At 42.8% G+C, this 67,225-nt stretch overlaps 1 long non-coding RNA gene across 1 annotated transcript; it reads left to right on the forward strand.

The window, feature by feature from the left end:
* Window positions 1-35,726: 35,726 nt before the first annotated feature.
* LOC112543787 (uncharacterized) lies at window positions 35,727-59,826 on the forward strand. Its single transcript, XR_003087024.3, has 4 exons — window positions 35,727-35,999; window positions 37,924-38,036; window positions 38,699-38,782; window positions 59,482-59,826. It is a non-coding gene; the product is annotated as an uncharacterized LOC112543787 (long non-coding RNA).
* Window positions 59,827-67,225: the final 7,399 nt, after the last annotated feature.

Consider the following 67,225-nt stretch of genomic DNA (forward strand, 5'->3'; position numbering starts at 1 on the left):
ATCTAGATTAACACTGAAGCCAATGGATTTACTCTGGATTTACCCAAGTGTAATAGGACTCAAATTCTCACCTGCATATATGAAAGAGAGTCAAATGAAGGGACAGAATGGTAACTGTTATGTTCCTGTCTCTCATCCTGCTAAATACTTCAGATAGTTTTGTGGTAAATTAGTACTTTAAAAAATCTGTTTCAGGATTTGTTTTGCATTGAAATGAATGAGGCTTGAGCCTTCAAACCTAGCTCTGGCGTCTGGCCATGTATCTCCCACTTCAAATGGGCGGTTGTAGTTTGATGTATGAATGAAGAGAGATGTCTTGAAATGAAATAAAATAAAATAAATAGGGGTCATCATTCCATATGCCACCTTTATCAATGTGATAATAAAGACCCCATGCTCCTGTATACATTTGCACCTATTTACGACCAACTGATACCTAATTGGATTCCTCACTGCTCCGTTGGTTACATGTTTGTGAAATTGAAGTAAAGCAGTTGTGAATATGGTTAGTAAATTAGTATAACTTCCACTAATGTAGCATTTGAAGTAGGTGTGCAAAACAAGCATGACTCATACCCCCAAAGGAAAGTAACAAGAAAATAATATTTAAAATATGAGGAAAATAGAAATTGAATGTGCCACCATTTAAACTGGGTTCATAGTGTCACTAAGCATGCGGATCTGCTATATGGAAATATTCTTCCTAAATTACTCTTGCTAGTCATTGAAATAAATCACCTGGTCTGGAGTACATATCGTCACAGAATGCTCTGTGCCTAATGTGTAGCAAAAATTCTAGTTTTAATAAGCCATTTCTCATAAGACTTTTGCGCTGAAAACTTTCCCTTTAAAAATGGAAATGTGTGAAGTATATGTCTGTGCTGATGACAAGGTTGGGATTATTATTATTTTTTGCCAATGATTAGAAGTTTGGTTTAAGCATGTAGAACCCAACACTGAAACTACAGCTGCTTAAGAGCAGCTGTTACTAATGCTCCTGTGTTTTTGACATCTGTTGTACTGGAAATTATATATTTGTATTGGAAACTGTCCTTAGATGTAGATTGAATTGCATGAGGGCATATGCTCCAATGGTTTAAATTAGCATAGGTCTATTGACTTGAGTTACATCAGCTAAGGATCTGACTAATGATTTTATATACTTATTGTGTTACATTCAGCTCCAATGGTGTGAGATGAAATAATTCACTTTAAATCAGTGGAGTTACTCCAAATTTACACTGAGATTTGGTCCATATTTGATAATAACCTATTGATGATTTTAGTTGTAGCATGTCTTTCCTGAGGCCCCATTTCAGCAAAGTGCTTGTGGTCAAACATGGGATTTGTCCCACTGGGCTCACTGCTGGGCTTAAAATTACACACGTGCTGACCTATCCTACTGAATCAAGAGCTAAAGTCTTTTTTCTTCCTTCATGCGCACAGAGACCAGTTTTTTATTGTAGCATCTTTAAGGAATAATGAGCTACGAGCATTTTTACAGGGGAAAAAAGCCATTGAAATATTTGTAGGTGAGATAGGGTTATCTGTCCGGGCCTGATTCTTCAAGATGCTGGACTCCTCATTTGAGATGCTGAGTATCCTTAATGCCCAAGAAAGTCAAGAGGCGATTAGATGGCTGACTATCCCAGGGGGAGAATCTTAACGCCTGACGGTATCTCATTAGCATCTGAGATACAAAAATTGATCCAACACTGAGATGTACTAGTCTTATGTCCTGGGGAAGGCGGAGCAATCCAGTGCTTTACATGAAGGGAAAATGCTAATTGCCCTGCACATCTAGAAGGAAGCTTGGCTTCAGATTGTGATTCCCAGCCTCTTCTGAAGAGGCACTCTCTGCCTTTTGTGGGGTAACTAAGAAGTCTGGATTGTCCAGTGTTTTGCAAAAGATATTTCTTCATATCATAGACACATTGTACTCAGTATGTGTTTTGGCTTTGTAAATGCATCTTGACTGAGAATGTTTCAATTAAGGACAAACTATGTTTTATAAGGGGCTGGCTCCTCAGCTGTATATTGAAGTCAGTGGAGGCAATGCTGATTTACACCAGCTGATGATCTGGCTCGGTGTATTTTACCTGAAGCTTTCAGAGGATAATTGGGTGAATAAATGAAAGTCACACTGCATTACATGATGCTTGTTCCATATGGAAGGAATGATTTCCATCACCACGGTAGCAGCTACAAGCTTTTAGGCCTCTTTATTCTGACTTCAACAAAATGTTGAGCTGCTGCTTGGGAAAATTCTGTCAAGCTTTTTGTGGGTCAGTGCAATTAAGGTTCCCACTGCCAATTCTTCATTATGATAGTTCAAGTGTTGGCCCTCACGCTCATTCCCACAACATAGCTGCTCTCTCTCACCTTTTCAGTGCAACTAATGTTTTGACTCTGTGCATGTTTAGTTCTCTCTGAGAGAGTAAATCGTACATTATTACAACTGGAAGGAACCAGTTCTAGTGTTCTGTGTTAAAATACTCTGTAAACATCTATATGCAGCTGTAATTCATTTGGGCACTACACAGTTCGCTGTCTACAATATAGACCTGCCTCGTTTATGCAGACATTGAAGAAGTCACGGTTCTTTTGTGAGAGTAGGATTTTTTTCCCAGCTACCCTTACCCTCAGTTTCTAACCCTTCTATATGTAGAGTGTTCTGTGTACCAGCTGATTACTGCACTCTACATGCAACCTACACTCATGCTTACAGCATGAATTAAAGAAGGTATTTGAATGTCGAATTTTAAAAGTGCTACTTAAAGGCAGGTCTGTTTTTTATAAAACATCGTTTTATATTTTCCTTTCAGATAGAGGGTTCCATTGCTGATTTCCCCTCCCCAGGCTTCCATTCAAACCTAACATCTTGTTGTTTTCCATTGGTTTATTAACCCCCCCACTCCCGCTCTCTCTCTCTCTCTCTCTCTCTCTCTCACACACACACACACTTTCCAAGTTTTTATGTAGTACTAATTTTTTTCCTCCTGAGCATTTTAGTAGAATGTTGTATCCCTCCACGAAAGCTGTTTCTGTTGTTAAAGGCAGAGGATGTGCAGAGCTGAATGCAGAACAGTTGTAAAACAAGTTTTACTTACACATTTCTTCAGAAATAAATCAGTCAGTGGAGAGCGATTCTTGAGGAAACAGCACAATGTGAGATTTGGGAGCAGGGATAATCAGCCATAGCAACATTTTCATGGCATGCACCAACAATAGTCTGTCCAAAGCACTGCGTAGGAGAACTAAAGCCTCCCACTCAACTTTGAATCTTTGTCAGAGTGAATTTTGTATTTAATTCAAGGTTCAATTTTTTTAAAAAAAAGAGAGCTCAGGCTGAATGCATCTTTCAAGAGAGTCTAGCTAACCCCCACACAAAGTATTTTCTTTAGAAAAATTCTACACTTTTTACAAACAAACCCAAATATGAAAAAAGTGGCTGTAAGCAATTAAGGGATCCAGCCAGTTCCCCACTACTATGTAATCCTTCATCACATCTCATCACCCCACTCATTTAATACTGCAGTACCATGAAAAATTCAGGAGTTATAAAAACCGCTACTTCAGTTTGAATAGTCTCTCTCCTGTTGGCCACACCTATGAGTCTTGGTTGTGGACAAATAAACCAGGTATAAATACAAATCCATGAGGAGGCTTTACCTGGATTTCTGACATGTACATTATGTAATGTTTGGCCCTGCTGACAATTATGTTTATAGATTATTTCTATGGCTCTAGCCCCTTCCTATATCCTTTTTTACAGTGCTTGACTAATACTAAGGGGACTGAGCTGCCCAAAAAACAAACTATCGTTTAGGGATGTAAAATCCCATCAGTTAATTGATTAAGCGAGATCCTGCTGGTTCCTGGTTCCCAGCTGCCAGCCCCGGGGGAGCGGTTGATTCTCGACTGCTGGCTTGTGAGGTTGCTGATTCCTGGCACTGCAGGGCTGATGGCTTCTGGCTGCTGGCCCCGCAGGGCTCCCTCCCTGTAATATAAGACAATCCCTTAAGTTTATAAAGCAGCATAATTGTCATTATAGATTCCACCTGCTTCCAGCCCTTGAGCCTTCTCACAGCATCTATATCAAGCAGAGACCAGTAGAAAGCATGACTAATGTGGCTTCTACTGAGGTGATTCTCAGCTGGCAGGCCATTCCCAGTGAGTTGCTGCTGGTGAATTCCTTCTAGCATAATTTAGAGCAGTTATTAACCTTGTCCGAGTCTTGCTAGGAGCTGAACTGGCTTCTGTTCTGCACCAGGTTCAGAAATGAAGAAAGATGGCCTTTTGTCACCTTCTCCTCCATCACAGGCCATGCTCTAAACACAGCTGAGCGGTACCGCAGGGTCCGGCATATACCGTTAAACAGGATTTCTACCCACATGCAAGATTGGCCCAATTATACACGATGCTCAGTGCACTCAACCCTTTTTAAAGTCACAAGGCATTGAGGGCACTTAGTGACTCAGGCTCTTGTTGAGAAACATTTCAGAACATAATGAAAGCTGTAATTTTTCTTACAGGCATTATTTCCATCATAAAATCCCAATTGGGATTTTCAGTACATTAAAAAGTGAATGTTTGAACAAACAACGAAAAAATGTTTTTGTACATACAGAAGACCCCACATAGCCCTTTGGCCGCAAACAGTGAACCGGAGCTAATCAGAGTTGCAAAGCTCCATGGCCACAGCGCCAGTAAGTAAACACACCAGAGCGACCAGTTTACAGGTTTCTCAAAGGAGTGATGCATTGTGGGGCATCACAAAAGGCAGAGAAAAGAGAAAAATATTATTTATTATTAATATTTAAATATTAATTTCTGAATGTCTTTGTTTAGATTGAATACTGCATAAAAAATACTTCCTTAATTTTTCTGTTCAAAAGAATGTTGAAAATCCTCTTTAAAGTAATTTAAGAGCAAGACATAAAAGATTAAACTTTAAGGTCTTTTAAGCTACATCCTTTAAGAACATATTTTTTGATTGTTGCAACATTTTATTATTTTTAACTATTTTTTTATTTTCCAAAGAAGGCCTACAAATTAGATTGTTTTTTGCAAACATATTCTGTCCTTTCTTTGCAGCTGTTATATGTAATCTGGCAGACTTCATAACTTTTATATAAATGTCCTGGCTGGCTATACAAGATTAAATATTAAATTCCAGTTCATAGAAGCAACAACAACAAAAAATCTATTGAATTGATTAGAACTAATTTGTTTAATCTAGCTTCATAAATTCAATCTCTTGTCCAGGCACATTCAGACTATGTTTCCCAAGAAGGGTGCTGAGATGGTGGTAGAGGTTCTGGGGGAAAATACCCTCTAAGAGTAATTCCCTCTAGAGAGTTCTGGCCTTAGAAGAAGACAAAACTATAATTTTGCTTTAGCTCACGGCTCCCCCTTAAGTAGGTTGGGAGTTAGGGAATTCTGTAAGACAAGAAAACCTGGAGAACATTCACTGTTGTGTTCCAGTTCTGAAATCCCATTGGACTCTACTTTGTGCCAACATCATAACAGATAAGACAGTGAAATGAGAGAGCCAAGATTGAATAAGCTTGTAGCTTGGGGATCTCACACTAAAGAAGATACATTTTGCAAAATGCTTTTTTTTGCCCTTTTGCATATATGCTACATTTAACAGCAAATGATCTATCTCAAAGATTATTTCCTTCTGGAAGTAGTTCTAGTGGCCCAATCCTGAAAGGTGTTAAGTACCTTCAAATTTCTACTGACGTCAGTGTGGGCTGAGTGTGTATAGTACCTTGGGGACATGACTCTGCTAGAGTCAATGGTCACTGTATTTTGCCTGCTAGTAAGTGATTGCTCCCTTTTACACAGGCCTGCAATCATTTTCTGTCACAAATGTGAAATTATGAACTGAGGTTTCATATAATGTTGGTCACACAATGTGGCTTCTTATGAAATCCAAGACAGTCTGCCATCCTATTTAATTGGGTCCGTTTGCTACTCTACAAGTATAACAAATGCCATCAATCCAGCGCTTTGTCCATTTTTAATTACATTAGGTGTAGGAAGCAACCTTGATACAAGTAACTATGGTTTTTTTAAAAATTTTGTTAAGAGGGTAAAAAAATCCTTAGCATGAATGTGCCTCAGAAAGGGCATGTCTACACTACAGCGTTATTTTGAAATATCTTATTTCGAAATAGTTAATTCGAAATATGTTATTTCAAAATAACGCGTCAGCAAACAAAATGCATTTCAAAATAGTGTTTTGCTATTTCAAAATAGCGCGTCCACAGTGAGTGGATGCTGAATTGCGTTTAAGGCTGGCTGGAACCAGGTTCAGCAAGGCATCGGGTCAGGAGTTACTTTATGTGGCTGCTGCCTGAGTCTTTCTGAGGCTTGTGCTTAAAGGGACCCCCCCCTGGACAGCTGGTTCTTAGCTTTCACTGCTTGCTTGCCTGCCTCAATGAGGGACAGCAAAGCATTTTTTCTCTGTGTGCTCTGGTTGCCCTCACTCGGGACACCACAGCACTCTGCAACATGGAGCCAGAGCCACCCCTGGGCACTTTGGTGCTTCTCGTGGATGCGTTGCTGTGAGCCTGGCTGCACTTTCTGCAGGCTGCCGTCCAGGACATCCATCGGGGGGCCTGTCAGTATCCAGGAGGCCCTGCAGGAGACCTTTCACCCTGAGGAGTATTAAGAACCTCCCTGGTCTGCCCCACTGGGGGCTTGTGCCTCATTCCTCCCTCACGTCCTTCCACTTACCCCTCCCTAACCCCCCTTACTGATGTCAAATAAAATACACGTATATTCATGAACACAAACTCTCTTTATTTAACAAAATTGGGGGTTGGAATGAAACTCTGGTGAGACTGGGGAAAGGAGGCAGGAGAGGGGAAAAGAGAGAGTGGGAGAGGGGAGGGGGAAAACCTGGGAGGAGGGAGCTGGAAGGGGGAAGCAAGGGGAAGAAGGGGAAGGGAAGCTCAGGGTTGGGGGTCTTGCCGGACAAACTTGATTTTCATGCAAACCTGCTCCTGGGTTCGCATGTGTCCTTTGGTGGCCAGGCTGGCAGCTATCCTGCCATAGACGGCCATGTTCCCCCGTCTAGTGTGGAGATCATGGATGTTGAGGGCATCTCCCCCCAACCTGAATAAGGTCCATGATCTTCACCCTGGACCAGGAAGGCGCCCATCTTCTCCAGGCCCGGGCAGGCTCATGTTTTGGGGCCACCGGGTCAGGGGCAGTGACTGCTGGCTCTGGGCTGGCAGGTTTGGAGCTGGCACAGGCACCGTGGCCAGAGTCAACCCCTTTAAGGGCTCCGGGGAGAGGGGAGGGAGAGGAGTGTTCTTGGTTGAGGCTGGATTGGCCACCAGGGCACCCTGGGAAGGCTGGAGTCCCCCTATTTCAATATAAGTGTCTACACAGCACTTATTTTGAAATTGCTATTTCAAATTTGGCACTATTCCTTGTGGAATGAGGTTTACCAGATTCAAAATAAGCACTCTGCTATTTCAAAATAATTTCAAAATAGTGGTTTGGCTGTGTAGATGCTAGTAAAGTTATTTCGAAATAATGGCTGTTATTTCAAAATAGCTTTGCTGTGTAGGCATATCCAAAAAGACTATGTGTTTGTTTTCTGCAATAAGTTGATGGTGAATCATTGGTGGTTTACCACAGTTTATTTCACTGCACATCGGATGTGTTATGCCGTTAAATTTGGTATGTGTTACCACTTCAGTGCCTGGTTTGGAAATCTTACCTTATACTGTGGAGCACCTGGTTATGTAAATAGTCCCACTGAAGCCCAGAGGTTTCTTCACATGCATACAGCTGGTATTGTTCAGTGTAAGGGTTGCTGAGCTGGGCCCCCAAAAGCACAGAATGCTGAAGAAGCATCTTATGATCAGCAGCACAATCTGACAGCTGGAGAGGAGGCACACACTCAAAACCACAATGTATTTCAGAAACTAGAATAAACTGACACCACAGTGCTCCTCCCAAAGGGGGAAGAGACTGACAAAACAAATACACTGTAAAAGTGTATCAGTTTCAGTACATAGTAATCCACTTATAATTAACTGGTCTCTGTGAGGCTCTGTGGCTCGACTTTCGGCAAGTCTGCTGCAGCGTTCTACTCTTGGGGCTGCCTCTATTATCCACCTATTCCTTCAGCTGGGTCACACCTGCTGCTATTGCTTTGGATGCTGTCTCCTCATTTGAAAACAACACTTCACAAAGCACCAGATACAGTATTGTACGGTAGGGAACAGGTCTGTCTTGGCAGAGAGTGGACTAGATGACTTCATAGATCTCTTCCATCTCTAATTTCTGTGACTTCTCCTCCTCTCTGTATATTTTTTGTTGCCCTCTGTCATTCCTGTTGTTAACACTGCTAGTGTCTTCAACAGCATGTTACAAATAACAATAATTAATGAAATAAAGAATAATATTAACTTTTGCACTTTGATAGCTCCTACTCTGAGATCTCAAAGCACTTTCCCAAAACCAATTAATGAAATAAAAAATTGGAGGCAGAATTATCTAGCCAAAGCATCTGTCACACCTGGATACAATGTCAGGTAATTAAAGCTTCTGATAGACAGCAATACTGGTGCTTGAATTCTATGAATAATTCATACTCTAAGTAGACAACTGGATGAAGAAAGGATAAGCTCAGCCCTTCACTGATTCCTTGAACTGCAACTTATGAGATCGGGAAAAACAAAGATCCAGAACAGGGCATTGGGGAACTTTTCATTATTGATCTGGACTTCTTGGGTAGCTAGTGGGGCCAGCAGTGTTGTTATACCACAACAAATTATTTTGATGTTACATACACTGAAAAAGGAAATGGAAAGCACCAGAAACCTTTACTAGAGAACTTATTATTATTAGATCTAAAAGGTTCAGGCAAGAATCTATTTTGGGGGGGCATTTAACCTTACCAAAACTCAACCTTCTGAGCTTGCCTATCTCTTCAGTAATTGCAGTGAAATATGCTTTACAAAGGAAAATTGAATTAGATGTACTGATTCACGGGAGAACAGTGATATAATGCTTTAAAAAAAAAGTTAATGAGGAGGCAGTGAACCACTGGTCAGCGTAACCTGAGCATTTAAGCATTGTCCCATATGCTAGTGAACCTAGAGCATTTGTAGATTTCTTCAAAATGTTTTACCTGGATAAACATGTTTAAAGGTTTAAAGTTTAAGATTTAGTATCCTACAAATCTTCACAGGAGCTGACAGTTTCCTTACTGTTTGAAGAGATGAGCTTGGAAGATGGAAAACAAATGTCCCCCCAGAGAAAGCAGATGGGGTGAGAATGATGAGGAAAAGGAGACTTATCATGAGATGATTTGAGCTAAGATTTACTGTGAAAATTAACAAACAAGGTAGGGACTTACAGATGTCACTTCTGCAACTCAAGACAATCAATAAGGACTTAAGCCAGGCCTTAAACACCAAATTCCGGTAAGGAAAAGAAAAGAATGATGACTTGGCTTTAGAAACGTCTCTGGAATCTAACTTGCTTCCAGGCACTCCTGTAGCTAGGTTGGGAAGTTGAAAAGGAACTTTTAACACTTTGGAAGACTTTTAACGAACACCTCTCTTTAAATACATGCACTGTGTGTCTCAGAGAGCTGGATCCAAAGCCAACTGAAAACATCAGGAATCTTCTCGTTCACTTTCAAGGGCATTGACTCAGGCCAGAGACTATTGTCACACATTTTTTTGTTCTGTTTACAAATGAACAGGTAGTCATATTTACAAGTAGGATTTTCTCACTCTCAGTTAATCTTCCACTCTCCTTAGTCATGCAATAAAGTCCTAGTGCTAAATCTCTGGTATCTCAATGATGTCCATAACAACAGACTATGGTGTCCTAAATCCAGGATTTTGAGTTCACGGGGAGGTTGTGCAAAAGGAGAAATCAAGTTCTGAGGAAGAATGTCCTTATTTAGGCATTTGTAATACCCACTTGCCCTGCTCTGGTGAACAATGTGAAGGCCTGAGAAACAGCAAATATAGGGAGGTCCACGATTTCAGTGCATTTTCTAAAGTTCCAGAGATGCAGAAGTGGAGTCATGATGTCCTTCCCCCCACCCCCCATACATAATTGTTTGTCTTGCTTCCCTTTGCCACTTCTAAATTTACAGCCTACTTGGCATTCTCCTGCATATCATCACTATCAGTGAGATCTGTCGCTAATGGGACTTTGGGGTAGAGATGTAGCCGTGTTAGTCTGGGGTAGCTGAAGCAAAATGCAGGACAATGTAGCACTTTAAAGACTAATGGGACTTTGGCACTGACAAAAGCAGTCCTAGGTGCTGCCTGTGGTTAAAGCACTTGGATCCCATTCAAAGGTGCTGTAAACTTAGATGCTCTTACAGTGATTTAGTCCCTCTTGCGTTCAGATTCCCTTACATTGTTAGACTTCTCGAGACCAACGTCTTGTCAACATGGGAAAGCTTTATCAGTTATACCAGTCTCACAATACTGGTATAACCAATCCTCCCTGCTGCTTCACCTTTGTGGACACTCTTGCTCCATTAAAAGAGTTCCTTTTTTCCTTTGTATCCTTTCCCAAGCAACACAAACAAACAAACAAAAACCCCAAACTAACAAAAAACCCCAAACAAAACATAGAGAAATGTATGTGGGGATTTGTATATCCTGTGTTCTGACTGAGACAGGAACCCCATGGAAAAAATAACGTGCAATAATGTAATAAAAATGATAGCAGAATGCATTTGATCCTCTTTGAGGGGACAGATGAATGTTGCACAGGCAATTTCAATTTGAGCATTTTCTAACTTTTGAGTGGTTGACTGAGCAACCATATTAATGTGCTTTCAGTATAGATTTTGGGTGTATGAACTCAGGCCCACAGACAGGGTGCAGAGAAAGGGGGCAGTAGAGCCTGGTAATTTAAAAGGACCTGGGGCTTCTGGTCACTGCTGCTACCACAGCAGTGATGGTGCCCAGAGTGCCGGGCTCTTCAGATCACCACTGGAGTGCCTCACGGCGTGCTCCAGGCAGTGCTGAGGCTAGCTTCCCTCTCCCCTTCCGGGAGCCCTCCAACTTGCTCAGGGGTCCAGCAGTTCTGTCTCCCTCCCCCCAGCATGAAATTTCTTAGTTTTCTAAAACAGCAAATTGAAAAAATTCCATCATATGTCAACATACTGACTTCAACATAGGTTTTCAACAGTGTTGAAACCCTTACCGTATATCCACCACACGGACCTCTGACTGCTTGAGAAAATGGAGTAACTGATAACTATACTGGTATAACAAACTATCCTTTCTGCGTCCTTTGGTGGACACTCTTATTCCAGTAAAAGTGTGCCTTTTTTGGCTTATACTCTTTCCCAAGCAATATACCAGTAGGTTGTCATCCTCTGTATGCACCAACACCACTAAACCATGGTGAGACACACACTTTGGGTTTCACAGATATTTGCTTACAGCAGAGGAAAAGTGAGTCTCAGGTGTCACAGTTCCCTGGCTATGTGCTCTTTTGTTCTATCCTTGTCTCTTTGAGCGTGCGTCCCACTAAGATTCACCAGTCCCTGCAGCTGAGGAAGGCATAAGCTTCTGTAGGTTCTACTACAGAGCTGCTCTCTGGACAGCCCCTGGCAAATGACAAGCACTCTTCTTTTTCAGAGGGCTTGTAACTGTTTAGTGCCCTTTTGACCTTTAGGTATCCATCTCGACAAAAAATGGTTTGCATCTTCCTTGGAGCAAGATACAGGCTCCTCAGAATCAATAGCTTCTTCCATTGTCTTTTGTGTGTGCTATGATATTCTTATCCGGGAGTCATTCTGTAACCCTCAAGCAGAGTCCCCACAGAATTCAAGCAGGTTAGGCAGATCATAAACATTTCACTACCTGCAATATAAATTGCATGGACTCCTTCGATATCTAAGTTTCATCTCTGTATTCTCAGACTATTACAAAGCAGCGCCACACCTGGCACATCATCAGTCTGTCCTGCTGAGGAGTGCACTGTACTTCAGAGGGCACAGGTTCTTCAGCATGTTCCCCCCCTTAGCTTGAGCACTTCTGCCCTGTCCCATCTAATTGGTCCTGATTCCACACCTGTCTTCTTTCCACCTCAGGCTTTTTCTCCCAGTTCTGTTCTTCTTGTCTATACAGCCCCAATTTTCACTCCTTATGCTTTTCATAGAATCACAGAGGATTAGGCTTGGAAGAGACCTCAGGAGATCATTTAGTTCAACCTCCTGCTCAAATCAGGACCAACCCCAACTAAATCATCCCAGCTGGGGCTTTGTCAAGCCTGGCCTTAAAACCCTTGAAGGATGGAGATTCCACCACTTCCCACAGGCAACCCATCCTAGTACTTAACCACCATCCTAGCGAAAGAGTGTTTCCTACTATCCAACCTACGCCTCTCCCACTGCAACTTGAGACCATTGCTCCTCATTCATGTCATCTATCACTAACGAGAACAGCTTCTCTCTATCCTCTTTCAAATCCCCCTTCAGATAGTTGAAGGTTGCTATCAAATCCCCCCTCACTCTTCTTTTCTGTGAAATAAATATTCCCAGTGCCCTCAGCCTCGCCTTAGATGTCATGTTCCCCAAACACTCAATCATTTTCATTGCTTTCCACAGGACTCTCTAATATTTCCACATCCTTTCTGTAGTGGAGGGCCCAATACGCCAGATATGATCTCATCAGTACTGAATAGAGGGGAATTATCACTTCCCTCGGTTTGCTGACAATGCTCCTACGAATGCAGCTCAATATGCTGTTAGCCTTCTTGGCAACAAGGGTACACTCTTGACTCATATCCAGCTTCTCATACACTGTAATCCTCTGGTCTTTTTCTGCAAAACAGCTACTTAGTCAGTTGGTCTCCAGCCTGTAGCAGTACTTGGGATTCTTCCGTCCCAAGTGCAGGACGCTAGGTCACTCTGGAGCCTATCCCTGCCCTCTAGCATATCTACATCTCCCCCCTCCAGCTTAGGGTCATCTGTAAACTTGATGAGGATACAACCCATCCCATCATCTAGATCATTTAAGTAAGATGTTGAACAAAACTGGCCCCAAGACCGATCCCCGGGGCACTCTGCTTATATCTTCTGCCAACTAGAGATTGAACTGTTGATCAAGCCAAACATTCTAGCCAGCTTTCTATCCACCTTACAGTCCATTTATCCAATTTATATTTCTTTTAACTTGCTGGCAAGAATATTATGGGAGACCATATTAAAAGCTTTGCTAAAGTCAAGGTATCTCATGTCCACCGCTTTCTCCGTAAACACAGAGCTAGTTATCTCATCATAGAAGGCAATTAGGTTGGTTAGGCATGACTTACTCTTGGTGAATTCATGTTGACTGTTCCTGATCACCTTCCTTTCCTCCAATTGTTTCAAAATGGATTCCTTGAGGATCAGTTCCATGATTTTTCTTGGGACTGAGGTGAGGCTGAATGATCTGTAGTTCCCTGGATTCTCTTTCTTCCTTTTTTAAAAGATGGGCATTACATTTGCCTTCTTCCAATTGATTGAGACCTTCCCCAATCACAATGAGTTTTCAAAGATAATGGCCAGTGGCTCTGCAATCATATCAACAAACTTTCTCAGCACTCTCAGATGCATTAGATCCAGTCCCATGGACTTCTGCATGTTCAGCCTTTGTAAATAGTCCTTAGCCTCTTCTTTCACTACTGAGGGCTGCTTACCTCTTCCCCATACTCTGCTGCCCAGTGAGCAATCTGTGAAGACTGAGGGGGGAAAAAGCATTTAGTACTTCTGCATAATCTGTCACTAAGTTGTTTCCCCATCATCCTAGTCTCTTTACCCAATCGGTTCCAATCCCCCCTTCTAATCTGTTTTACCCTCCCCACCTTATCCCATAGGCTGCTCAGCCCAGTCTTCCTCCCCATGCTTCTCATCTAGGCTTAGCCTTCTCTAGCAGCTTACATCAGTCTCCTGTCTTTGCCCATCCAGTCACAGTCTCCTCCCTGGACCACAGCTCCTTGTCAGATCTGTCTTCCCTCTGTCTGTCTTTAATTCACCCCACATTGGTTCCTAGTCCCAGTCTCTCTGCTCCCCCCAGCTTGTGGTCCTGTCTCCCAGTTCCCCTATTAACCAACTGGCAGCCAGTTCCTCCATTTTTCTTATTGGCTCCCAGTTCCACTCTTGAGTCATTTCTAGACTCTGTCTCCCAGGTCTCTGAGACCAAATCTTGTTCCTACTTTCCCTCTCCACAACTAGCCCCAGTCTCCTTGCCGAATCAGTCCAAGTTCCCCCCTTTTGGCTCCTCGTGTGAGGTGTGTCTCCCTTCCCCCATCACAACCTGCATGGTACTTTGAAAGAGGAGCACAAGTTGCAGAGAAGAACAGTTTGGAGGAGACAAGGAAGCCAGTCAGTGTGCACATGGCTGGAATGTTAGCTGTAGATGGACCACATCTGTATATAGATCTCTTTATAAAGATCTAGTTTAGTTTTAGAAACATGGAGTCCTCTCATACTATTACACAGCACATGGAACAAGAAACACCTTCCACTGGCTCTCAGTCTTAGACGCTCTTGGGCTTCTCATCCATTCTGAGTCTTTTTCTCCCTCCCCCTTCCTCCCCACCCCGGACTTCTTGTCCCAGTCTCTTTGCCCAGACAATGCCAGCTCCCAGTCTTCTGGCCCAGCCAGAGTCTCCTCAATCTCCCAGCCCTTGAGGCTAAGTTTCACCTGCCTCCTTGCTCCTGTCTACCTCTCCTCCCCTATCCCCCCCAGTCCCAGACCATATTTTGTCTCCTCTGCATTTGAATCAGACTCTTAGCTTCTTTCTCCAGGCTGCCTCAGAAGCAGCAGGAGTATCATTGACAACACAGGAGAGAGAGAGATTCTCCCTACTCTGTTTCAATGCCTAGATTCACCTTGGCCGGAAGCATCTTTTACAGAGAAAGTCTGACCATGCTCTCCACCCTAGGGAAAGCCAGTTACTCTGTGGGTTGGCGCACACACAGTCCAGTCAATGCCAGGAGCTGTAAGAGGTCTGAGCATGCTTAGTGAGTATAGAATCTTTAGAGATTTCAGTGGCTGAAATTGAAGAAGTCTTTAGTGAGCATGTTCAAACAGATGTTTTCAAAGGCTTGCTACCTGGCCAAATTTGTGTGGATTTTCACAGGAGAAAAAGTACATCCCTGAGAAAAAGGCCAGCCCCCCTGCCAAGATTCAAGTCCCTACTTTTTTTTGTGCTAGAGCTGATCAAAAAAGGGCCTCATGAAAATGTTAATGTGTGCAAAACAATGTATTTTCCATTAGCCTTGTTCTCGGAAATGGATGATCTATTCTGGCTGAATTTTTCCATACATATTCCATTATCTTCATAAAATAAATGCATATTCCCAAGCTGATCAGTAATGAGTCTCATTAATAGAATCAAATGCTGCTGGAATATAGGAAAATAGAGTTTTTTCTCTCCTTTTTTTTCTGTATCTTTAAACTGACTGGCTTCTACTTGACTTTTGTTACGCTCCTTCCTTTCCCTACTTATAAATATGATAACTTTATTTGGAAGACTTCCAAGGAGTAATGCCTTTGTGTTTCTGACCTTCTTTTACGTACCAACTTTGTGAGTTCAATTTGTCCTGTGAATTCAGTTTTTTCAAAAGCTTATAAATTTACCAAATTGAATGTATTTTTGCAGGCGTGGCAACAGGCACATCACTAACACAAAGACCACACATTCTGCTAAATTTAATTTCCTTGCTCCAATATATTACTCTGCAAGACAACAGACAATCTTACCTCTCTTTGAATTCACTGAAGGTACTAAGAACTTCAGAGGATTCATCCCTACTGTGTTTGGGCCACCATGATTTTGGTCATCAGAAATTTGGTGCCTCAAATGTGCAAATTGCTTTCAACTGCACAATTTACAGAAGCAGTAACATTAGATGATTCATTGGTTGAACTTTTAACTGGAATGCTTAGCAACAAAATATTATCTGTGGTTCTTTGTGGTTAAGGGTTGTAGCTGCAGTGTTTTCCTTTTGTGTGCAATTACTTATTATAAATTGCAGCTTTCGGGACTTCACTGTGCCATTAAGAGGTTTGTCTCCAGGACTGCCTGTTTATGGTAAGGACGTGCTGTAAAATCCAATCTTTCTATTAAAGCCTCTCTTTTCGCCAAGTAAAATACAGTTGTGAATATTCCATGAGGCCAAACATTTGTATGTAACTTTTCTGATGCTAAGCTGCTGCCTAACTAGATAGTAAATATGAATTCTAACTAACTATAGAAGAAAAACTAATTTTATGTCTTTTAAGATTGCCACAATATTTTAAATGAAACGTTCTTTTATTTGGTATGGAAACACATTTTAAACTTGCATATGCTTATTCTAAAGTACTAAAAATTCAGAAGTAATAATACATTAAAGAGAAGCCTTTCACTATGAGCATGTACATAAAATGCAATATTCACTCGTTTTCCTGGTGGGACATAAAAACCAAGATCCTTCTGACCAATTTTGATTGTTAAAGATCCCTTGACACTTTTCGCATAACAGTAGAAGTGTTAGGCCTGCTTGTCCTGGCAAAAATCCAAAGGCTAAATTTTCCTCTGGCATAAGCAGACCTGCCTCAATTGACTTCACTTAGCCCCCAGTTTAGCAAAGCACTTACGCAGGTGCCTCACTTTAAGCACTTGAGTAGTCCCATTGAATCTGGTTTGAAGTATGAGTGATTTTAGATAAAGGGCCAAATCTAACTATGATTAAAGCTATATGAAGTTAATGGCATTGCTGAGATATAAATGAGGGAAGAATTTGGCCCCACTTCTAGCTTATCATAATTTATAGTGCTATCTGAATATTAAGGGATTTGCATAAGGAGCAACATGCAGAGTTTGGATGATTAATGGGGTCTGGATGCAGAAATTCCCGTGGGTTGCCACTGAACATTTATTTCTGATGGCTATTCAGATTATTATGGGACTCAGATACCACATTGTGCCAACAGTCTTAGAATAAGCCTGATGTCTTCATTTTTATCACTTTGAACTTCTGAAGTATTGTGAAACCATTAAGGGAGTTAGATATAGTATGGGATAGCCATGTGAGATTCCAAGGAACCCAGCAGCGTAGAAGTGCTGTTTATTCCTTCTCTTGAACTTTGATAAGTCCTCAGAGTTCTTATTTCAGCTACTTCAGAGAGCAATTGAAGGGATGGTAAACAGCAATTATTCTTCTTGGATATGTATCAGTATAGTAATGATAGAGACTCAGGAAAATTCTCCTTTGGTAACTAATAGAAAAATTTAATCCAGATTTATTGTGTAGGGCAAGGTAAAGCCTAATTAGTTCTCAGTGTATAGTATTCGATGTTGAAATAAAGCATGGCATTATTTCAATTGGACAGCTGAAGCTACTCCAGATATTATGAGCTGCTAATTTGCCATTAGAACAACCCAGAGGCATTCAATAAGCCCATTTTGGCAGCAACTGGGGGGCACGCTGGAAATCTTAATGAGCAAAAGGCCTTTTTCTCTTTACTTCTTTTTAGCATTTTACCTGAGGAACTATTCTTTTTAAACTTCAGAGCAAGGATCCATAACTGCAGCAGTTTATATGCTGTTGCCCAGTGTAGGGTTTCACCTTGCAACACAATAGTTCTTGTTTTTTAAACCACTTTCCAAGTGTTTTGGAAAATGCTTCTGGTGATTTGAAGTTCACAGTCAACTATGGTTTGCAAGATTTGTAAATAAGTTTTAACTTTTTATCCCCATAGGCAGATGTGATCCTTAGAGGTGCTCTGCAGAGAGCATAAAATGGGCTTAGTGCTTTTCTTTTGCTTCCTTAAAAAAGTCCTGAAAAGTTTTGACTCTTTCACATTTTTCCTGATTTTTTTTTTCATGTCTGTGCTGTGACAGACAACAAGAGTGCTAAGTAATGCTCCATCTGGTGTGGCTTTTGTGATGTGTGAACTCTTGCTCTCTAAGAACAAGGACGACAGTTCTTTTCACATTGGCTACTGAACAACTGTAAAATGCTATTAACTTTGAGGCTTTATCAGCATTGGGAACATAATTTTGACCTTAGTGTGTACAAGGGAAGAATTTGTTTTCTGATCTTGGTCAGCTGGACTACCCAAGCTACTTCCTGAGATAATCAGAGCCAGTTAATGTGGTTCTAAACAGGGCTGCCCTGGGCTACTCTAAGGGCAAAAATATGTGAGTTAATGTGCTAGTTAATGTGTTCTCTAACATGATCCATTCTTCCAGGATAAATAAGACTTGAGTTATTGCTACACTAGCTATATGGAATGGGTCACCTAGAGCTGGAAGTCTGGAGGCATCCAAGAAGCAGCTCCTTGAGTCAGGCACCCCTGAGATCCCTTTACTTCTAGTCAATGAGGGCTAATATGCTCAAAGTCCCATTGTGTGTGGAAAGGAACAGTCACAGTCTGAATTGCTGATGAGTGTTTTATGGTGGTTGGTCACCTTGATGTATTATGTTCTGGAGAAAACTGTCAGGCTCTACTTGGATCCTTTCAGATCCAGGCTTTGCCAGCATTGGGGATTTGTGCTTTGTATAGCCATCATTAGTTAGTTGTGTAGTGGCTTTGGTGTAGTGCCCTAGTGTAGAAAGGCAAAGCTGCTACGAGCCAGTTTGTACTGATGCATCTGAATCCAGCTTCAAGCAAGGATTAGCTACTCTGGTACATGTTGTGGCTTATAGTAATTTTGCCTGCCAGGGCACAACTACTGTGGGTTTGAACGAGTGCAGTGACACCATCTGGCAACTAGATAATGAAATCGCAAAGCATCACATTACCACTGCTGACAAATGGAAGAACAGGTTGGACCTCCATGGTCTGGCACCCTCGGGACCTGACCAGTCCTGAACGAGGGAGTTTGATGGACCAGGGATGGTCGGTTCTGGCCCTTTGGGCTCACGCTGCCAGCCTGCAGGACAGCCTCTCCTCTTGGCCACGGACCCTGCTGACAGCTCCAGCCACTAGGCTCCACTGCAGACCCTGGCAGAAAGCCCCCACCAAAGCAATCTCAGAATTGTCAGTGGTTATCTTCAAGAACTCATGGAGTTCCCTCAGTTGTAGGACTGGTCCCACTTCTGCCCTTCCCCCATTCCCCTGAGCCACCAGTTTCCCAGCCATGGGCTCTGCTCCCAGCCCTTGGCCGGTCTTCAGCTCCACTCCTGGCTGTGGGGCAGACTCTGGGCCACCACCACTGGACTCTCAGTCAGCCCCTGCGTCTCTCTGGCCCTACTGTTGCCGTACCAATGAGTCCCAGACCAGAGATGTTCAATCTGTATAATTAGAACTGAAAATGGGTGAAATGAAAAGCAGTGTAAACTTCTATTATGCACCCACCATATAGGAATTTCATGGAGATCACATTTCTCTAGTTTGTTTATGAAAATATCATATGGGATTGTGCTGTAAGTCTTACTATAATCTAGATACATCACATCTATATCACAAGGTGAGGTGTGTGTCTCAGAGCTTGAACTTCCAGCTTGAACCTGAACGTCTACACTGCAGTTTTGTAGCACCCTGCAGCCTGAGTTCAATGAATCGAAGTCAACTGATGTCAGTCAGCTGCAGTTGTTTTATTGCAGTGTAGACATACTCTTTGTTCCCTTTTTAAAAAGGGAGGCACTGCGTTTGCCCTTCTTCTGTCCTCTAGGACCTCACCCATCCTCCATGAGTTCCTGAAGATAAGCACTGAGGCTGTGTCTACACTGGCAAGTTATTCCGGAAAATCAGCCGCTTTTCTGGAAAAACTTGCCAGCTGTCTACACTGGCCGCTTGAATTTCCGGAAAAGCACTGACGATCTAATGTAAAATAATCAGTGCTTTTCCGGAAAAACTATGCTGCTCCCGTTCGGGCAAAAGTCTTTTTCTGGAAAACTGTTCCGGAAAAGGGCTAGTGTAGACAACACAGTAGTGTTTTCCACAAAAAAGCCCCGATCGCGAAAATGACGATTGGGGCTTTTTTGCGGAAAAGTGCATCTAGATTGGCCACGGACGCTTTTCCGGAAAAAGTGCTTTTCCGGAAAAGTGTCCTGCCAATCTAGACGTGCTTTTCCGGAAATACTTTTAACGGAAAACCTTTACCGTTAAAAGTATTTCCGGAAAATCATGCCAGTGTAGACGTAGCCTGACAGTTTTGAGATTGCTTTGGCTAGTTCCTTAAGGACCTTAATCATGCCCTTCTGACTTGAATCTATATAACTTATCTAAGTAGTCTTCAACCTGTTCTGGTTTGTATTCTTTCCCCTTATGTTAAGCATTCAGTCAATGAATGTTTTAAGTGAATACTGAAGCAAAATAGGTTTGAATACTAACTCAGCTACCCCCTGAAGCCTTCTTGAGGTCATCTGTTATGAGTTCTCCTTCCCCAGTAAATAGTGAACCTACACTTTCCTTGGTCTTTTGCTTCCTTCCAGTGTATTTATAGAACCTCTTATTATTGACTTTGATGTCCTTTGCTAAGTGTAATTCATTTGTTTCTCTGTTTTTGTTCCTATATGCTCCTGCTGTGGTAAAGTTAGACTGGCATGAGGCTTTCAAGTAAACATTTAATCATGTTAGGAGTAATAGTAATTATAGATACTCCTGTGTGGGAAATTTCAGATCAATGTCTCTATTTCCTTCAGTTCCAGGGGGTTGGTACAAACCTTTCTCTAATATACTTTTGTGTATCCAGTCATTACTCTTCTCCCCACACTAATACAACCACTTACGTGGCTCTTTCTGCGTTTGCCCTTCTTCTGTCCTCTAGGACCTCACCCATCCTCCATGAGTTCCTGAAGATAAGCACTGAGGCTGTGTCTACACTGGCAAGTTATTCCGGAAAATCAGCCGCTTTTCTGGAAAAACTTGCCAGCTGATCCAGAGCCTACTGAAATCAAGTTGTATGAGCTGATCCAGAGCCTACTGAAATCAATAGGAATCAGGCCATTGACTTTAAAGGAATTTGGATCAGACTTTGAGAGAATAACTTATTGCTGCCTCTTTTCCCTAACATGGTTTTTCCATACTGACCTAGAAGTTGAATGGCAGAGGTGAAATTATAATCCAGGTGACCAAGCTTCAACCTAAATAAAGTTCCTGAGCATACTTTTAGATGCTCAAAATACCAGCAACCTTCAAGAGAAGCTTTTTTTTTTTCCTGACTGAACTTGTAACACAAGGTAGAGATTTTAATGGAAAACATAATTTTATCTCAGAGGGAGTCCTCTGGACAGGACAAAGAGCAGGCCTGTGGCACTTTAGAGACTACCAAATATATTAGATTATGAGCTTTTGTGGGTAAAACTCACTTCATCAGATGAGTTGGAGGGGAAATTACAAAATCCAGGCTATATATGAGCAAAAGCAGTTCTCTGTCAATGGTAGGACCAGTGTTAATGAAGCTAATTAAGTCAGGATAGGTGTGTCCCATTCATAGCATTTGATGTGTAAATGCAAATATCAAAGGCCAGGTAAATTGCTTTTGTAGTGCATGGAAGAGACCTCAGGAGGTCATCAAGTCCAGCCCCCTGCCTAAAGCAGGACCAACCCCAACTAAATCATCTCAGCCAGGGCTTTGTCAAGCTGAGACTTAAAAACCTCTAGGGATGGAGATTCCACCACCTCCCTAGGCAACCCATTCCAGTGCTTCACCACCCTCCTAGTGAAATAGTTTTTCCTAATATCCAACCTAGACCTCCCCCTCTGTAACTTGAGACCATTGCTCCTTGTTCTGCCATCTGTCACTACTGAGAACAGCCTTTCACCATCCTCTATGGAACCTCCCTTCTGGAAGTTGAAGGCTGCTATCAAATCCCCCCTCACTCTTCCGTCCACCTCCACTGGGCGACACAGGGACCCCGCCCAGAACCAGGACCCCCCCCCCCAGTATTGAGGCCCAGATCCTGCATGCACGCTGCTGCTGCTCACCTTGCTACGGCTCCACTGGCATGTGGGGGTAGGGGTTGGGGAAAGGGGAAGCAATGGGGTGGGGGAGTCCTCCCCTGATACCTCTGAGAGCTACCCCAGCTCCCTGCCTGCCACTACGGGCTGCACAGGGTCCCACACAGAGCCAGGACTCCCCGTGGAAGAGTGGGGACCAGGGGTGGGGGTTGTGGGGGACCAGAGTGAGGAGTCAGTGGGAGAATTGGGGACTGGGGTGTGATGGGGTCAGGCTCAAAGATCATAGGACCTGGGACCACATGGTAATGACCTCTCCCCACAGTCAAGGCTGTGTAAGGAGCAGACAACCGGGGACTGCCCACAGCTTGACCCATGCCAGGGAGCAGGGCACAGACAGACAGGGACAGAGCGCAAACCTTGAACCAGTGCAGGGGAAGAGCAGGCCTGTCCTGCTTTCAAGGAGGACAAAGATGCCCAGGTCAGTCTGTTTCTCTGAAATTACCCCCTGTTCTAACAAACTAGACACTCCCCTCCCCAGCTGGGGTCAGAACATCAACCTCTTTAGCATCTCATCAGGGACCTGAGGTCAGCATCAACCAACAGTTCTTTCTGAAACGCACTGAACAGCTGTGCAGTGCTGCTTTTAGACAGCTCCACCCCAGAGGTGGCTGCATCTCAGCCCTGAGCAGGGGATCCCTACCTACACAACTCCCTTACCCCACCCCAGGGCCAGCTGCGTCTCTGCACCAGTTGAGAGATCCCTGTATAATCAGCCTTAGTGTCGATGCTGCACAGTCCGCGCTGTCTCAGAGCTTGTGAAGTGTCCCTGAGAGTCCTGCTGTGGGGAGCAGGGGAGGAGCAGTAAATCTCAGGTTATCAGGTCTATTTGTGGCCAGTGCAGCTACATGCTGTCCCTTACTCAGAATGCATCACCAAGCTACAGTCACACCCCGAGTGTTTTCTGTTTGGTGCATGAGAAGGTTTTAGGGTTGTTTGGACTGTAAAAGACCATGAGTGAGGTGTCTAGTGCATGCCCTGCATCATGCATGCCACATACCTAATGAGGATTTAATTAGTTCCAAGCTACCTTTGAAAGGTGGGTGCCATCTGTAGTCTTGGTATCTCTGATTCTACAGCTGCTCTTGGGAGCTTGTCAAATGGCCTGTCTGCATATGTGGTTATAAATATAGTTAAACTTTCCCCAAGCTCTATATTGACTCCTTTGTGTCTGTCTGGCTTGATATTCCTTCCAAGGAAGTGGTACTTCCAGTAATGATAAACTGTTAGCGTGATGTACAAGAAGTCACCATCTAAATTTCCACTCCTCTGAGGGGTGGTTTGTGTGGAGAAAACCAGATCTTTGCATGGTTTGCCTCCCTGCAGTGTTTCTAATAAAATTACTGCTAACATATTGGGTAACTTTTTTTCTTTCCATATTTCACTTTTGCCTCTTCCTCATCTATCATTCATAGATGGGGTTCTAAGATCTTGTTGGACAATCTGTTACCTGATACTAGTGTTGTGCAGCTTGGCCTGTGATGCATGAAATCGGACCAAGCTGTGTGCTCATGCCATACAGCATGGCTAATCATTTTCAAATGCTATCACCAGTTATCTTGGAGGAAGAAAAAAAATCCTAGCTGCCTGTGGTTGATTTAATTTTTAAAATCAGGAGAGACTTTTCCGTGATTAAGGAGCCATTTCCTGACTACATATTGGTATGAGCTGCTTCCAAGTCAAATATAAGAGAGCCTGACAGGCATTCAGTCCTTCTGTGATTGGCAGGTCCCAGCACACTGCCTGGTAATCTCTTTCCAGGTTTTACTTAAGGAAATTCTGGGGTGGTCTGCATTTAAAACATAACTATCTCATGTAATAGCCCAGGCATTTTTTATTGTGATGGACAAGACTGCTCTTTTAATTTGCAGAATTAATAAGGGCAGTTTGAAAGTTGCACCCAGAAATCAAGGTGTTTATACTTTTTCCAATAGGTTCCAGGAAATGATTGCTTTGGGGCAGTTCAATAAAATGATAAATGCCAGATAAGAATGCATATTGAATGTTTCTGCATTACTGCTGTTTGTTTGTTTTGTTTTTGCTGTACATAAATGTGGCAAAGTCTTCTAAGCGACAGCAATAGTGATGATGCTGTGATGTAATATTACATATGTTACCCTATGAGACATTAAAAGACCCTCTAATGGCCTGGATTTAGGAATTACTACATTTAAGCAACTATAAAATGGCTTACACCTTTAGGTTCCAATCCTGTAATGTTGTTCTCAGGGACAGACCTTCTGCAGCTGTGTGGTACCTCATAGTATCAGTGAGGCCCTATGCAGGGTTAGAAGCAGAGACCTGCTTGCACAGAAGAGTTTCAGGGCTTGTCTCCACTTACCTGGAGATTGACGCTGCAGAGATCAGTCTCCTGGGGTTCAATTTAGCTGGTCTAGTAAGAAACCGCTAAATTGATCACTGATGGCACCCCATCAACTTCAGTACTCCACAGGGTCGTGCAGCATAATGGAAGTTGATGAGAGAGTTTCCCCGCAGTGGGGGTGCTGAGGAAATTCGACCTAAGGCACATTGACTTCTGCTACACTATTCATGTATCTGCTGTTTCTCCCTCACTGTAAATCTGGCCTCAGTGTCAGGGTGTAGTACAATGAGGACCTGATTAATGGATGAGCCTTCCAGGTACTGCCACAATATAAATAAATAAAATAGTAAATTGATAATGTGTGTCATCCTTTGGATTATTTGCTCTCTCTGTGCTCACACTACCCCTGCCATCTTCCTTGGTGTACAGTTTGGGGCAGAAGATTGCAAGATCTGTCGTTTGACACTGGGTACTGGAGCTGATGCCCTGGTTCACTTTTTTCTATCCTAGGTGCCCCAACGGAGATTATCATTAAAATGCTGCCATAAATGTGTGTGCTGCTTCCCAAACAAACAAAGAAGTCACGGCATTTAAAAGCTCACAATCTAGATAATGCCGTGGAGTTTTAGTAGTACACTTAAGCATACACTTAATTCCATCCTTGTTCAGCAAAGCGCTTACGTTCACAAGCTTGTTCGCTATTGACTTCAGGGCACTTAACCATGTGTTTAAGAGCTTTGCTGAACAGGAATTGGCCTTAAGCTCTTTCTTAAAATCAAACATGAATTTAAGTGCTTTGCTCAGTCAGGGCCCATATGAGGCCTTCAGTTTAAGGTCTTATGGGCTACATCTAGCCAACAGCACTATTTTGGGATACTGGAAGTATCTTTAAACATGCCCGTTTTTTGAAATATATTTGTCAGAATAACACTGTTTTGAAATTTGGCACTGTGTAGTCAGTGCCAAATATGAAATAAGCTCTTTTGAAATTACCTTGTATTGGGCTTCATAAAGGAGTGAGTCAGTGACCAGGGCGATTGCGAATAGGTGATTGCAAACAGGGAGTTTAGAGAAGAAGGCGGGTGGTGGTGGTCAGGGACTCCCTCCTAAGAGGGACTGAGCCATCCATCTGCTGTCTGGATCTAGAATCTCGAAGGGTGTGCTGCTTACCGGGAGCTTGAATTCAGGATGTGACTGACAGGCTTACAAAACTGATCAAACCTTCGGATTGCTACCTCTCCCTGCTTCTCCATGTGGGAACTAATGATACGGCCAAGAATGATCTTGTGCAGTTTACGCAGATTACGTAGAGTTGAGAAGAAGGATCAAAGAATTTGGAGCACAAGTGGTATTCTTGTCCATCCTCCCTGTTGAAGGGAAAGGACTGGGTACGGATCATTGAACTGAGGAAGTAAATGCGTGATTGCGCAGGGGGTGTTGCAGAGAGGGCTTTGGTTTCTTTGACTATGGGACTCTGTTCTGGGCAGAAGGATTGTTAGGAAGAGATGGGATCCACCTAAGAAAGAGAGGAAGAAGCATCTTCATGGGCAGGCTTGCAAACTAGTGAGGAGGGCTTTAAACTATGTTCCTTGGGGGACGGTGACCAAAACCCTAAGGGGAGTGGGGAAGTTGGATACCATGAAGAAATGCAAAGAGGAACGGCCAACAAAGGTGGACCCCTGATTTGAATATAGAGGGTAGGGCGATCAACTGGTTATCTAAGGTGTTTGTACACCAATGCGAGAAGCCTGGGTAATAAACAGGAAGAATTGGAGGCCCTGACCCAGTCCAAGAACTACAATTTGATTGGGATAACAGAGACTTGGTGGGATGACTCGCATGACTGGAGCGCTGTCATGGAAGGGTATAAACTGTTCATGAAGAGCAGATAGGAGAGGAAAGGAGGAGGAGTTGCACTGTATGTAAGAAAGCACTATGATTGCTCAGAATTCCAGTATATAGAGGGAGAAAAGCCAGTTTAGAGTCTATGGGTCAAGTTCAGAGGTGTAAGTAACAGCAGTGATGTTGTGGTTGGTGTCTGCTACATGCCGCCAAATTAGGTAGATGAGGTAGATGAGGCTTTCTTCGGACAACTGAGAGAAGTTTCCAGATCACAGGCCCTGGTTCTCATGGGGGACTTTAATCACCCTAACATCGGTTGGGAGACCAATATGGCAGTACACAGACAATCCAGGAAGTTTTTGGAGAATGTTGGGGATAACTTCTTGGTACAAGTGCTGCAGGATCCGATCCACTTGGTACAAGTGCTGCTCACAAACAGGGAGGAACTAGTAGGGGAAGTAGAGGTGGGTGACAACCTGGGCAGCAGTGATCATGAGATGGTAGATTTCAGGATCCTGACCAAAGGAAGAAAAAAGAGTAGTAAAATACACACCTTGAACTTCAGAAAATCAGACTTCAGCTCCCTCAGAGACCTGATGGGCAGAATCTCCTGGGATGCTAACATGAATGGGAAAGGAACCCAAGAGAGCTGGCAGTATTTTAAAGAAGCCTTATTGAAGGCGCAGAAAGAAACCATTCCAATTCGTAGCAAGAGAAGCAAATATAGTAGGAGCCCGGATTGGCTTACTGGGGAAATCCTTGGTGAACTTAGGTACAAACAGGGAGCTTACAAAAAGTGGAAACTTGGGCAGATGACTCGGGAGGGGTATAAATGTATAGCTCGAGAATGCAGGGGAGTTATCAGAAATGCAAAAGCGCAATTGAAGTTGCAACTCTCAAGGGATGTGAAGGATAACAAGAAAGGTTTCTACAGGCATGTTAGCAAGAAGAAGGTGATCAGAGAGAGTGTGGGGCCCCTACTGGATGAGGGCGGTGACCTAGGGTGTGTCTAGACTACATGCCTCCTTCGATGGAGGCATGTAGATTAGCCAGATCGGAAGAGGGAGGCTTACCTGTGTCGATGAAGAAAGGCTTCTTTGTCGGGGCATCGCGTCCAGACCCCCCGATCTGCCGACAAACAGCTGATCGGCAGATCGGGGCAGCCATTTAAATTTAAATGAAGCCGCGATTATTTTAATCGCGGCTTCATTTCCCTCTTCCGATCTGGCTAATCTACATGCTCCGTCGAAGGAGGCATGTAGTCTAGACACACCCCAAGTGACAGATGATGTGGGGAAAGCTGAAGTACTTAATGCTTTCTTTGCCTCCGTCTTCACGGACAAGGTCAGCTCCCAGACTAATGCGGTAAGTGACGCAATATGGGATGAAGGTGGACAGCCCTTGGTGGGGAAAGAACAGGTTAGAAACTATTTAGAAAAGCTAAATGTACATAAATCCATGGGTCTGGACTTAATACATCCGAGGGTACTGAGGGTACAATGGCAAATGTCATTGAGGAGCCTTTGGCCATTATCTTTGAAAAGTCGTGGAGATCAGGAGAGATCCTAGATGATTGGAAAAAGGCAAATGTAGTGCCCATCTTTAAGAAAGGGAAGAAGGATGATTCAGGGTACATCTACACTAGTCCCCTAGTTTGAACTAGGGAGGCTAGTGAGGGTGACCAAAATTGCTAATGAAGCATGGGATTTAAATATCCCGTGCTGGATTAGCATAATCCTGGCCGGTCGCCATTTTGGAAACTAACTAGCTCGAAGTAACTGCCCGCATCTACACGCGACAGAGAAGTGGGATTCTGAGATAAACCCCTTAGTTCAAATTAACTGTTAACTCCTCGTGGAATGAGGTAACAGTCTTACCTCAGTCCCTGGAAAAATCATGGAGGGGATCCTCAAGGAATCCATTTTGAAGCACTTGGAAGAGGGGAAGGTGATCGAGAATAGTCAGCATGGATTCATGAAGGGCAAGTCATGCCTGACCAATCTGATTAGCTTCTATGATGAGGTAACGATGATGAGGCTCTGTGGATATGGGGAAGTCAGTAGATGTGATATACCTTGACTTTAGCAAGGCTTTTGATATGGACTCCCACAATATTCTTGCCAGCAAGTTAAGGGAATGTGGATTGGATAAATGGATGGTAAGATGGATAGAAAGCTGTCTGGAAGGTCGGGCCCAGTGGGGAGTGATCAACGGCTTGATGTCAGGATGGCAGTTGGTTTCTAGCGGAGTGCCACAAGGTTCGGTTCTGGGACCGGTTTTGTTTAACATCTTTATTAATGACCTGGATGAGGGGATGGATTGCACCCTCAGCAAGTTTGCGGATGACACTAAGCTAGGGGGAGAGGTAGATATGCTGGAGGGCAGGGATAGCCACAAGAAATCTGATGAGATTCAACAAGGACAAGTGTAGAGTCCTGCACTTGGGACGGAAGAATCCCAAGCATTATTGCAGACTGGGGACCAACTGGCTAAGTAGTAGTTCTGTAGAAAAGGACCTGGGGATTACAGTGGATGAGAAGCTGGATATGAGTCAACAGTGTGACCTTGTAGCCAAGAAGGCTAACGACATATTAGGTTGCATCAAGAGGAGCATTGCAAGTCGATCCAGAGATGTGATTATTCCTCTTTACTCGGCTCTGGTGTGACCACATCTCAAGTATTGTGTCCAGTTCTGGGCCCCCAATTACAGGAAGGATGTGGATGCATTGGAGAGGGTCCAGCGGAGGGCAACCAAAATGATTAGGGGTCTGGAGCATATGACCTATGAGGAGAGGCTGAGGGAGTTGGGTCTGTTTAGTCTGCAGAAGCGAAGAGTGAGGGGGGATTTGATAGCAGCCTTCAACTTCCTGAAGGGAGGTTCCAAAGAGGCTGGGGAAAGGCTGTTCACAATAGTGATGGATGGCACAACAAGGGACAATGGTCTCAAGTTGCGGTGGGAGAGGTCCAGGTTGGATATTAGGAAAAACTATTTCACTAGGAGGGTGGTGAAGCACTGGAATGGGTTACCTAGGGAAGTAGTGGAGTCTCCATCCCTAGAGGTGTTTAAGTCTTGGCTTGACAAAGCCCTGGCTGGGTTGATTTAATTGGGATTGGTCCTGTCTTGGGCAGGGGGCTGGACTTGATGGCCTTCTAAGGTCTCTTTCAGCTCTATGGTTCTATGACTCTACGAGGTAAGGGTGAAGTGTAGACACACCCAGGGAAACTTGTGCTCTTTTCAGGAAACACTTTCCCCTTATTTCTATAATATTCCTTGATATCAGCCAAGTCATGAAAGATGAAAAAGGCCTTCAGCCCAGATCAAGGGCAATAACCAATGATTTTATGATTTTTTTTCTGTCTTTTCCACCTCTCATACTGGAGGCTGGATGGAATGGTGTCCTCTAGTCTTTTCTTATGTGAGTTATTTAGATCTTATTTTATTGCTAACACCTCATCAAATTAAATAAAAAGTGCTTCTCTGATGTCAAACACAAATTGCTATTTAAAAAAATGTTGATAGCTATAATCCCAGAAGATTGAAAGTTTGCCACTTGCATGAACACGCAATGAAAACAAGCAAAAAGTGAAGGAAAAAAGTTTAGGGGTTATTATAAAAACACTGTAGGGATTTATTGTGTTGAAGTTCTTTGCTAAGCGAAATTCCATTTTCTGTAAATGATTATTTAATTGATGATATGAATTTAGCCTGGTGATAAAAAATTTTCCTGGCTCTAACAGACATTCCTTACCGGAAAGAAATAAATCTGGTGAGTTTGAATTGCGCTGAATTGTATCAGTGATTCCCTCTTAGCTGAATAACTGTTCCATGTCAGTATACTCGTTACAATCCGATCAACAAAAACTTAGTTTGAAAGAGATTACGGATGATTAAATGTGACATTTCCCAGTGCAAACTCTAAAAAACAAAGACATTCCAAGTTATGAGACCTTTTACCCGCATGATACCCCAGAGTGCATTTCTGCTGAGAATGACAGACTTGCCCTCATCTCCAAGAACTGTCTTCTGCCTGCAACAGGTAATGAAATACTCAGCACACTAATTTCCATAGTGGTGTAACACAAAAACCTTCAGCCCAGCTTCAGCAGTAGAAGCAAATAATCAGGCTTGACATATGAGAACAAGTTAATGCTGAGCTATGTTATGCGTGGGGAAAGTATGAGGTGGTAATTAAGTTTAGCAGAGGGCCAGCTCCTGAAGTCAATCTACAAGCTAAACTTCCACCAAAACCCATGGGAATTCTGCCACTGAGGATCACAGGCTTAGGATCAATAACATTTGCACTCATCTATTGCTCCTGTGAAGTGCTGGCTTCCTTCAAATCCAGAGGAAGTAAATTGAAATTAATAGAACTTAATGTCTCATGACTGAACCCACAGTTCATTCGATCAGAAAATGTCCAGGCGTTTTACTCAACATCTCAATGACATAGGAAAGATTATCTATTTTCATGTGGGGAAACTGAGCCATGGAAAGGACAGACTACTCTTCCAACTCACAAAGTCACTGGCGGAAAGTAGTAGAATTCTGAAGTGAAACCATAGCCCATTTGAAATCAACAGCACAGCTCCTATTGACCTTGCCAGGGCCAGGATTTCACCCCAGTTCTATTTTCTCCCAGTCAGTCTTCTAGCTTGACTGATGGGCTGTGTCTAGACTAGCAAGTTTTTCCGCAAAATCATGTGATTTTGCGGAAAAACTTGCCAGCTGTCTACACTGGCCATTTGAATTTCCGCAAGAACACTGACGATCTCATGTAAGATCGTCAGTGTTCTTGCGGAAATACTGTGCTGCTCCCGTTCGGGCAAAGCCCTCTTGTGCAAATCATTTGCGCAAGAGGGCCAGTGTAAACAGCACAGCAATGTTTTTCGCAAAAAAGCCCCGATCGCGAAAATGGCGATCGGGGCTTTTTTGTGGAAAACCGCGTCTAGATTGGCCTCAGACGCTTTTCCGCAAAAAGTACTTTTGCGGAAAATCATCCTGCCAATCTAGATGCGATTTTCCGAAAATGCTTTTAATGGAAAACTTTTCTGTTAAAAGCATTTTCGCAAAAGCATGCCAGTGTAGACGTAGCCATGAAGTATAGTTCTTCTCACTTGGTACAGAGAACGTTGTTGCCTGTTGCATGAAGATGCTGTATTAGAGCTTTTTTCAGGGGAAAGTTCAGTTTTGTGACCTGTCACTACTATTATTTATTTTGAATAAAGTCCAATATTATAAAGCACATGGGCAATCAGGCAGTGGATAAAATATTTAGTATGGTGTTAACTCAGAACTGCTAGTATGGCATAGAATATGCAGTGTACATGCCAGAAACTGGGAGTGAACTCCCTTATCAGAAGCTTTATTAATTTTGTGTCAGATGACACTAATGCAGATGGAGATATGTCGTCTTGAATCTGGGATTTGTACTTCCAGCATGTTTTGTGTGAAATAATGTCAGAAATGCAGGTATGCCATTATAAATTCTTACATGGCTAGCACCACCTTTGGTAGGGGAAATGAATTGAAAAATCATGCTTATTGCATTTATAATAATTATGGAAGGTTAGGGAAAAAACGTGTTACTGTTGGTTTGAATCGTTTTAAATTTGATTGTGTAAAGATATGTAATGGGTGTTTTCATTTAGAAGAGATGGTAATGAATTTTAGACATAATCACTATGACTTTCAATTCAGTTGATTTTTTTGTTGGATAAGCTGAAATCTCTTGCAAGACAAATAGGAATAATCTGACAATTAAAGTCCAGTTCTCTTTAAATGGAAGTTGGATGCAGTCTGTACGCCCCAAGAATGTATGCCAGAACCACATGTCACTCAATGACATTATTGGCAGTAAATTTAACACAAACAAAAGGAAGTACTTCTTCACCCAACACCCAATCTACCTGTGGAGCTTCTTTCTAGGGGATGTTGTGAAGGCCAAAACTATAATGGGGGTTAAAAAAAGAATTAGGTATGTTTCTGGAGCATGGGCCCATCAATGGCTATTAGCGAAGATGATGAGGGATACAACCCCATGGTCCAGGTGTCCTTAGCCTCTAACTGCCAGAATCTAGAAGTAGATTACAGGGGTCAATCACTCAATGATTACCTATTATGTTCAGTATCAGAGGGGTAGCCGTGTTAGTCTGAATCTGCAAAAGCGACGAGGAGTCCTGTGGCACCTTATAGACTAACTGAATTGTAGGAGCATAAGCTTTCGTGGGCAAAGACCCACTTCGTCAGATGCATGTCAATCCCTCTGAAACACCTGGCATTGGCCATAAGGTACTTGGTTAGAGGTCCCATTAGTTTGACTCAGTATGGTTGTTCTTATACGAAATAAGTAACTGGGCTGGTACCAAACCTAATGGAAGTTCATATAGCAAAATGTTTTTTCTCAACTTAAACTCCCATGGATGTTGATGGATGGTGATAGTTTTAAAAAAGATTTAATCTTTAACTATTTCCATTCACTATTGGAACAAGGGCGCCATTTCGGGAGGCCAGCAGCCATGCAATTAGTGCATGCCTCACACCTGGCTGATGAACTCCCTTCAGGTGCAAGAGGCATGCACTAATTACATGGCTTTTTCCCCTCACTCCCTTAGCATCCAGGGAATGGGAAGCTGCATCCTGGAGCACACAGCTGCTGCCCCCTCTCCCGAAATGGCTCCCTTGTTCCAATAGCGAATGGAAATAGTTAAAGATTAAAATTGTTTTAAAAACTACCCCCTCCATCAGCACCGTCTGATTTAAAAATTGCCAGTGATAGAGAATCCATCACAACCCTAGGTAATTTTTTTTACCAATGATTAATTATCCTCACAGTCAAAAATGTATACTCTATTTCCAGTTTGAATTTGTCTTGCTTCCACTTCCAGACATTGGATCATGTTAGACCTTTCTCTGCTAGATGAAAGAACCCATTGTTAAATATCCTCACATAATAGATACTTGTAAACAGCAATCAAGTCATGGCTTAATCTTCTCTTTGTTAAGCTTAAATAAATAGAAATCTTTCAGTCTATTGCTATCAGGCACAGTATCACTTTAGGAACTTGTGTACAGCTGATCATCTACCATAACACCTAAAAGATTTTTAGACTCACTGCTTCCCAGTGAGTCCCTATCACATATATGACCTACATTCTTTGTTCCTTGATGTACACATTTTCATTAAGCCATATTAAAATGCATATCACTCGCTTGCACCCAGTTTAATAAGTGATTCAGATTATGAGACTGTGTGTAAGCTGGTTACACTGACCAAGCCAGTCTCACTGCCCAGATTGAAAGGAGAGCTGTGATGAAGGGGAGAAACAGCCTGCCAACATGGCAGTAGTAGTTAAAGTGATGCCTTCGTGCCCAGTTTAGCCCTGCTCTCTTAGAGCTGCACCCAATGTCAGGCCTGGAAAAGGCAGAAAAGGAGAGATCCTGGCTCGGTGGAGGGCTGGCTAACAAACAGGCAGGAGCTAGCTGCCTATGCCTGAGAGGAAGGGTCACTAGCCAGCCGGCTGAAGCAGTCACCAGGGAGTCAATGCTATCAACCCAACCGAAGGAGATGTGGAGGAGATGTGGGAGATTCCAGCAACTCAGGTAACTGATGACTGAAGACCAGTGACACTGTGATGTTCACTTTAGGCAGCTCCTCACAAATAGCGACTTGATCCTGTTGTTCCTGGTGGAGGTGAAACCAAGCAGGTCTATGTGTTGTTTCTGCCCTCAGGAGCTAGCCCCATAGCTCTCAGTGGGTATGATTCCTGGCCAGTGGGAACTGCAGAGCCAGCACATAGGGCAGGGTGGCAGTGCAGAAAGCCTCCCGTGTATTTCCTCTGCCAGGAGCAGCAGGCATAGGTCGCTGTTTGTAGGGAGCTGCCTGAGGTGAGTGCCCCAACATGCCAGATAATAAAGCTTTTAGTGTACTACTCACTTTGCAGGATTTTTTTAAAAAAATGATCCATCAGGTGTTGATTCATCAATACTCTTGAGCACATACTTAAACTTTAAACCCCAATATTTAAATATTTTGGAGGGAAATATGTCAGTGGAGAATTTTTGATCAGCTCTACTCAGGAACAAATACAATGATTGGATGGACATAGAGGAGAGCTAAGCTTTCTCCCCTGGAGGTGGTCCTTTTGAGGCTGTCCGTGCTTCATCTATTTGGTACGTCAGTTATTCTCTGTCTTTATTATTCTGAATGCCAGTTTGCAAGTGAGATAATGTCACAGACAGCTTCTCAACCCTGCACTCTTTAGAAGGGAACCATTGGAGGGTTCACCTACAGAGCAGCTGGCGGGGGGAGTCATTTCCAGTTTGAGTAACTGTACGTATGTTAGCTCTGCTGTACCTAGCACCTAAAAACAGTGTGGCTGCCATAGCGTAGGTGGTGGCTCACACTTGTTATTCAATTACAGTCCCACTTGACCCACTGTCAAAAGGGCAAACTGAATTGCCAGGCCCCTGGGCAAGGTGGGGAGGGAGGCGGCTTTGCACTCCTGGGAGGGGCAGGGCCTTGTACGGAAAGGGCAGGGCTGGGGCCAGCCAGGCCTCAGCACCTCTCGGACTGCACCATGCTGCCCCCAGCCAGCCCTCAGTGCTGCCCAAAGTGAACTGCCTGGGATTCCAGCGGCGATTTAAAGAGGGCCCTTAGCTTCGGCTGCTGCTGCAGCAGTGGTGGCAACAGCCAGGAGCCCCAGGACCTTTTGAATTGCTAGATTCTGGTGCAGCTTCTCCCATTGCCCACTCCCCACCATTGGCAGTCCTGCCCACTGGTTACATATTTGGGCACCAGCTGGTCATCCATGACCACGTGGCTATTTTTAGCATGCCAGCTCCAGCAAAAGTAGCTTGTACATCTGCTCAAACTGGGAATTGTACCTCCCATCTGTTGTGTAGACCTTGTGAAATGCTGCTGTATGTACAGGGTGGACAATAGGCTCTAGGCCTGTCAGTCTTGCACCATCACAAAATTTATCTAAAAAAGATGGTCTAGAATGTCATTTGAATTGGGCCTCCAAAGAAATCTTGTGTGAGGGATATCAGATTCATTGCTTTCAGCAAGCAATTCCAATTGTTTACATTGTTGGAAACCCCTCCCCATGGGGCTCCTGATATTTTCCTTTTTTGCATTCTCTATCTCAGAGGAACAACTTATGAGGCCAGAACAAAAGCAAAAGTTCAGAGACTTTTTAGTTTGTTGAAATGAGCCACCACTTAGCTGCAGTGAAATGTAATTTTTCTTTCTCTGTGGCAGTGACAGATGGTGGTTTAAACACTAAATCTGTCTCATTGCAGGTTATTCAGGATTCAAGTTCAGTGCTGATTGACTCAATTTCACTTGGACTGTACTGTACCTAGAGTAAGAATGCTTTAGTGGAACATTTATTTCTTTGCTGCCACTGTAGGAGCAGTCAACCCAAATAGAGCCTTTGAATGAAGATTGATTCTAACCATGGGATTTCTTCCAGAATCAATTTATCTGTGAGAACTCTACAAAATTCAATAAAAATAGAAGAGTAAATTGTATTTGTTCAGTTTCTAAACAAATATTTAATATGCCATTAATTTTGTTCTTGAGTTTTTGTTATTTTTTTTCCAGGACAGTTTCAATCCTGTCGGTCCTCCTCCTCCTCCCTTCTTAACTGCATTTAATGTGCCTGAAGGGAAAACATTGGAAACATTGCACTAAGATTAAAAATACTCTGCAAGCAATAAGAGTTATATTTAGTGCTGGTGAAAGGTGGTGGATTCACAGTCCTGCCAGGTGAAATCATCTATTCAACCATGTAATTGCTACCGGACAAGCTTCCCTGCACTGCACCATGCAATAAGTCCTAAAAGGAGCTGGAGGAAACACTCCTGAGAGTTGAGATGGAAGGTTAGTCTTTGTTACAATTCACACCGAGCCTCTGTGCTGACACAATTAATGCCAAATGTGCTGGGAGTTTGTGTCGTGGAATTCGTCTACTACGTTCTAGAGTAAAAAACATCAAACTGTGTTATAAACAATCAGGTAATAACTTTTGGGGTGAAATCCTGATTGAAATCAATAGGATTGTTGCCATTGACTTCAATGGATCTGAATTTTGCCCTTGGTCTCTGTTGACCAGGGTTCAGAATTTAGCTAATGGACATAAACCACCAAATCTCCCTATATCTGTCTTTGGCTTTAATGAACACTACTTGTCTTTTGCACACGCAGCGAAAGCAGTTGTTGGTGTTCTGGCTGATGTTGTGCAGCACACAGGGAGAGGGTAGAAGGTTGTGGCGGTGCAGCGTCTAACCGAGACTGTGTTACAGAGGTTAAGAAAACAGCTTCCGCAATGCACCCCGCCTCCACCCCCCCTTCATTCTGTATACACGTGTGTTTGGGGAAACATGTTTTTTCAGACTTCTTAGCTGAGATTTTGCACATGCCCCCTGGCAGACATGCATCATTACTTTGTATGAGTTTTTTCAATGGAAAACACCACACTTCCAAGTTCTTTCGCATATACATTAACAATATGTGAAATAAGAGTCTCTATGAAGTTTGAATTACCTTATTGCTCGCAAGGAGCTACAGTATTAATGTTACTGCTCTCGATTTCATTTTTAAAAAGTGAGGCAAACAATTCAAATGTCTGCAGACTCAGCCTAATAAAAATGATAGATTACATGTCAGAGTTCCCACCTCCCCCTTTCTCTGATCTTCCATCCTCCCACTTCTGTTGTGTAAAAAGAAGTTATGCAATAGCTTGCTTGCTGTTGTCAGCTTTTGGTAATCACCAGCAGTTTCCTGTAGCTCAGGGATTACAGTATTTTGCTTGCATTCAGTGGGTGATGGAGTTTAAAAACCTGCACTGCCTCAGTAATTTAGCTCTTTATACTACATTATTGGGTTGCGGGTTTTTTGCCCATTTTCTTCTGCTCCAGTTGATTCCAATGTTATCATTGTGCTTTTCAACCAGCATGAACAGCATAGTGACTGACAAATGTGGAACTTGCAGAATAATGACATCAAGTGAAGGCAGTTTCAGATTGAGATCAGAGATTATAAATGGAATTCAAAATGGAGAACCAGCACAGTGGTCTTAACAACAGGAGATCAGACTTCCCATAACATTAGAACTATGGGTCACCAAGTGAAATTAATAGGTAGCAGATTTAAAATAAACAAAAGGAAATATTTCTTCAAGCAGCACAGAGTCAACCTGTGGAACTCCTTGCCAGAGTATGTTGTAAAAACCAGGACTTTAACTGGGTTCAAAAAAGAACTAGATATATTCATGGAGGTTAGGTTCATCAGTGGCTATTAGCCAGGATGGGTAGGAATGGTGTCCCTCGCCTCTGTTTGTCAAAGGCTGGAAATGGATGACAGGAGAGGGATCACTTGATGATTGCCTGTTCTGTTCATTCCCTGTGGGGCATCTGTCATTCGCTACTATCAGAAGACAGGATACTGGGCTAGATGGAACTTTGGTTTGACCAGCTATGGCCGTTCTTATGTTCTTATATTCTTATAACTAAATTAAAGTTCGGCATCTATTACTAGTTCTTTGCTAGAGAGTCTATATGATTTTTCCAAATATACCAATGGTTATAGATATGGTAAATGAAAATGAGTGAAATATCTTGCAAGAAAATCCCAGTGTAGGAAAAGACAGTGTTAAAAATATAACATATTAAAACTGATGAGCCAAATCCTGATCTTAGGAAGGCCAAGGGAAATTTTGCCATTGACTTCAGAGGAATCAGGTTTTGATCTGTTGGTCTGAAAGCACATTTTACCAAAGTGAGTAAATGTTATCCTTGGTTTGCAGGAAGGGAAATCCAAGTTTCAGAGATGCAGAATAGCGTCACTCACTGGATCACAGCAGATGTCAAGTGCAGAACTGCAAATAGAACTGAAGTCATCTTCACTTCAGGCATCCTAGTCAGACCATATTTAACTATGTTTTGTCTTTTTTCTTTTGTCTTGATTAAAGTGTATAGAACTTTGAGCTATAGCTTTCTTATATAGTTCTTGCTCTTCTACCTCCTGTGAATAGCCATGATTCAGAAACTGATGTGTGCCTCATTTTCAGCTTAAAAATCCGGTTGGCCTTAAAGGTAAAAAGAGCAGCTTTTCATAATTGCTAATATCTTGGCCAAATTGTGACCAACTGCCATATTAAACCGTAAATTTGTCTTTTGTTGATATGTGTATCTGCTTTAAATATGAGCATCAGTCTCCTTAAGGATCTTCTGGCACTTGCATTTAATAAGGCAAAAAATAAAATGAGATCAAACAGAGATAGGGATTGCCATCCAGACAGTTTTTCAAGCTGCCAAGTCATTTTTGTGCAGCTTATCCAGTTGTTTTTATTTTAAATGTAAATTAAGACATCAGCAGTCCAGCCTTCCTGACTTTAGTCTGTTTCTTAGCCAAATGGCACTGTGTATGCGGACTGCTGATAGATGTCCTCTTCTAGAAGTCATACTGGATTGACAGTGCCAGAGCAAGTCCTCTATGTTAGCTGTGCAGGAGTAGACTCATGAAAACTCGTGCATTTGGCTGATGTTTCTTCCATCTCTTGTTTTTCTGTGCTCCCAAAGGTAGCATAAAGAAGAGTTGACAAGAAGAAGGTATAGGAAGAAGGCACATATATGATAAAGAATAAGGGGGAAAGAGAAGAAAAGGTAAGGATGAGAAAGAAATACAGAAAAGTGGCAGCCCTTCCTTTCAACTTTCGCTGAGCTTCTTGTTGTGTATTTGGCAAACCATAATAACCATAAATGGCAAGCTGTGTTTTTCTTTAATATGTCTGCACTTTCCATAACAAATATTATGCTTTGAATATAGGTGCTCCACATGTATGAGGCACTTTGGTCAGCAGTCATGGGGGCTATATATACTACATTTGTCTGTGCTGATGGCAAATACCAGTCGTTTAACCTTAACAGCCTGGTTTCTTGTACAGTTTGCTCATGTTGAGTAATAACATATTCTTCAAGAAAAAAACAATGAATGGTCTGGTAGCATGTTATAGACTAACAAAACATGTAGATGGTATCATCAGCTTTCGTGGGCACAGGCCACTTCTTCAGATGACTGGAGTTGGATTAGCATGTTGCTACACTTCATTTGCATAATTAATTAGGAGCAGTTTTTGCACAAGAGGTTTTTGCACAAAGGCCATTCTTCCTGAAAAAATGAGGAAGAACAGCTCTTGCACAAGAGGGGGATTTTGCGCAAAAAAGTGCTGTGTAGATGGCGCCTTTTTGCACAAAAACCTCTTGCGCAAAAATGGTTCCTAATTAATGATGCAAATGAAGCATGGCAGTAAGCTAATCTGTGCTTCATTTGCATAAGCTTTTGCGGAAGAGAGAAACTGTGTAGATGTAGCCCTAGTGTGGTTCACTGTCCTATGCAGTGGCACTTAGACTACAGCAGATAAAGAACAAGAGACCTCTACAGCATAGGCTGAGAGGCCGCTGGCTTTCAGCTTAAAGGGTAGAGGCTCCTATATTAAGCTTCAGAGGTTCCATATTCAAATCTGCCTGGTGGCGGTTACATAACCATTTAGTGAGTACTCAATGGGCCAAATCCTCAGCTGGTATAATTTGGCAGATCTCATCTGAAGTGAGGGAGCTATGCCAGTTTACACCAGCCAAGGATCTAATTCACTTTGAGGAATTGTGGTGGAATCTGACTAGCCCTAGAGGAAAGTGTGGGAGCCAGCTTTAGAGATACAGATTTGAGAGACATGGTGCAAGGCTACAGACCTACAACCCCTTAGGCCTCACTGTATACTGACAAATACATAGCTGGAAGCCAGTTGTGCTCCCCTCTATGTTAATATTGTTAAAACAGATTCACATTTATGAGAACGTGATTTGCATTTGGACTTTATGAAATACTTATAAATTGCTGTGTGCATTAATCTCACTTACAATATCTGGGTGCCATGTAATAAGGAAATATGCAGATGTTTGCTTTGTAACTGTGAAAGCGTTTGCTCTGAAACTGGATACCTCCACAATCAAGACAAGCATTACCAAGTGTGAAATATTTGTTTACCACAAGAGGTGTCATCTCCTACCCAGCAAAAGAGGATCCATAGACATCAGACTAGTCATAGTGGAACATCAGTGTACAAAAGACTTTGGTGATTTCTCTCCCCCATGCTCATGAAGAGAGATGTGCACATGGACATGTCTCATCACACACTTTGAACATTGGGAGAAAGGAATAAAAATCCCTGGCCAGAAGGAACTGTATCACTATTCTGCTTGAGATCTGGAGAGGACAAGATTTTTAAGCATAAGCAGGGGATCCTCAGCTGATGAATAGTGTTAGTCTCAGCTGATGAGTCTGTATTAGCCCTAACAGACATATAGGGCTTGTGCTTTAAAGTTGGTTCTCTTACTTTTTGGAACCTAAGAATGTAACTCTCGTGTGGAGATGTTTACTGGCTTTAAACTTGTAAATAACTCTAATTTCTTTTCCCTAGTTAATACATCTTTAGTTTGTTGCAGGGTTGGCTACAAGAGTTGTCTTTGGTGACATATCTATGGTAAAACTGACCTGGGGCACATGACTGGTCCTTTGGTACTTGACGTACTGTACTCCTACTTATTGTTGTGATTTCTGATGTAAGGGGGATTATCTATCACAAAGGCAAGCTTACCTGGGTGCAAGATAGACCAGAGTGTCAAGGAAACTGTCTGTGGCTCCATACTGAGGCTGTTATAGTGGTTCAGGAATTCACATTTGATACTTGGTTGGTGGAAGGTAATTATAGAACATAGAACCAGTGTGGGCTTGTGCCATAGTTTGTCTGTTGTAATCTTGGCCCCTTTGTGCACCACTCCAGACAGTTTGATGCCTGGGTAAAGAGGCCTTGCCCTTGGGCAACGTGGTAAGGAGGACAGTTCCTGTGATGACCAGTGGCGGATTTGGGGCAGGGCAAGTGGGGCGGCTGCCCCGGGCCCCGCGCTTGAAGAAGCCCTTTGCATGCACCGTGTCAAGGGGGGGGGGGCTCCACGAAATTGTGCTGCCCGGGGACCCACAGCACTCTCATCTGCCCCCTGGTGATGACAAAAGGGGCGAGATCTTGGGTTGGAGGGGTGGAACTGAGGCAGAAAGCACCCTGTGCTGCCTGAATTGTGCCATGGCACACCCTGCCTGCCCTTAGCTCTGCCCAGTGCATGCTGCATAGGGCTCCAGCGGTGATTTAAAGGGCCAGGACTCTGGCTGCCTCTGCTGCTGTGCCCTTTTAAATTGTCAGGCCCCTGAGCAGTTGCTCTCTTTGCCCTTCTAGTCAGTGGACCTGCACATCGTATGCAACTCTAGGGCAAAATCCTGGCTCCAAAGAAGGTTTTGCAATAGAGCAAGGATTTCTACTCAGATAAACTTTGGGGGCTGCAGTCCCAAATTTTTGAAATAAAGGAATGAACTACCATTAAACATCATTTAGTTTTTTTCACTTTAAGAAACTTTCTGTCCTTTCTGTCATCTTGTCTGAAATGGTGGCCTTTCTATTCTGCCTGATATTTCAGAGTGGCCTGGATTGGACTGAAGTTTGATGAAATAAAATAATTTGATTTCTGTGATCCTGTGACCCTCATGAAACTAGCATATGAGGTGCAAGCTGGAAGATACATCTTAAATAAATGTAGGGATAATGATAACTAGTGATGAAAACTAATCACAGGAAACTGGAAGTTGTATTTGCTCCTCAGTATGCATTGTCACACAAAATAAACAGGTTCTCCATAATGTACTTTGGATGATGCGATCACAGTGTAGAAACAGTGTTAGTATCTGCTAGTTGCCTTCAAAGTCTTCATAAAAGCTAATTTCTATTAGTTAGCCTTCAAGGACTGATCCCTGTTCTTCTACTCGTATCTTTAAAGACACGTCTGTCTCCTACTGTGATTATAACAATCAGTTATGAAAATACATATTCTTTTTAAAGCCCATTTCTCTGATCCCGCATACATGCCCATGGAGGACTCAACAAGATGCTTGCACAGTGTGCAATGTGAAATCTCAATACCCCAAGAAGAGGCACAATGCATGGAGAATGTAATTTCTTCCATCCAGTAGGATGGAGCAGGGTGCTTTCTCTGGTGTTCTGAGGCCAGTACAGGGCTGTGTCAGGCAGGACAAAGCTATAACTTTTCCTTCTTCCTGCCTCCTTTACAGAACAAGCAGTCCCTTTGCTCTCTAGAGCGTGCAGCCTATATGCAGCCATGCAAGGGATGAAGTAACTCCTGGCTTGTTCTTCCACCCCGAGCATCCATGCAGCAGCTATTCTTTAGATGGTAATTTCTGCAAAGCAGGAACTTTAAGAACATAAGAACAGACATACTGGGCCAGACCAAAGGTCCACCTAGTCCAGTATCCTGTCTTCCAACAGTGACCAATATCAGGTGCCAGAGAGGGAATGAACAGAATAATTAACTGTCAAGAGAGCCATTCTCTTCCTCGTTCCCAGCTTCTGCAAATAGACACTAAAGACACCATTCCTGCCCATCCTGGCTAATAGCCATTGATGGACCTATTCTCCATGGATTTATCTAGTTCTTTTTTGAACCCAGTTGTAATCTTGAATTTCATACCATCCTCTGGCAAGAAGTTCCACAAATTGATTGTGTTGTGTGAAAAAATGCTTTTTTGTTTCTTTTTAAACCCACTGCCAATTAATTTCATTTTGTGATATGTAGCTCTTAAGTTATGAGGAGGAAATAGCACTTCCTTATCTATTTTTTATACCAGTCATGATTTTATAGCGCTCAATCTTATTGCCCCTTAGTTGTCTCTTTTCCAAGCTGAAAAAGTTCCAGTCTTATTAATCTCTCCTTATATGGAAGCCATTCCAGACTCCTAATAATTTTTGTTGCCCTTCTTTGAATCTTTTCCAATTCCAATGTATTTTTGAGATATGGCAACCACAGCTGCACGCAGTATTCAAGATGTGGGTGTACCATTAATTTATATAGAGACAATATGACATATTCCGTCTTATTATCTATCCCTTTTTAAATGAGTCTCAACATTCTGTTCATTTTTCTTGGCTGCTGCTACACATTGAATGGATGTTTTCAGCAAACTATTCACAATAATTCCAAGATCTCTTTTTTGAATGGTAACAGCTAATTTAGACCCCATCATTTTATATTTATGATTGGGATTATGTTTTTCAATGTGCATCACTTTGCATTTATCAACATTAAATTTTATCTGCCACTGTTGCCCAGTGACCCACTTTTGAGAGATTCTTACTCTTCACAGTCTGACTGAGACTTAACTACTTTAAATGTTGCCACATCACTATTTACTCCTTTTTCCAGATCATTGATGAATATGCTGAAAAGGACCGGTTTTAGTATAGACCTGGGGGGAGGGGGAGGGACACTGTTATTTACCTCTGTCCATTCTGAAAACTAACTATTTATACCTAAGAAGCTTCAGGGGGTAGCTGAGTTAGTCTCTTACAGAAAAACCCCCACAAATGGTCTGGTAGCATGCAGATGGTATCATGAGCTTTCATGGGCACAGCCCACTTCTTCAGATGACCGGAGTTTTGAGTTTAGGATGTGCAGACCTAAAATAAATAGAGGTATGTCTACACTACCCCGCTAGTTCGAACTAGCGGGGTAATGTATGCATACCGCACTTGCTAATGAAGCCCGGGATTTGAATTTCCCGGGCTTCATTAGCATAAGCGGGGAGCCGCCATTTTTAAATGAGGTGTACCGGTAGTTCGGAATAGGCACCCTAGTCCGAACTACCTAGTTCGAGCCCCGTGTAGCCGCGCTGCACGGGGTTCGAAGCAGCGGGGTTTTAAAAATGGCGGCTCCCCGCTTATGCTAATGAAGCCCGGGAAATTCAAATCCCGGGCTTCATTAGCAAGTGCGGTATGCATACATTACCCCGCTAGTCCGAACTAGCGGGGTAGTGTAGACATACCCTAGGAGAGAAGGAGGTGAGGGGGAAGGGAAAAAAAGGAGGGGGTGGGAGACAGGGAGCAGAGGGTATAGAAAATTCAGGAAGGTAGAGGGAATCAGTAAGTATCTGAAGATTGGGTAGTTTAAACGAAGCAGATAAGAATCAAAGTCAATTGACAGTATCCTTCCTGACATAGGAATTTATACAAAGAGCTGTTTGCACCTTCATAGACTATTAGGTAGATAATGTCCTAACCATCCTTCATCACATTGAGTCCATTAGTATGAGAATTTAATTTGTGGATGAACTCTAATTCCAATGCTTCTCTGTGTATCTGGCTAGTAGAATTGGTTTGTGACGAGACAGCCACTTGAAGATCTTTTAAACAGTGATTAGGAAGATTAATGTGTTCCCCAATAGGTTTCTGTATGTTTCCTTTATGAATATCTGATTTGTGTCCATTGATTCCTTCCAGCAGAGACCGTCCAGTTTCTCCAGTATATTTAGCAGTGGGCATTGCTGGCATTTGATGGCATAGATCAAATTACTGGATGTGCAGTCAGATGACCTTTTGATTTGGTAGCTTGTGTTGTTGGCTCCAGTGGTGAATTTGCTAGTAAAGATATGTGGGCAGAGTTGGCATCGCATTTGGTTGCAGGGCTGTGTTCCTGGATGTTTATGATGTGGTTGTGTGGCATGGTTACTGGAAACAATTTGTTTCAGGTTGGGGGGCTGTCTATAAGCGAGAATAGGCTTTTCTCCCAAGGCCTCTGAGAGTGAGGGATCATTTTCCAAGATGGGTTGTAGATTGTGTATAATGCGCTGGAGGGGTCTGAGTTGTGGACTATAGGTAATAACAAGTGAAGTTCTATTGTTTTCTCTTTTGGGTCTGTCTTGAAGAAGTTCATGTCTGGGTACTTTTTTGGCTTTGTCAATTGTCTTTTTTGTCACTTCTCCAGGTGGGTATTTCAGTTTTAGGAATGCTCTGTAAAGAACCTGTAGGTGATTGTCTCTGTCTGTGGGTGTAATGAGTGGGGCTAGTCCGCCCTCCCCGTATCTCTTAGTTTTTGCAGTCTCCCCTCCGTTCGCTGAGGATCTTGGTTCCCTCACCCAGGTGGGGGAGGGGAGGAATAGGGGGGTCCGGGCCCACCCTCTCTCCCGGACCCCAGCCCAGGGCCCTAAAGACAGGATCGCCAAATCCTGTCCTGCCGGTGGGGCGCTTGCCTGAAACTCACCGGCCCGCAGGCTCCTTGCCCTGCCCTGGGCTACTTCCTATTCCCCTCTGTTTCCCATCCTGTGCCGGTCTCCCCTCTGTTTCTCGGCCCGGCCCGCTCTTCTCCCTCGTTGGCTCCCCACTACCCCTCTTTCTCTCCTCGTCCTCCAACCCCTCCTCTCCTCTCCTGGTCCGGCTGGGGTTTTAAAATGCCCACGCTGGCGTCACGACGTGATGACATCGGCCGCCACGCAAGCTAGTCCCGCCTCCTCCGTCTTCCCCCAGCTTCCTGCCGGCCGTAGAGCTGCTGCGCCGCTCCGCGGCTGGGCGGCTGTGGCTGAACAAGCGGCGCACTTTGTCTCCCCCCCTCGGACCATCCCCAGAAGGGTTAGGGCGACTGTGGGTTTAGTGCGGGGTGGGTCCGCGTTGGCGGGGTAGAGGTGGTCCGCCCCGTCACAGTGGGGTTGGAGAAAATCTGGTTGTATTTTAGGGCTTGGCTGTGTACAATAGACTGAGAAATGTGTCTGAGATGGAAGCTGGAGGCATGAAGGTAAGTGTAGTGGTCAATAGGTTTCTGGTATAGGGTGGTGGAATTTGTCCATTATTTAACTGTACTGTAGTGTCCAGGACTGGTCTGGGCTGAGGTTGATGGTGGGGTGGAAGTTGTTGAAATCCTTGTGAAATTCTTCAAGAGTCTCTTTTCTGTGGGTCCATATGATGAAGATGTCATCGATGTAGCATAAGTAAAGTAGGGGGGTTAGGGGTGAGAGCTGAGGAAATGTTGTTCAAGGTCTGCCATAAAGATGGTGGCATATTGTGGTGCCATGTGAGTGCCCATGGCCATGCCACTGATTTGGAGATAGAAATTGTCTCCAAATTGGAAGTAGTTGTGGGTGAGGACAAAGTCGCAAAGCTCTGTAATCAGGTGTGCAGTGTTGTTATCGGGGATGCAGATCCTGATGGCCTGTAATACGTCTTCTTGTGGAATGTTGGTGTAAAGGGCTTCTACATCCATGGTGGCCAGGATGGTATTTTCAGGAAGATCACTGATGTTCTGAAGTTTCCTCAGGAAGTCAGCTGTGTCACGGATTGCTGGTAGCATAGGGTCTGAGGAGGGAGTTGATATAGCCAGATAATCCTGTGATAAGTGTACCAGTTCCTGGTCGGGGATTAGCGGGGGGGGGGGGGGGGGGGGGGGGGAGGGGGGGTGTTAGTGTAAATTTGTTCCTGAGCAGCATCAAAGAGCTTCATGAGCATTTTTTTCATGTTTTTTTGGAATTCCTTAGTGGGGGTCACAGGAGAGAGGCCTATAGAATCTGGTATTGGTGAGTTGTCTGTTCGCCTCCTGTTCATAATCTGTCCTGTTCATGATGACTACAGCGCCTCCTTTGTTGGCCTCTTTGATTATAATGTTAGGATTGGTTTTGAGGCTATGAATAGCATTGTGTTCTGCATGACTGAGGTTGTGTGTTATATGTTTTTGTTTGCTGATGATGTCAGCTCGAGCGCGTTTGCAGAAGTAGTCGATGTAGAAATCAAAACTTGCATTACGTCCATTGGAAGCCTTCCTCTTGTGGGATTGTCAGGGGGCGGGGGGCAGTGAGGTCAGTATGTTGTATATCAGTGTGTTGGAAATATTCCTTCAGGTGGAGGTGGCGAAAATAGGATTCTAGATCCCCACAGAACTGAATCATATTTGTGGGTTTGGTGGGGCAGAAGGAGAGTCCGTGGGATAGGACAGATTCCTTTGCTAAGCTGAGAGAGTGATTAGATAGGGTGATGATGTTGTCGGGTGAGTTGAAAGTATCTGTAATAGCATATACAGCTCCTGAGGCATATAGCAGTTTAGATAGTTTATTGACCTTTTTCCTCTGAAGGGAGATGAAGTGTCCTTGAAGGTGGTTTGTTGAATAGTAGTAAAGTCTGGAAAAGATTAAATGTGAGTGGAGGCTTGTTTTTTTATGATAGTTTCTAATGTAGAGAGCTTCTCCTTGATTTTTTGCTAGTTATACAGTGCTCATGACATTCTCAATGGTGTAGAAGACATGGAATTTCATCACACACTCATTTATTTTAATTCTTTGGGTGGTAGAACTGTGGAAAGGGACTAAAATGTGTCCTGTGGATATTCCTGGCATAGAGATACGACAGTCCTATACTCCCACCTCCTACCTCCCTGATGTATGGGTTAAAACTAGTGTCCAAGTCCGCTGCTTTTGATGTGCTCTGGATTGGCAGAATACAATTGTCCTGACCATTGCAACAAGACATAAATTAAAGCAGACTTGAGGCTACATTAATTTATGATGAGGGCTAAGCAGCTTGATTAAATATGGGATGTTCAAAGGTGGTTTGAAGGCACCAACCCTGCTGTAGGAATGCAGCAATGTTCCTCTTCTCCAGTTGCAGACACTTAAAAGCTACTACATTGATCCTACAAAATCTTCACATGTGGTGTTGTCACTGAGTTTTATGTATTCCTTGGGTGCAGGTTTGGATCCTTCATTCAAGCTGTACCTATTCCTGTGTTTAAAGTTAGAGGAATGTAAGTAGCATAACATTGGATTGACTGTTGGATGAAGGCCTCACTGTGCTATTGCTGAACATTCCTGCCTTATGTCAGTCCCCGTAATACACGAGGTTCGAAGGGATGCCGGAAAGGATGAGACCACAACTGGGGGTTTCAAAAAGTACAAACTGATTTTATTTTGATGGCGCCAGACAATCATCAGAATAAAAATTAAACAGATTGCCAGACAACACAAAACAATTCCCTGAGGCTTTTCTAAATCACAATAATTCCCAATAACTGCCCAGGGGTTAGGAACAGTTGAATTAACACTGGTATTATCCATAGGGCTGACTATTTACACAACTTTATACAAGGAAACAGTAAAAAACCTAAACCACAACTATTTATAAACTAACTTAGTAACTTTTTAGCCACTGTCACTTGGCAAGCAATAAGGACAACTAAAAAATCAATTAGGATAGGGATGATGGTGGGGGGGAAGGGGTGTTATACCAGTTCTGGAGACAGCAGGAACACAAGTACCGGTCACACGCTCATAAACTGTCTCCACTCGGGTCGACCAACTCGGAGTACGCTCAGTAAGACTCAAGAGCGGGGGGTGCAAGGCGTCTGGGTGATCAGGCCAGGCGTTCACTCAATGCGAATCCCCAGTGAGAGAGGGGCTGCCTGCCTGTTTTATTGCCTGTGAACTTATCACCCCATAGGTTGGTTTTTGCTGCAGTGGGTGGAGTAGCAGGCCTGAGCACCAGTCAGCCCACTGGCTGATCTGTTACTGCAATGGGTGGAGCGAGCAGGGGAAGATTATTAATTTACATGCCCTTATATGGAAAACACTCCACCTCACAGACAGAGCCCCCTATACCAGCCTCAGAGGTATTACAGGCTATGGCTCCCTGCGACGGGCAGTCATTTCTGATGTTCTGTCTCGGACATGCCCCCGTGGCTGTCCGGAGCAAGCGGTAAGGGGGTTGCCTAAGGTGAGAGCGCACGTAAGGGTAATCAGCAAGAAGCCAATTGGGTAAATTGAGGTTCTGGTGAGCTGCTGTCTTCAGAAAGGGGAGAAAGGGAAAAGTAAGCAACAGTAACAGGGAAAGCGGAAACAACTCTGTGGATAAGAGCTTTTGCAACAGCAGTGCCCACTAAAAAGGCTAGTAACACAAGAGCACATACAATCAACCACTGCTTAATGGTGGATGCCCAAGTACTCAGTCCTCAAGAGGAAAGTTTTGTTTGCCACCAGTCCCATTCTTCCCGCTGTTCGCGAATCCGAACTGCAAGTGAGGTCAGCTGTTGGGTGATGGCTGAAACGTTGTTCCACCCGGGCTTGAAACGCAAACAGTATTGGTCCTTAAATCTGGGGTCAAGGTCCTCGAGTGCCATACAAAAGTCCTTCTGCAATATAACCTGTATCATTAGACGATTCTTTTCGGCATAATGAGCTAGTACAGTGAGAGCCAAATCGACTTGTCGAAACCCTTCAGCGGTCAAATTAGTGAGGGCTTCGAGATTGCGGGACATTTGGTAACATATCCCCAAACGAAAGATTCAGTGGCAGACTTAAATTTTTTTCCATCTTGATGGTTCTCGTCGGCTCCGGAAGTCAAACAGCCGGTGGGGGGCTCGAATGGGTTGGTACCTGAAAAACAAAAAGGGGACAAACAACGCCCTCAAGGCGGGCTAATTAAGATCGAAGAGAAGGCCAATTGTGATGGACTAACGTAGGTTGCTTCAACGCTATTTAATCCCTGTACAAAGACTATCTTTCCAGTGGGGGTGTGGGGCATATCGGGGGGGATGATGGATACCTGTGCCCCCGTGTCTAACAAAAAGGGGATAATTGTCTCGTTTTCGGTAGTCAGGTTTTGATAGGGTCGAGGGTCATTTAAATCGGGCCGAGTGACCGCTAGGCACTCGGCCTCTCCCCGTTTTTTGGCTGCGGGGGAATAGGGCGATCTTCCCACCCCAATTTCACAGCCAAGTCTTTCTGTTGATCACTATTCATTTTCCTAATAGCTTCCTTGGTGAGTCCCTTACCCAATAAAAATCCAAAAATCTTACGCTCGATGAACGAACGCTCGGGGTATTTGGGTTTGGGCACCATTTTGGACCCTTTCACCAGAGTAGAGGGGGTTGCAAGTAGGGCGGCCTTTAGTGTTGCCCACTTCACCCTCTCTACAGCGTCATATAGTCGGCCAATAGGTTGTCCTGTGTATCCCCTTAGCCACAGAAGAGCCCCTGTGTCTAGATTAGGGCTGTTGTCCACGGCTAGGGTAACAGCCACATCTTCTATGGGAATCTGAGTGGGATCATCAACAAAACGAAATGGGTTTTGTGCTACCGTCTGAACGTTAGTTAAGTTGAGGGGGTGTGCGGTGGGATCCCAGAGCAGAATAGAACTCCCAGCGATTGCGTACATAAGGGTAGTGGAGTTATTCACACAATCAGGTGGCATCTGTACTGCGCGAAATCCCCCTTGTATTTGGAGGTGCGCGGCAGCTGCGGCCGTTACAGGCCAATGATTATTCGCTGCCAATACTCCCCCCATAAGGCCCCGCGACCAACTCCCGGTACGGGTTAACGTTAAGGCTTCCTCCCGGTCAACCCAGTCACTCCCCTGTTCCAAGGCTAATCTCCCTACCCAGATTATAGGAGGCTCATCCGGACGTTGGGCAGTGTCCGTGATGAACTCCTTCATTTCCGCCTTGGTTCCGGGGCGGGTCTCAGTTACCTGAGAGGTATTCCCCTGACCATCCATTTTTAATTGGGTTACAGTCACAGGGAGGACCTCCGGTACAATCAGGTCGGGAGCTGTGGGTATGGTTGAACTCAGGGTAGTCAAGCCAGGGTAAATGTTTGGTGGGTCATGAGAGCCTTGGTATAGGGGAGGAAGTTGTGTCTCTAAAGGAGGCGTCTTTGGCGCCTGAGGGGAAAACTCCGGTTCTCCCTCTGACTGCGAGTGCGCCACCCCACGGGCGCAATTTGTAACAGCCCCATGGTAGACGGTAACTTTATCAAGGGCTGCTGCTAGGGTATTGCAGATGGCAGCCAGAACATCCTCTGATTTATAAGAATCAGGGCGTAGTTTTTTAACCTTTTTTATCCCATCTAACCTTTGGACCAATCCTATTAACAGGTGGTGTGCAGGTGATCCATGTGGGGCTCTTGGCTCGGGGGCCAAGATGGAGGGGGCTACCCCACAGAGTTTAATTACTCTGTTCACCTCTTTCCAGAGGCTAAGAGGGTTTGAATTAGGGGCTGTCTCACCCACTTGAGTGAGACACGGTTGAAGGCTATTATCAGCCGGGGTGGCCCTGAAGGTGGGATGGCAAGTTAGCAAGCAGCCCACATCGCTCAACCCCAAAGGAATGGTGTAGGTCCTACAATCATGGCCGTGTCCTATGACACAGACCCAGTCAAAAGTGTTAGGGGCCCCTTCGCGCTGTCGAGTACAGAGGAGGTGGTATTGCAAATGATTAAACTGATCCTCCTCAGAACCTGGGGTCTCAGTTTTAGCCCAGGGGCAACTATCAGAGTTGTCATGGTCTCCGGGGTTCCGGCATCCTGTTCGTGACGCCATGTCAGTCCCCGTAATACACGAGGTTCGAAGGGATGCCGGAAAGGATGAGACCACAACTGGGGGTTTCAAAAAGTACAAACTGATTTTATTTTGATGGCGCCAGACAATCATCAGAATAAAAATTAAACAGATTGCCAGACAACACAAAACAATTCCCTGAGGCTTTTCTAAATCACAATAATTCCCAATAACTGCCCAGGGGTTAGGAACAGTTGAATTAACACTGGTATTATCCATAGGGCTGACTATTTACACAACTTTATACAAGGAAACAGTAAAAAACCTAAACCACAACTATTTATAAACTAACTTAGTAACTTTTTAGCCACTGTCACTTGGCAAGCAATAAGGACAACTAAAAAATCAATTAGGATAGGGATGATGGTGGGGGGGAAGGGGTGTTATACCAGTTCTGGAGACAGCAGGAACACAAGTACCGGTCACACGCTCATAAACTGTCTCCACTCGGGTCGACCAACTCGGAGTACGCTCAGTAAGACTCAAGAGCGGGGGGTGCAAGGCGTCTGGGTGATCAGGCCAGGCGTTCACTCAATGCGAATCCCCAGTGAGAGAGGGGCTGCCTGCCTGTTTTATTGCCTGTGAACTTATCACCCCATAGGTTGGTTTTTGCTGCAGTGGGTGGAGTAGCAGGCCTGAGCACCAGTCAGCCCACTGGCTGATCTGTTACTGCAATGGGTGGAGCGAGCAGGGGAAGATTATTAATTTACATGCCCTTATATGGAAAACACTCCACCTCACAGACAGAGCCCCCTATACCAGCCTCAGAGGTATTACAGGCTATGGCTCCCTGCGACGGGCAGTCATTTCTGATGTTCTGTCTCGGACACCTTATAACAAACATGATCCAGTAAGTCCTGCAGAGGCTCCTAAATCTTTTGCCCTCATCTTTGCTGATGGTCCTTTCTCTGGTCTCAAGTCTGTTATTGCTACATACACTCCATCTCTTGCTTATCTGATGGGACTAGTCATTAATTTTGTATTCCTCTCTTTTCATTTTCTGAGTGATAGCTCCGGAGTCCCTACTCCCACTCCACTGCTATAACTGAATCTTGCACCAGGGATAGCTCTTCCTCAGAGGGAAAAGGCAATTCACTCTCTGTGCCCATTCACTCTTTGACCTCAGAAGCTCTAAATTTTGAACACTGAGTTGATGACTTAGATTATGATTTAAACCACCTGCTGAATCAAATGTAAAGAGATACTGAAGGAGGGGACTGTTTTCCCCCCACCCTTTAATTTACTGAAGCCATAGCTTTTATAGAAGAGAAACATGAATTCCATGGGCTAGCTAAACTCTCTGTGGAACAGATTAGTCTGCTGCAAGATTCACAACTTCTTTTGCCTTCCACATCACCACTTAAGGTGGCCCATAGCAAGTGTTCAGCACTAGACAAACTAATGACTTGTGGCTCTATGTTATTGAACATTTTTATTAATGACCTAGTAGAAAACATAAAATCATTACTGGTGAAGTTTGCAGATGATACAAAAAAATTGCAGGAGTGGTTAATAATGAAGAGCACTGGTCACTGAAACAGCACACTGGATTGTTTGATAAGCTGGTTACAAGCAGTGTGCATGTTAATATGGCTACATGTAAATGTATGCAGCTAGGCAAAAAGAATTTAGGTCATCCATACATTATCTTGATAAGCAGTAACTCTGAAAAAGATTTGGGGGCTATTTTACCTCTGTATTTTGCACTGGTGAGACCGCTGTAGGAACACTGTGCCCAGTTTTGGTGTCCACTATCCAGGAAGGATTTTGGCATACTGGAGAGAGTTCAGAGAAGAGCCAAGACAATAATTAAAGGATTAAAAATATGCCGTATACTAATATACTCAAGGCATTCAATCTATTTAGCTTAACAAAAGAGAAGTTTCAGGGCTGATTTGATTGAAGTCTGTGAGTACCTACACATGGAATGAGTATTTAATAACAGGCTCTTCAATCTTGAAGAGAAAAAGTATAACATGATCCAGTGACTGGAAGTTGAAGCTAGATAAATTCAGACAGGAAATGTAACCATTGAATCAAGTTACTAAGGGCTACCATAAACAAAAGTACATGGGATTCAGATCTAGGGATTTTATTATGATTCATTTAATTCATTTCTAGAAATCAGATGAGAACATTTTATTTCATGAAATTTCTGCTTAGAGTTGCTAACCCTCATGATTTCGCTGGGAGTCTCCCAGAACTGGGCCTTATCTCATGGAGATTTCTGAAGCCAAACTGGGAGATTGGTTGCTAAAAGTCCAGTGCTTCAGCAGAGCCCAGGTATGCCCTGACCCCACACTGCTCCTGGAAGCTGATAGCATGTTCCTTCCTGTGGCCCGTGGCTAGGGGGCAGGAGGTCTCCTTTCACTGTCCCATCTCAAAATACTTCTCCAAAGCTCCCATTGGGTGATCACTGAGGCCAATGGGAGCTGAGTGGGTGGTGCCTGCAGGCCAGGACAGCTTGCAGAGCCACCCATTCCTCTTTGCCTACAGAGCAAAGGGATTGCTGGCCACTTCCTTACAGTGAGGGGCCGGGGCAGGCAGGGAGCCTACCTTAGCTCCACTGTGCCACTTATCATGACTTGAAGCTGACTGAGATAAGAGCCCCCTGGCTAGAGACCTGACCACCTCCTGCATCCCCACCCTGTGCCCCCTCTCAGATCCACCCCCCTCCCACACTGTGAACCCCTCTTTGAATCCAAATCTCTGCCCCAGTCCTGCTCCCCCTCCTGCTCCCCAACTTCTGCCCTAGCTCTGAACCTCCTGACACATTCAAACCTCCTCCCAGATTCTGCCCCCCACACCTCAGCCCCAGACCAGAGCCTGCAGCCTCTCCCACTCTCTAGCCTCCTCCCTCATACTAATAAAAGTGAGTGAGGTTGGGGAGGGTGCATGACAGAGGAAGAGGGATGGAATGAGTGAGGGTGCTGCCTCAGAGAAGGGGCAGGACTGGGGGATGGACAAGGGTGTTTGGATCTGTGTGATTAGACAATTGGCAACCCTATAATACAACCAGGAGGACACATCATTCATTACACTTAGAGTGTGAAGGACACAATAAATGTCCACATAACAACCCAAGCAAACTGTATGCTTGTGAAGAGGGGGCTGGGGATAGGGGACAGGAGTTCCAGGTGTCGTTGTCTCCCTCTGAAGCCATGAACCCCCCCCATGTATGAACGCAGGGTGGCCAGGGTTCTGAGATATCAATAGTATGTCTACTGTATGTAATAGCTTCCCTAATAAACTTGTGGAAACATTTCTGCTGAGGTTAAGTCTGACATAGAATAATTACAGGGCACGCTCTGCAGAATGTGTGTGGGATGCTGGACTAGAAAGGGACAATGGGGTCATGGCCAGGACTGGCCATAGGACAAGGTGAGCAAGGCCATTGTTTTGGGGCCCTGAAGGCGTGGGGCCCATGCTCCCAGCCCTCGTTTGCCTGGCTCCTCACTCACTGCCTTGACTGGAAAGCACCTGGCCATGTGGCGTAGCCACTGTCAGCATGCTGCCTTGGGCCCTGCAAACTCTTTGGCGGGGCCTGGTCATGGCATCTTAGTTACCTCAGAATTTGTGGTGCAGAGAGGAATGATAAACCTAGGCAGTAGGCCTAACCCTCTGAATTGTGTGGACTTTCCCAAGGTACCACGGGATAGCTTCACATTTGGAGTTATCTACCCCCTGCCCTTGTCATAGGATATGTCAGGAACTGTGTAAGTATGGCCCTGGTATTTCCCAGGCAGCACAGCTCCTCCAATGAGCTCTTCTATGTCATGCCTTCCCCACAGCTCAAGGAGAAATCTCTAATGGTATGTTGGTGCTTCTGACACATGAAGTTTAGAATATATCCACATTTTTTCTAGCCTCCAAAAATATTTGATTCAGGTTTCAGGTAAAGGTGTAAACTGATTCTTATTTTATCCGAAGTGGTGCACAGATTCCTAAGTAGACGTGCATGGCAGAAGAATAGAAATGGATCATTAAGCATCTGTGCTTGATACACATTTCCTCCAGATGACAGATGTGAAAAGGAGAGATGGATGAAAACTGAAACCTCACGTTTCCTTGACTATACCCAAAGTGATTACCTTCATTAAATGTGCTAGCTCTAATCTAGTGTCAAAACTAACCGCCAGCTTAAACCTTAATAAGATCTAGAGCAAACATTAGAATCTAAGCTCATCTCTTTAAAAAAAATACTCAAGTGCTCTGTATTATTGGACAACTCTTTTATAATACAGTTCTAGATGCTATGTGATAGGCACTTTAGAAATAGTCAGATATGAGGACAGTTTGTTGCCTTTTTGGCAATCTAATCTTCACCCTTATCTCTTTCTACTACCAGTGTTTAGATATTATGATGATGGCCACTGCAGAAAACACTAATATACATAGATACCAGGAATCAACATACTTGTGCTCCCTGATGGTTTACCAGGAGAGAGTTGCAAACTCATTCACTTTTTGTAATTGGTTTGTTCTGACATTATTTGTGTTTGTTTGCCATGGCATGCTGTTGTCAGAGATGCCATCTAAAAAACTACAGAGTCTTAAGAGACAAAGCCAAATGTTATGAGTTAATTAGTACCAAAATGTGAATGAAAGAGAGATCATTCAGCTACATTAGGCTGGGTTACTGAAGTAAAGAGATTTATCATTTTGAAAGTTGCTAATTGTGCCTGTTTCTCTGTTTGGAGAAGGGAGTCTGTAGGTCTGGGCCAGTTGCCCTTGGGGACCTATCTGTTAACTCACTGTCACCTTCTCCTGAGATACCATCATCTTGTAACACTGAGCAATAAAATTTGTAATTGTAGGTCTTTTGAAGCCCACAGCTAAAGGACACTAACAGAGTTTGTTTACACTGAAGGAGTTCACAAGAAAACTTAAAGTAATTAGACCAGTATAATGGATCAGTACCAGAATACATTCTGCCAAATATATATATAAATGGTACTTCACCCAGTGTTTCAGTTCTCTCTTTAGATTTGTTTTTCACCAAAAAATATAATATTAATGTATTCGTGACCCTCCTGCCCAAAATTAAGAAGTATTCTCTCCATGAGCATTATAACTCTCACCACTTCCTTGGTTTAATTATAATCTTATTTGCAATTATTTATGAGATTTTCAGACTTATTTTCATGGGCTATTTACTTTTGAACCCAGGCAGTGTGTGAAAATACCTAATGCTGGTAGATACCTAGCTCAATAGTGACTTAATTTTGGTATATTTTCTGTCTTGTTTAAACTTTTAAGTTTCTAAAATGTGCATACAACCTCTGATTCAGGAAGGTATTTAAGCACAAACCTACAATTGAAGCTTATGGCTTCAATGGAAAGCTTAAATTAATGTGGGACAATTAAGTATCATTTAATAATCACAAAGCTTGAAACATTTATTGAGGTTTAATCTATATGTAGCACATATTGTTTGGGTAATTGTCAAACCTCACTCTCAAATATCTATTATATAAAATAAATACCTGGTCTGGTACCATAGCATGAGCCACATTATACCCTACTATGATATGGGGGTTGTGTATCACCAGAAGCCTGGTATTCTGTTGGGATTGGGACAGATTCTCATTAGATGTTAATAGACCCAGATTATCTGCACCGTCTTGGGATGTGGTTCATTATGTCTCTATCAGACATAAGGATTCCAAAGCAAAAGCAAAGTTCAGAGGATGCATAATGAGAGTTAGCTCTTGCTACACCTTTGCCAAGATGTCGCTTGTGCTTGTGGCAGGAGAATTATTCTTCTATGTAATAGGGTGTGACAATCATTATTCCACTCCCCAGCCTAGAAGGGACTACTAGTCCTTTTTCCTGTTGTGTTCTTGAACAAGGGAGGGAGCTAAAAAGCATGGCTGTCTGGTGCGTGGGTGCACTGAGGGCAAGGTTCCCCATGTCTTTTCTTTCCTTTAGTGCCATAAATCCTAATGGAAATGTCCTTTAAAAATGCATAGGGTTGAAACCAATAGATTTCTACAGACATTTAAGAGCATTCCTTAGAAGGCATTCATAAAAAAAGCTTTCTAATTTGTTAGAGACTGAGATGTTTTCAATGGGTTTTTAAAACAGTTTGTAGAATTCTCTTGCAGAGATCTAATTCTCTGTTATGGCATCGTTTAAAGACAAAGCCCATAGAAAGGGTTTTTTTTTTATACATGCACACATAGACACTTTTCAATCTAGCGGTTTTTCCAAAAGGTATGCAGAGATAGGTGTAATTTAACTCTATGTTTTTAACTTTAATTTGGGACTTATTTAACAGAATATACCTAATGTGTAAATAACAATATGCTTTTAAATGTTATTATTTATATTAGTCCATTAGCTCTTTGAGACTGATGTCCTTTTTCTAGAGAATAGGCTCTTCCCCTGCATAAACACACACTGGGTCCAAGTACTGCTATTGAGGGTAATGCTATTTAATTGTTGTTTTTTTAAGGAAAAAATATCATTGTCCTACGTATTTGAATGTAATGGTCTGTGCATGCCTGGAACCAAAGTTAATTTCTCCAACAGTATTGCCTGGCACGTTTTAAGCCTACTACTTTTGGAAGTGTTTCTGTAACATCTAATTGTCTCATTGGGCCAACTTCTGGTCCGGTTTACAGTCATCTAGAACAGAATGAAATTGAAATGATGGCCGATTGAATCCAAATAACACAAGCATTCGGACACAATATTTCTGTCTTATAATGGCATTATTTGCAGTCACATTTTTGTCAGATTCATATTGCACTGTAACAATATTATTGCTTTGATTTAGACACACTGCTGATGCATCCCACATTTCTAGTGCACACTGCCATACAAGGTATATAAACTCCATTCTCTATTCAGTTAGTAAGCTCCTATGTTGTGAATTTGTGGTTTCTGAAGATACACTGGATAGGCAGATGAACAAATGTCACACTTCTAAATATATAGGAATTTGGAATTGATTATATGTTCTGCTTTTTGTGTGGATAAATGTGTATGATATCAATTGCTCTTGAAAACGGCTTTGCAAAAAAAAAAAAAAGTTTGGTTGTTTGTGTTTCTGTTTTAGTTTAATGTGTTTGAAGCTCCTTTTAGTTCCACTCAGAGCAGGACAAGTGCTTTCATTCTGCATTAGTTGATTGTTTCCATCAGTGTCACTTACCCCTCCCCATTTTTCACACCTCCTACTGTGTACGATTGCCTGCTGCACCATTTATTTTTGCAATGTGTAAACTGTTACTTCCTCCAACAAATCAGATCTGCTAAGGGTGAAATTAAAGGTCTGAAGGGGTGACTGTCCTGCTGGTTTTGACATTTTAAGATTTTAGGATCAGGTGAGAAACAGCTGCCCTTTTCTACATATAGATATTTATTAACTGTCCAGAGGATTTATGGAATCAGAAATGCATTACCTTGGCATCACAACTAAAGAGGAGTATATTCTGGGAAATATACACTACATTTCTTGTGAGATCTAGCAGCTAACAGGATGAGAAATAATTAGCCTGTAACTTCAAGCAGTCAGCAGGAGTGCTTGGAACCGACACTTTAGTGCCAAGGTTAAAAAATCAGGATACACACTGATTTAAAATTGACAGCTGTGTGCCTAAGGCAAATGTTTGAATGTGGCCTCCATATATGATCTCTGGCCCAATTCTGCAAACCTTTACTCAAATGACTGGTTCTTCCTCATGGGAGTAATCCCACTGACATTAATGAGAAGGGTTATTCCTGTGCATGCCTGTGGGTTTGTAGGACTGGATCTGTGGATTCCAAACTATAGATAAAAGATGATGCTACACTGTAGTTTTATGTGTCAGAGAATGGACAGTCATCTGTAATGGAATGAGGGCTGGCACAGTGACAGTAGAAGGAAAGACCTTAGAAAATGTTTTACTTGCATATTCTTGGTACCTATCCCATTATACTTCTCTCTCTGGCTTTTTACTTTTATTTCTCCTCTTTTTCCTCCTTTGCTAAAACTAATTTAACATTGTCATGTGGGTAATCTCCCACATTTGTCTAGTCCGAGTGAATGCAATAGTAGGACTTGAACAAATAAAGATACTTCCAGAATTGACATAATAAATGGTTATTATTTTTTTAGGTTTGTTAAGAAAGAAAATCCACAACAATAACAAGAGGAAGAGAATAGTGAAAGAAATGTAGCCGTGTTAGTCTGGTGTAGCTGAAACAAAATACAGGACTATGAGAAAGCACTCACTTAAGACATCCTCTGCATGCAGGTAAGGAACAATCTTTTTGAGCTGTGAGTTCAATGTGCCTTTTCCAAGATCATTTTCTATTGCAAGTCTCATGTGCTGCTTTTCAGCAGCAGTTGTTTAGGAAGCTAGATTGTTCATTTAAAGATCTAGGTAAGTATGCTTTCCTGCAAAGGGAACAATTAAGTTCTCCCAAACACACAGAAGCATCAGAATTCACAGCATGTATTTTACAAGGGTAATAAAGTTTTATATGCATTTACTGGAGAAACAGTGTGCAGTGAAATACCTAATGCTCCCAATTATCCACTGAAATAAATGGAGGGGGGAGAAACTGGATAAATTTGGCAAAGGCTTAATTATTTTGCATTTTAACTTCTCAGTTCTTAGCAATAAATGCTCATTTTGCTATCCATTTCATGGCTCTATTACTTGATCTGGGTTCTTGTAATTGAGCTCCTTGAGTTCAGGAGACTGCCCAATGTCAGTGTGAAGACTACGGGAAAGTCTTGACATCAATTACAACGTTACACACAACATAAAATTTAACAACTCGAATCAGCCTTTCATTGCTATTGAAAGCAACTGCTTCTTAAAATCTTAAAAAGTAATCAGCTTCTAAAAGGTCTAGATTTTTCCAAAAGAGAACACCTTACCTTAGCCTGTTTTTTTTTTCAAACGTTACTTCAGTTCTGTTGTATAATACAGAGGCATTTTGATAGGTAAGTAGATTCTTTTTATATTCAAAAAGAAATTGATCTGCTGGGTACATGAAAATTCAGTGAAGCAAAAATCAAATAAAGTGGGTCAGATTGTGTATTGACTTATGCAGCATATAACTCCACTGAGAAATCGAGGCAAGGCAACAATGTGCCCAAAGTGCAATGAAGACAAAATTTGGCCCATGGATTTTTATATATGTTCTTAAATGTATCGGAATTACAGTGAGGACTTGGGTGGCTTAGTGATAAAATACTAGCTTTCTACTTCAGCTAGAAATTTACATGAAGGCCTCAGCTCTTTCCCTCACTGACATGTGATCATCTCATAAAACACCAAAGTTTCTGCTTAGGGGAGGCCCAGACTAAGCAAGAATGGAGCCTGAGTTACCTCTCACCTCTAATAAGGGTGGTCCCTGCAGGTCAGAGCTGAGGTCGTCGGAAGGGCAGAGTGAGGAAGCTTGCTTGTCTTGCAGCTGCAAGTTCTGTGCCCTGGATAAATAAAAGGTTTAGTTTCTAATCTTTTAACCAAATAATCAGATAAAAATGTTAAAAAAATAGACCGACTTACACTGAAACTATTCTTTAAAAAAGACTTATCAAAAGACTTTTAGACTTGTCTTTCTCAATGCACTGAAGTGTAGCTAAAAAGCTACTTTGATTCCAAGTGGAACAGCTACACAAAAATGTTTAATGAATGTTGAACCTTGAGATGTTCTTAATAACAGGCTTTATGTGATGAGAAATATGTGAGTATGTCTGTGCAAGTGGGAGTGTTCCACTAGTTTATAATTACAGTACGTAAAATGTTACACATCTGAGCTGTATCTGCCTGCCAATGAGACCTTTATTTTGGGTTGGATGGGCAAAGATCTCACTAACATTCTTTTCATGGTATATGAAAACCACTATTTGGGAGGAGGGGAACGGTTAACATTTTTTTCTGGTGCATTAAGATCCAAGCATAAACTGGGTCACAACTGATTTGGGGGTGGATGTCCTGAAATTCCGTACAGAATCTGATCTTTTTATAATTCTCTTTCAATTGTTTCTGGTTGTGAAATTAGCATTTAACCTTCTGAACATCAAGAACCACAGCTATTAAGTTCACCGCATGTATAGGGGGTACATTTAGGGGTAGGAATTAACACAGATAGCGCAAGGCACCTTAGCAAGTCATATGCACCCCATGCAAATACCTGTCATGGCTGCAGTCTCTGAGCTTGTGAGGAGCACAAGGACTGCTTCTTTCATGCACTCCTGGGATGCATATTGCTCTACAAAGGGTGGGGATCAACAGGGATGCTTTAGTCCCACCTCACTCTGCGTTTGGGGAGCAAAGAATGGTGACCCAGCATACTCTTCCTTGCATATCAGTAACCTTGGAGAGGGATTGTTCTTGTCAAGTTATTGCTGGGCTACAGTGTCTTGGTACCACCCCTTACTCAGGACTGTGCCTTAAAGGAACTGTCTCTCCCAGGACACTAGGGAATATGCAATTCTTGGACTCTTCATCTTGTGCATAGATGTGGAGTGAGAATTTCAAAAGCACTCAGCACTGGGGAACTTTGTACTCACTGAAATACGTGGTAAACACCAATTGACTTAAATGGGAGGACAGTTAAGTTAGCGTGGAGTACTTTTGAAAATCCCACATGTAGCTTTTTGCTATTCTTTTAAAATGTGAAATTGTATGCACCGAATGGACTTAAAATTAACACATTTGATGTCTTGGATTGAACGAGTGAAAACAATTTTGAATGTTGAGAGATAAAAATAGCTGCTTTGATGGAAAGAAAGAAAAATGTGTGCATTTGAATGTGTGTGTTCAAAGGATGAGAATTCAGTAATGGACATTTCTTTGCATAGGTTTTGATAAGAAATCCAAACTCCTGATCTGAGAATTGCTAGTGAGTCCTAGCTGCCAAGGTTTGAGGTGCTGGCTCATGTCTAGAACATGAGCTGTCTTGCAATTTATAATATCTATAACTTATGCTATGAGAAATAAACCTCAGAAAAGAATAAACTGAGTGTGAACCTTGAGAGAGAAAATCATCCCAAGAGCTGTCCATGAAGTAGTTTGGTAAGTGCACATTCTAATACATAATAAAATGAATAAGAACATAACATAAGAACATAAGAACGGCCGTACTGGGTCAGACCAAAGGTCCATCTAGCCCAGTATCCTGTCTACCGACAGTGGCCAGCACCAGGTGCCCGAGAGAGGGTGGATTGAAGACAACGATCAAGCGATTTGTCTCCTGCCATCCCTCTCCAGCCTCTGACAAACAGAGACCAGGGACACCATTCCTACCCCCTGCCTAATAGCCTTTTATGGACCTAACCTCCATGAAATTATTTAGCTTCCCTTTAATCTCTGTTACAGTCCTAGCCTTCACAGCCTCCTCTGGCAAGGAGTTCCATAGTTTGACTACACGCTGTGTGAAGAAGAACTTTCTTGTATTAGTTTTAAACCTGCTACTCATTAATTTCATTTGGTGTCCTCTACTTCTTCTATTATGGGAACTAATAAATAACTTTTCTTTATTGGCCCTCTCTACACCACTCATGATTTTATATACCGCTATCATATCCCCCGTCAGTCTCCTCTTTTCTAAACTGAAAATTCACAGTCGCTTTAACCTCTCTTCATATGGGACCCATTCCAAACCCCTAATCATTTTAGTTGCCCTTTTCTGAACTCTTTCCAAGGTCAAAATATGTACAACTAATCATTTTAAATATAAATAACTTGCTAAGAATATAGTCATAGAAATCAAAATCAATTTTATTACCATGATAGCCACAAAGCTCTAAAAAAGTTTTTGTATTTTTTGAATGAACAAGAAAATAAAAAATGACCTCTTCCTGGATTACACAGTTTTCAACCCACAATACCTACCCTTTTAACTGTCCCTAATAATTCAGCAACACAATGCATAAACTCTCCTAATCAATGCCATTTTTACATAAAAGCAAAGCACTGTTTCCCATCATAAAATGTTATAGTGTTTACACAAAGCTGCAGCTAACATCGTAAAACTCTATTGATTTCCCAGTGGGATTCTAAAAGGACACTTGACTGGGCCACACGACACACTGGTTTCTAACTCCAAAATACAAGTGATTTCTTTTTGGAAACAAGATCCCAAATATTGCTCTTATCAATCAGACTTTTCAATTAGTATGTACTAAATAAGCTATACTATAAGGGAGAGCTACCTCCAGAAAACTTCACCTTCAGCAGTATTTTTATGAAAACAACTTTGGAAATATCTATCATAATATCATGTTTTGGGGGTTGGTTAATTTCTTTAAGATGAGCTTCTTTAATGATACTACAGTTCCTATACACCAGGCCTCATCCAAAGTCCCATGAGATTAAAGGAAAGAGCCCTAACTGATTTAAGTGAACTTTGAATCAGTCCTATACTGATGATTCCTGCCATTTGCTGAAAACATTTAAAAAAATTGGCAATTTAGTAGAGTAGTCTCCAAGACACCTGATTTACCATATTTTCCAAGGGACATTAGTGAATCTTTAAGCAATAGTTAAAAATCATAAGGTATTTTTTCACAGGGGAATGTAAAATGGAATGATCTGATCAAACAATAATTTAAAAAAATCTCCTATACTGTGTTATATATTAAAATTGCTACATATGATTTAAAAATTTATACAACGTGAAGTCTTCTAATGAAAACTGACTGGCACGGTGGTGGGGAGAAGCAATAATGTTCCTGGATATTTTCTTTCTATTGTTGAAATCCTACACTTCTATGAATTAAATGAACTAAAGGAAATAAAATCTTTTCCTGACAGGCTGTCACACCAGCCCCAGTCATTTTTATAGTTTTTGTTGCCTGAAATAATTTGCTGTACTTAATGAAATAGTTCTAAATATTTAATAAATTATCTAAATTAGTAGGCTCATATCCTGCTCCCTTCTAATGAACAGGAATTTTGCAGTTGACTTTAATGGGCATAGGTTCTGTCTCAGTAAGATGAAATCCACCGCTGCACTGAATATGAAGATGGTCATGCTGAGTTCCCAATCTCAAGGAAACTCAGTGCAGAGAGACTGGAGTAGTTAGTTTTCAATTACAAAGAAAACTTGGCATGAAAAATGAGAGGGTAAAATGTGTTCGTTGGGAAATACTCATCTTTAACTAATAAAGGCTTTTAATATACACTTTCTTTCCCTCTCTCACTCAATTAAAAATATGTTAATACAATGTTCAGTTTCAGATTGAAACCCACAAGGGTCAGGAAATTCAGAATTAAGACTCCCACGTTAACCTTAATTCTGCCCCCATTGTGCATATTGCATTTTATGATTGGATCTTTCATTACATGATCACATAACATTGGACCAATGTGACATGCTAAAAGTGATGTTGAATAAGAGTGTGGTTTGTTATAGAGGTTAAAGAAATGTCAGCATTACTAAGTATTTCTCCTTTTGTCTAACTGCTATTTTCGCAGAATTGTTATTATTGAAAGAAATGTTACAAACAAGTGCACAAGTATATAAAGGTTTTTCTGTTAATTATGGTTCATGCAATCAAGTAAATACGGAGTTTCTGCTTAGTTTTTTCTCAGGCATTTAAGGGGAGTTTTGTCTGAAGAAAGACTTTCCAATTTGGCTTTGTATATGTTCTGTATTGTTGCATTCCTCATTTATTTCTGTAGAGATTGTGCAAATTATATCAAACTATAGGAAGACATACATTTTTTCTTTTTGGAGCATAACTTTAATTTGCAAAGAAAATACAAAACATTTATGAAACTTTTTTGTTTAAAAATTGGATACTTTCAACAACAAAATTACATTCAAAATTTTCAGCCAACCCTGCTTAATAGAGTTTATTGCCTAAAGTCAAAATGTTACCAGAGTCTGAATAGAAGGGTACATTTTCAGAACGATGGAAAATGAATGAGTAAAATGTGTTCATTGGGAAATACTCATATTTAACTAATAAAGGCTTTTAATATACACTTCTTTCTGTTTTTCACATATTAAAATATGTTAATACAATGTTCAGTTTCAGATTGAAACCCACAATGGTTAGGAAATTCAGAATTAAGACTCCCATGTTAACCTTAATTCTGCCCCCATTGTGCATATTGCATTTTATGATTGGATCTTTCATTACACGATCACATAATATTGGAGCAATGTGACATGCTGAAAGTGATGTCTTTTCCTGGGGCAATTTGTGCATCTACATTTCGTACCCATAGTTCAGATGGGACCAAATGAGAACATCTGCCTCAAACTACCTGATTGCAAAGATGCAAATACTCAGATTTGCATATGCAATGTGTCTTGGATGCAAAAATTAATCCAAACTCTGAGCATGGAAGCTGTGTCCAAGACAGAGACGTGCAAGCCCTTTGAAAACTATCTATGAGTCTTGCCAGATTTGTGCAGTCAAATCTCCACAATCACAGAGAATCCTGCAGATCCTGATGTGGAAATACTGCCATTTTAGGTCTGATCTACATTACTGAGTTAGATCAATGTAAACTTAGGTGCACCTAATTATGTCCGTATTTACACTACAGCCTGGTCTTGGCAATGTATGTGCCCTACTACATCAGTATAATTCCATCTCCATGAGAAGCATAGCACATATATCCATGTAGGTAGGGGGATGCAGTGTCTGCGTAGACACCATGTTATTATGTTGATTGTTATCTCTCTTATCATTTCAGCAGATCTGTGAAATTGTCAAGAAAGCTGGGCAACTAAAGCCCAGCTGTCTTCATCTCTCCTGGAAAGCTGGGCAGCTGGCCCCCTCTCTAGGCTGGGGGAAAAGGTGAGAAGCCTGGGTAGCTTTATTGCCATGAAAATTGGCAATAAAAATAGTTAAAGAAAAGAAAAAAAGTAGAAGAAGGGCACCTGGCCCCTGCTCATTAGTGGGTGAGAAGCCGCAGGAAGTTCCCCTTACTTCCAGAAGGGAATAGCCACCAAAAACCCCCAGGCAGCGTCCCACACTCAGTGGAGGTCGGGGGGGAGGGGGGGGGGGAGGGGAGGAGTGTAGAGCTGAGGAAGGGGGCAGCCTGCTAGCATCCTGGGGACCTGGCTGTCCCCCAGGTTCCCAGCAGGGATTTGCCAGCAGAAATGAAAAGGGTGCTTTCAGCCCTCCACACTCTCCCTCTTAGTTGGTGGAAATGGTCCTTGTGAGGCTGTGTACCACCAACCCAAGACCCCTTCTGGCTTTATACGCTGTGAATCTATGAGCTTTGTGCACAATGAATAGTCCCATTGGCTCCAAGGAGGCTGTTCACTATACATAAAGTTACTTGGATTCCCTAAGGGCACATCTACACTGCACACTTATTTTGGAATAAGCTATTTTGGAGGAAATACTCCGAAATGACTTATTCCAAAATAGCGCATCTACACAGCAAATGCCCAAAATAGCTCTGAGCTATTTTGAAATAGAGCGTCCACACTCACTGGATGCTGAATCGCATTTAAGGCCACCTGGAGGCAGGGCATCAGGACAGCACTCACTTCCTGGAGCTGCTGCCTAAGGCTATGGGAGGCTTGAGCTTAAAGGGATCCCTCCTGTGCATCCGTGTCTCAGGCTCTTCTCCTTTGCCTACCTCACTGAGGTACAGCAAAGCATTTTCTTTGCCTGCTGTAGTTGCCCTTGTAGACACCTCAGGTCTCTAGCCATGGAGCCAGAGCTGTTTCCTAGCAGTCAACAGCTCTTACACACCTTGGTGCACCTCCTGCTGCAGTTTGTGTGAGCTGCCTTCCTGGCCCTGCAGGAACAGGACCCCCAGCTCCTTGTGCAAGGGCATCATTTCAGTAGGGTGGGGGGAGGCAGCAGCTGTGCACTCCAGGACCCAGCTTACCTTTCATCCCGTTCCCTGGATGCTAAGGGCATGAGGGGA

Source organism: Pelodiscus sinensis, chromosome 3, assembly GCF_052426305.1.
Source record: "Pelodiscus sinensis isolate ZL-2025 chromosome 3, ASM5242630v1, whole genome shotgun sequence".
Lineage (NCBI taxonomy): Eukaryota > Metazoa > Chordata > Testudines > Trionychidae > Pelodiscus > Pelodiscus sinensis.